The 71,436-nt window shown below is 33.9% G+C and overlaps 8 protein-coding genes, 1 long non-coding RNA gene and 4 pseudogenes across 13 annotated transcripts in view; 4 read left to right on the forward strand and 9 right to left on the reverse strand.

The window, feature by feature from the left end:
* Positions 1-215, reverse strand: part of LOC116116132 (rRNA-processing protein FYV7) — a 2,133-nt gene extending 1,918 nt beyond the window's left edge. For both annotated transcript variants that reach the window (XM_031402228.1, XM_031402232.1), the window contains exon 1: positions 1-215. This exon is cut by the window's left edge and continues 53 nt beyond it. In XM_031402228.1, the coding sequence (XP_031258088.1) occupies positions 1-128 (128 nt within the window). In that variant the 5' untranslated portion in view covers positions 129-215.
* Positions 216-1,676: 1,461 nt separating this feature from the next.
* LOC116116122 lies at positions 1,677-2,764 on the reverse strand (annotated as a pseudogene).
* Positions 2,765-5,993: 3,229 nt separating this feature from the next.
* On the forward strand, positions 5,994-6,744 carry LOC116116395 (CASP-like protein 1E2). Its single transcript, XM_031402472.1, has 2 exons — positions 5,994-6,304; positions 6,405-6,744. Exons 1-2 carry the CDS (start codon positions 6,051-6,053, stop codon positions 6,742-6,744), a joined length of 594 nt encoding a protein of 197 aa, XP_031258332.1. The 5' UTR covers positions 5,994-6,050.
* A 535-nt stretch (positions 6,745-7,279) lies between these two features.
* Positions 7,280-22,554, reverse strand: LOC116116239 (zinc finger protein CONSTANS-LIKE 13). The gene is given in 9 exon segments (XM_031402337.1): positions 7,280-7,632; positions 7,870-8,117; positions 21,219-21,431; positions 21,912-22,019; positions 22,021-22,116; positions 22,118-22,189; positions 22,192-22,283; positions 22,286-22,396; positions 22,399-22,554. Coding segments are annotated over 9 exon segments (1,140 nt in total). The 5' UTR covers positions 22,508-22,554; the 3' UTR covers positions 7,280-7,541.
* On the reverse strand, positions 11,118-13,365 carry LOC116117172 (bidirectional sugar transporter NEC1-like). The gene is made up of 8 exons (XM_031403206.1): positions 13,227-13,365; positions 13,084-13,120; positions 12,775-12,985; positions 12,537-12,698; positions 12,327-12,446; positions 12,013-12,222; positions 11,849-11,967; positions 11,118-11,142 (listed from the first exon to the last, which is right to left on the reverse strand). Exons 1-8 carry the CDS (start codon positions 13,270-13,272, stop codon positions 11,118-11,120), a joined length of 930 nt encoding a protein of 309 aa, XP_031259066.1. The 5' UTR covers positions 13,273-13,365.
* LOC116116261 lies at positions 17,008-17,658 on the reverse strand. The gene is made up of 2 exons (XR_004125783.1): positions 17,598-17,658; positions 17,008-17,360 (listed from the first exon to the last, which is right to left on the reverse strand). It is a non-coding gene; the product is annotated as an uncharacterized LOC116116261 (long non-coding RNA).
* A 1,112-nt stretch (positions 22,555-23,666) lies between the features above and the next one.
* On the reverse strand, positions 23,667-27,717 carry LOC116116248 (E3 ubiquitin-protein ligase MIEL1-like). Of its 2 annotated transcripts, none has more exons than XM_031402357.1 (11): positions 27,359-27,717; positions 27,177-27,233; positions 27,051-27,083; positions 26,861-26,938; positions 26,646-26,689; positions 26,486-26,526; positions 25,583-25,665; positions 25,408-25,499; positions 25,255-25,324; positions 24,497-24,535; positions 23,667-24,400 (listed from the first exon to the last, which is right to left on the reverse strand). In XM_031402357.1, the coding sequence occupies exons 1-11, from the start codon at positions 27,524-27,526 to the stop codon at positions 24,278-24,280; spliced, it is 828 nt and encodes a 275-aa protein (XP_031258217.1). In that variant the 5' UTR covers positions 27,527-27,717; the 3' UTR covers positions 23,667-24,277. The 2 variants fall into 2 exon arrangements, with proteins under 2 accessions (XP_031258217.1, XP_031258209.1); XM_031402349.1 differs by having other exon boundaries at positions 23,681-24,335; positions 27,359-27,714.
* A 1,505-nt stretch (positions 27,718-29,222) lies between these two features.
* LOC116117185 (membrane-anchored ubiquitin-fold protein 3-like) lies at positions 29,223-36,446 on the reverse strand. 3 transcript variants are annotated; one of them, XR_004125925.1, is made up of 5 exons: positions 32,539-32,932; positions 32,270-32,384; positions 31,661-31,842; positions 29,934-30,643; positions 29,223-29,419 (listed from the first exon to the last, which is right to left on the reverse strand). XR_004125925.1 is itself a non-coding variant. In XM_031403223.1 (5 exons), exons 2-5 carry the CDS (start codon positions 32,323-32,325, stop codon positions 29,364-29,366), a joined length of 465 nt encoding a protein of 154 aa, XP_031259083.1. In that variant the 5' UTR covers positions 32,326-32,384; positions 32,539-32,801; the 3' UTR covers positions 29,223-29,363. The 3 variants fall into 3 exon arrangements, 1 of the variants encoding a protein (XP_031259083.1); XM_031403223.1 differs by having other exon boundaries at positions 30,401-30,571; positions 32,539-32,801; XR_004125926.1 differs by lacking the exons at positions 31,661-31,842; positions 32,270-32,384; positions 32,539-32,932 and adding exons at positions 35,723-35,904; positions 36,332-36,446.
* Positions 36,447-41,510: 5,064 nt separating this feature from the next.
* Positions 41,511-43,890, reverse strand: LOC116116406 (annotated as a pseudogene).
* A 703-nt stretch (positions 43,891-44,593) lies between these two features.
* Positions 44,594-48,423, forward strand: LOC116116417 (annotated as a pseudogene).
* A 2,743-nt stretch (positions 48,424-51,166) lies between these two features.
* Positions 51,167-59,027, forward strand: LOC116116429 (annotated as a pseudogene).
* Positions 53,979-54,766, reverse strand: LOC116116691 (glutaredoxin-C11-like). The gene has a single exon (XM_031402739.1). It carries the CDS (start codon positions 54,453-54,455, stop codon positions 54,150-54,152), a length of 306 nt encoding a protein of 101 aa, XP_031258599.1. The 5' UTR covers positions 54,456-54,766; the 3' UTR covers positions 53,979-54,149.
* Positions 56,374-59,027, forward strand: LOC116116682 (OVARIAN TUMOR DOMAIN-containing deubiquitinating enzyme 5-like). The gene is made up of 3 exons (XM_031402731.1): positions 56,374-56,544; positions 57,596-57,713; positions 57,938-59,027. The coding sequence occupies exons 2-3, from the start codon at positions 57,610-57,612 to the stop codon at positions 58,812-58,814; spliced, it is 981 nt and encodes a 326-aa protein (XP_031258591.1). The 5' UTR covers positions 56,374-56,544; positions 57,596-57,609; the 3' UTR covers positions 58,815-59,027.
* Positions 59,028-71,436: the final 12,409 nt, after the last annotated feature.

Here is a 71,436-nt window from a genome sequence, read left to right on the forward strand (position 1 = left end):
TCGAGAGAGAGGCCGGTCCCTCCCAATCTCTGCATGTTCTTCTTCTTCTTCCTGTTGTTGCCCATGCTTGAAGTTGAGCCGTTGATTTTGTAGACTTTCTCTTCATCTTTGGAGTCACGATGCTTCATGGTTGCAAGAATATCGTGTAATTGCTGTGATTCTGATTACTGATTAATGAATTTAGGGCAATGGTAAGGATGGCACGAATTGATACTTGGGAACCCTAATTTTGCAGCGGTTTTCCAATTTCCACGCTATAAAATTGAAGTTTGCTCAATTCTCTAAACACCCCTCAAACTTTTGAAAATATTGCTACCTCACCTCATCTGTTTATTATTACTAAAGCAACCCTATGATAATTCTAGGGAAGGTTGGAAATTTCAAAAAATATAGGGGTATTTCAAATTAAGATAAACTTAAGGGGAGACTAGAGAATTCAATTAGCCTTAATGGCTATAAATTAATAATATATGTTTATTTTCAAATTTCAAGTTAAGAGTAGTAATAATTATTTTGGGTTTTTAATAAGTTAGAATTTGTTGTTTAGCAAATTATAAAATTAGAATTTTATAATAAATTTAAATTTAACTGCGACTATGTTGACAGACTTGACCATTGATACATTTTGACTTTAAACTTTTCTACTTCCCAAAAGTAGTATTAATTAGAGTATATGTTTTCCTTAATTACTAAATTTAATTTTCAAAATGAACATTATTAATTTTATAAAAGTATTTTTATTATTACAAAAATATATTAGATAAATTATTAGGCAATAAGAAATACATATATAATTATTTAAAAAAAAAAAAAAAAAAGTAATAGAAGTCGCCATGAAGCTCTGCATGTTAAAAATTAGTCATCTTTCACTCCATTTTCATCTTCATATTACAAGGGAGAGAGTAAATAATATAAAGAAACAGTTGGAATTCCTTTAATGTTCTTGTTATATTACATTGACGTGCAACAAACAATGAATTACTTTTCTTGAGAAAAAAATGGGATATAATGAGAAAACGATTAGGCTAAATCCCACTTTGAAAGAGGAGGAAAACCAAGGCAATCCGCAATCCCATGCATATAAAGAAAATACAAGACAATTCTGTTATGCGAATATCATTTAGTTTGCCGTGCACTCAAATCCAATCTCTTTCCTCTTTTCAACACCATGTTAACACAGAGGTGGAAAGTTTGAAGATATAATACTTTTTACTTTGCAGCAGAGAATAAAATTGTACTTATAACTAATCAGATGATGTTCATTGCATCTTTAATATTTGCTGCAACCAGCGTGTTATATAGTTGTATTTGATTAACATGCATAAGATGATCCCATGTTTTTGTATGAGATATATTTCCACATGGAACAACAATTTAAGCTCTATTTTTATTTATAAATAGGCCAAAAATAAAAAATAAAAATATAATTCCATCTATCGATTCCTGTCGTTGGAGTATGAAGTGTCTCGCATATATATATATATATATATATGGCCGATAAATTTTAACTGATAGGCTAATGGTGACAGCTCCCGGATCACACATTTTCTTCACTTGGTTGAATATAAATGTGTAGTCCATTCTAAATTCCTTCAATTTGTTGTGGGCGATCAGAATTCTCCCTGGCAGATCAGCTATACTGTTATGTGGATTCCATTACTTCCTCTTTGGATCAACTACGGCATGATTCGTTTCTTCTTTACGTAGATGAGGTATAGTATCATCTGTGGTGACCCCAAATGCTAGGCCCATAATGTTTGGTGTCTGATTAAGAACCAATACCATAAACATTGAGTACAAGTATTAGAAAATAATTTAGCTTTAATAGGATTAAGAAACTTGTATATATATATACTTACTGCGATGTAGAAATCCCACCAGAAAGGCCATACCTGAACCCATAACAGCGCAGATTGTGAGGCAGAAGGAGAGTGAAAATGGCATGATTCTACGCTCTTTGTTTTTATGACTAACCTCTAAAAATATTGATCAATCAAAGAAACACAGTTAATATTGATAATGAAAAGTGAGTTGCGCATCAGAGTTGGTGTAAGTACGTACAATGACACTAAGAGGAGCAGCAAAAACACAGACAGAGAAGACAGCACAGATCCATCCCACCACTGCAATTCGTCGAGGGCCCGTGAGAATAGGTAGGTGAAGACTACAATCAACCAAATGCTCCGAAGTTGAAGAAGATGAGCAACTCCGTAGAAATCTGCAATTAAGTAGTACAAAGTACAATAATATTTCACCACCTAAATTCACAATAAAGAAGTGATGAAATACCTTGGAACTTTTGGTTGCAAATATGTAGAAGAGAGGTATAAGGATTCATGACGCATCCAACTGAGTTGATGGTTATGAGCATAAATGCTTAGCCTTCAGGTAGGCATAGTACAACGTCAGCATGGCGCTAAACAGTGCACTGAATATGGTTGATTGGAACCCTTCTGTCGATTTTTTCTTGAAAATGCGATAGAAGGTTGGCCTGTAATAAATTATAAGTAACAACTTAATTCAATTAAGTGAAATTCCAATAAATTATACAAAGAACGAATAAGAGAAGAGAGAAAGAGAGAGCTTACAATGGTGCCATATAAACAAGGCATGACACAATGTTACCTGCACAAAATGAAGATCATAAATTTTGATATACCAGGATATCAAATAGGGTCAAGAATGAAAGAACGTTTGATAAGTAAGTATACCAAGAAGGCCAAAAATAATAGGCGTGTGAGTTCCAAGTATCGCCATTCTTGGTTTGAAGTAAGTGCCTGCGAGTAAAGCAGTTGAGAGTAGCACAGGGAGCTTATGAATTATTTGCAATGAATAGGTATAATACAGGTAGAAGTGGCAGGTGCTGACATAGAGAATTGCTTTGTACAATATTCACTTTGTTTTGGAACAATAACTGTTCCGGAAATTTTGTGGGAAGCAATACAAAATACTGAGAGCTGGATACTTTAATTATACGAGCGTTATAGAACATTAATAGAACGCGTCTTTAAAAAGTCACTGAATTAAGGTTAGATAGCACATAACTTAGCTGTTGAAATATAAATGCATATTTACTTTGGGTAATTATACTGCAAAGTGCCCATTTATTGCTCCTCAGTAAGCTAGCCAAGTGAAGTTTACATTTTTGGTTCCTGACAAAGTTTGATGGTAAGTATGAATTAAAAAGGAAGAAAAAATAAGTGAAGTTGGCATGCATAATCAGAATAGGCTACTTTGTATTAGTTTAATTAGTGGTTGTGTGGATGTGGCTTGAAAAGTAAAGCGGCTTTTGAGATTGGAGGCAATTGTTGACGTGAAGAAAATGATGATAGTAATGGAAATAGCTAATTGGGGACTTGTTTACGTTTGCTAAGTTGGATTTAGCAGGAGATATCATAACCCCACTTCGCTCGCCGTTACGTTTAAACGGATTCCACTCTACCTTTTTCCTCCAATTACATGAACCAACCCCATTTCTTTTCAAATCAGTTACTCCATATCTATCGTGATCTCGATCTTCTTCTCGTCAATTTAACTATCACAAACTGACCATACTTTTTTAATCAATCAATTACTGTATTAATTTCATAAGGGTATTTTCTTATCATACTAATAATAATACTAAATATGCCAGTAGTTTAACACGTTTAGTGTCGATATAAATATAAATTATATGAATGATCTTCTTCATAAATTGAGGCTTAGCTATCTACTTTAATAAAAACTCCTAAATTGATACCAATATATATCTACTTGTTTACGTATTATAATTGTCTCTTTTTTTGGTTTATGATTGCCTTCGTAGTTGATTATGCATATACAAATAGAAACTGATATTTAATTAATGGGGGCTAATTAAGGAACATTTCAAGAGCAAATAGGCAGGAATCTTTCTATAATAAATAATTGACATCTATGGAATTCAGTAATTTACAAGAAAATCAAACGTACGCTATCCCTATCTATCATTTAAGTTAATTGAGTTAAGATCAAATCCAACCATACCAAACATTTTAACAGTAGTGGTGTTTAATTATTTATTATAATGCATTCCATCTTTAAATATTTATATAATGTATTTTAAAAAATACTCAATTAATTCGTATTGCGCAGTAAAAATGAAAGAAGTATCGTGTACGTTTATTTCAATCAGTTTAGGAAAATTCTAGAATATGACCTTATTATAGTAGTGAAAATCACTTTAAAATGTTGTCACAACTAGTGGGTAACAAATCAATTGATCTTTAAATTAACAAGTTAATTAAGACAAGCAAAGCATTTTCAAATGTTGCGATCGAATTAAGGAGAGAAGAGTTATACATATCTATCTCTGATTCTCAATGTTGCGGCCAGGGACTCCACATTAAATTAAGGGGAATCGACTTACACCTATCCAAGGTTTGGTGAAACGATAGATTGGTAGCTAAAAGGTTTGAAAACGATAAACATGTACCTTTCGTCATGTGCTGTTAGTGATTTCCGTTTGCTAATGGTGAAAAGACTAGAATGCCCTTGAAGTTTGATACTTTAGTTTTTTTAAAATTTGTAAAAAAAACCCTAGGTTTGCTAATTTAACTAAACACCTTAATATATAAAAATTTTATAAAATGACCAAAACACCCCCACCACCCGCAATGTCAGATTCCGGCCACCACCACCGGAATCTGGCCGAAAAGTTGCGTTACACCGTAGACCAGTCGAATCTGGCGCGTAGCGCGCTTATATGGCATTTTCCAGCCAGATCCACCATGGATCTGGCCAAAAAAGGCCAGATCTACGGCCAGATTTGGCCGTCGACGGTCGCAACACTCCATCTTTGGCCGTCAGTGATGGCCAAAGATGTGGCCGTCGTTGACAATCAACGACGACCATTTCTTTGGTCGTCACGTTCCGGCCAAATCGGTGATTTACCGGCCATTTTCGGTGGTGGTGTAGACCGTTGTGACAGATTCCGTCCACCACCATTGGCGGTGGCTGCTAGAATCTGGCAAGTATGGGTGGGTGGGGGTCTTTTTGTTAATTTTTAAACTTTTTTCTGGGGGTATTTGATGAAATTAATAAACTTAAGGGGTCTAAAAATAATTAAAAAAATAGACTAATATTTCTCAGAGGGCATTCTAGTCTTTTCACCATTAGCAAACGGAAATGACTAACAGCACATGACGGAAGGTACTTGTTTGTCGTTTTAAATCTTTTGGGTATCAATCTGGCGTTTAGCCAAACCTTGGGTTGGTGTAAGTCGTTTGGCCTTAAATTAAACCACATATAAAATACAATTTGAAATTGCCTGGCTTCACTTGCTGATCAAATTGTTCGAGGTCACGAGTGTGATTATTTTTTCTATTAAAAAAGAAAAAAACGTTTATTTACACTAAACATGCTTAACTTAGTATTTAAATATACGTGGGGTTCTATTGGGAGAGGTAGGTGGAATATATATTGAATAAGTAGATGTACAGCACAGCCCAGTGGCTTCCCATTTCCTTTGTGTAATTTTATGGTTGGTCCAAAGAGAAAAGGCTGTAAATGATGATGCATTACAACCCACCTGAAAGCAACAGAACAAAACAACTCCTTCAAATCAATCACATATTTCGTTTTAGCCTTAGCCTTAGTAATTCCCATTTATTTATTTCTCCAGAGTTTGGTTGTGTGGTAGTTCACTCACCATATAAATGTCTAATTACATGTTCATTTGAAGGTGCTACATAATAATTAGACGTTTAAACATTAATCATGCTAATTACATATATAAATTCCTCTATAACTTTTAAGAAACTAACGACACTTGTAAATCTGGACATTAAAAACATGTTTTGTTTTTCATGAGAAGTACTGAATTCAAATAGCGAACACAGGCTGTACTCTGCAAGAGTAGTGCATATTTCAGCAGCAAACTGAAACAGAGACGCTGTGCACAGTGTGGTCTTATTTAATGCCTTGAATGCACCTACAAGTCTACAACCTCCCCCTCCAATGCCCATCTACTCCTTTTGTACTTATATATCCATTAAACCACCCATACTTGCCCTCTACTTTTGGCAAAAACTATGGACAAGCCCAAGAGCAACAACAACATAATGGATGGAGTTGGGAGCAATGTGAAGAAGGTGATTGAGAATTCAAAGACTGAAAGATATGGTGATATCATGCTTCGCGCTCTTGCCTTCATTCTCACCTTCATTTCTGCCGTTGTTGTGGGTGTCGATAAGGAGACTCAGATGGTTTCTTTCACTCTTGTCAAAACTTTGCCTCCCCTCCATGTTCCTGTCACTGCTAAATGGCAGTATATGTCAGCTTTTATGTAAGTTAAAACTGTCTTTCTTTGCTTCAAGTTATTAGGATTTCTTATTAATTATTATTTTTTCAATATCGTTTATAATTATGTTATTATATATTGGTAGGTACTTGCTGGTATCAGATGTTATAGCATGCGCATATGCAGGAGTATCGTGGGCATATTGCATGGCCAAACCGAAACTAAATAATAGGTTGGAATTAGTAATGACATTGGTAGATTTAACAATGACGGGACTGCTATTCTCGGCTACAGGAGCTGCCATGGCAATAGGAGTGCTGGGTATGAATGGGAACTCGCACGTACAGTGGCACAAGGTTTGCAATGTGTTCGGTGACTTCTGCCGGCAATTTGAGGCTGGACTTGTGTTGTCTCTGCTTGGATCGTTTGCGTTCCTTTTGCTGGTAGTCCTAGCTGTTTTCAATCTCTACAAGAGATCACGGTAGATAATAATAATAATATACAAGTTGATCTGATGGAGCAGGAGCACTTGGTTGATGGGTATAACTATTGGTAATTAGTTTATTTTATTATTTGGACATGTATAATTAATTGCTTGTTGGTGGGTGAGGCTGTATGACTAGTAAATGCCCTTTTGCTTTCTATTAATTAAATTTCATCCACTTCCAGACTGCCGGTTAGTGTTTTTTCAACAATAAAAATAAGTTATTTTTGATGGGCTACGGCTATGCTGAAACCCAGTTGAACACACATCCTTAAGTTTTCTACACGTCTCTCATTTAATTTGTTTCCACCTACAAACGAAGACTCAATTATTTATACCCTCCATTAAGTATTACTGTTATGTTCCACCCACCCACACCAAACTTAATTACTGTTCTTCTACGTTGAATTAACTTCTAATCTATGTGGCAAGAAAAGTAATTGGGGTTGTAAATAAAATAACACCTAAGCGGATTGTTATTCTCTAGAATATTCTTATCTTCTGTTATCAACTAACAAAACTGAACCACAAAATGATTAATCTAAATTATAATTGCTTCAACTTAATCAATAATTAACCTTTCATATGATCTTAACGAAACTCAAAGCCACCTCTCTGCGTACGTAGCACAACACAGAGGCAGTTGCAAGAGCAAATTCATCTACTCAACACAAGACTTTACAGTACACACAATACATGACTAACTTCTCCTGACAAAAACCATTTTTTAATACACTACTCATCCTGATATAAGCTGTGCTAGAGATTCGTCAGTGGTTACTGCTTACAAATGTACCATTAATGATCAATCTTTGCAAAACGTCCTTTAACTCTAGTCCTGCTTTCAGCCCGAACCTTTCTTGATTCATATCTGATGTGTTTATCATACCTGTTATAATCCGCTCTACAACCGTCAGTTTAAAACCAAACATAAACATATATGCATAGGAACCCATCAAAGTACACTGTCAGCTACATTTTATAATTTATATTTAAGTCCATGATGAATCATTTTATAAAAACACTTTTCTGAAAGCCAGAATATCTTGTTAAGAAATCATTTTTTGCACAAAATTAATAGACTACTGCAATTCTTGGAAATTAATAGGTGAAAAGGGCGTTATACCTCCGTGTTTTCTTTTTCTCCTTGTACCGTGAGAGTGCAGAATCTCTTTCTTGACTGTTTAACTCGTGTAGACCAACTTTAGCAAAAACTGGTAATGTTTCAGTAGTAACTGGATGTTGAGATCCCCCTTCATCACCATCACTGACAACCCTTATACGGCCACCGATATCTGAATGTTTGTCTGGGACAACAGAAATGTCCTCAAAATGGTTTCTTGATACCATTGAACCAGGGATGTAACTAGGATTCTGAGTCAAATGGGTTCAAATCATCAAAGTTGATAAATTTACAATAAAATATATATTGAAGTAATAAACATAAAAAATGTACTTTTAAAATTTATATATACCAAATTATCAGTTCTACAATTGTCCTCGACGATTTTTTATATTTTGAAAACGTTGCATAATTTCTTCATTGACAATTCTATCAAACATCTCTCTCTCAATATATGTAATGAGTTAATCATTTAATAATTGATCTCCCATTCGATTCCGTAGTCGATTTTTCACAATTATCATAGTAGAAAATGTCATTTCAACACTTGCAATTGCAACATGTAATATCAATGCTAATTTTATATCTAAAAAGATAACAACACAAACAAAAACACCCACATTTTCTATACTATACTTCTACCAATTTACATATTCTCTAAACCAAATGGGATTTAAACAATGCATTAAATTCCTAGTTGCTCGCTGTTTAAAATTATGATTGTGTGGTTAGCAAAGTTCTTTTTGCAAATATGTCTTTCTCACTTTGACTCTATCATTATGATGATATTCTAAAATTTTAATCCTCAATTCAAGATCTGCAGGAAGACTACTCAAGTTAAGCTCAACATATGTTTGTCTTGAACTAAATTTCATATGCTCATTGTGAACACTATCGTGACGTCTTATGTTTGTTCAATTGATGGTTCCTCGTTAGAAATCTTTCTTTTGATCAAAAAACTTGTCCATAACTAAAAAAATAAAAGAATTTTATTATCAGGAATATAATTTATTTGCAATTACAATTAAAAAAAACAAAATTTATAAAATTCAACTCATAACTTAGGTTTTTTTAACAATTTCTACTCACCCAATAAAATTCAACTCATAAACCCATGAAAACTCATCAAATCTAACTCTAAATATCAAGTAAATAACCAATATATAAAAATTAAAACAAATAAACAAATCTCTACAAATTAGGGTTTCATCAATTCTTTAAACCATATTCAAAATTAACTCAATAACTAACCACAATTTATCAAACCCAACTTAAAACAACAATTAATTAACTCATACCTCAATATAAACAAGATTAAATCAAAACTCACATCAAAATCTAGGAATTATTTCAAACATATTTATTAAACTCAACAAAAATCCAAATGAGTAACCTTTCATGATCTTTCATCAATTATGACATGTTAAGTTATTGAGTTTCAAATCAAATCCAACCCATACCAAACATTTTAACAGTAGTGTGTTAATTTTATTTATATATAGATGCATTCCATCTTTAAATTTTTATAAATGTATTTTAAAATACTCAATTAATTCGTTATTGCGCAGTAAAATGAAAGAAGATTCGTGTACGTTTATTTCAATCAGTTTAGGAAAATTCTAGAATTGACTTGACTTATTATAGTAGTGAAAATCCTTTAAAATGTGTCACAACCTTAGTGGTTAACAAATCAATTGATCTTTAAATTAACAAGTTATAAGACAAGCAAAGCTTATTTCAAATGTGTGCGATCGAATTAAGGAGAGAAAGAGTTATACATATCTATCTCTGATTCTCAATGTTGCGGCCAGGGACTCCACATTAAATTAAGGGGAATCGACTTACACCTATCCAAGGTTTTGGTGAAAACGATGATTGGTAGCTAAAAGGTTTGAAAACGATAAACATGTACCTTTCGTCATGTGCTGTTAGTGATTTCCGTTTGCAATGGTGAAAAGACTAGAATCCCTTGAAGTTGATACTTTAGTTTTTTTAAATTTGTAAAAAAACCCTAGGTTTGCTAATTAACTAAACACCTTATATATAAAAATTTTATAAAATGACCAAACACCCCCCACCACCCGCAATGTCAGATTCCGGCCACCACCACCGGAATCTGGCCGAAAAGTTGCGTTTACACCGTAGACCATCGAATCTGGCGCGTAGCGCGCTTATATGGCATTTTCCAGCCAGATCCACCATGGATCTGGCCAAAAAAGGCCAGATCTACGGCCAGATTTGGCACGTCGACGTCCAACACTCCATCTTTGGCCGTCAGTGATGGCCAAAGTTGGCCGTCGTTGACAATCAACGACGACCATTCTTGGTCGTCACGTTCCGGCCAAATCGGTGATTTACCGCCATTTCGGTGGTGGTGTAGACCGTTGTGACAGATTCCGTCCACCCACCATTGGCGGTGGCTGCTAGAATCTGGCAAGTATGGGTGGTGGGGGTCTTTTTGTTAATTTTTAAACTTTTTTCTGGGGGTATTTGATGAAATAATAAACTTAAGGGGTCTAAAAATAATTAAAAAATAGACTAATATTTCCAGAGGGCATTCTAGTCTTTTCCCCATTAGCAAACGGAAATGACTAACAGCACATGACGGAAGTACTTGTTTGTCGTTTTAAATCTTTTGGGTATCAATCTGGCGTTTAGCCAAACCTTGGGTTGGTGTAAGTCGTTTGGCCTTAAATTAAACCACATTAAAATACAATTTGAAATTGCTGGCTCACTTGCTGATCAAATTGTTCGAGGTCACGAGTGTGATTATTTTTTCTATTAAAAAAGAAAAAAACGTTTATTTACACTAAACATCTACTTATATTTAAATATACGTGGGGTTCTATTGGGAGAGGGGTAGTGGATAATTGAATAAGCTATGTACAGCACACCCAGTGGCTCCCATTTCCTTTGTGTAATTTTATGGTTGGTCCAAAGAGAAAGCTGTAAAGATGATGCATTAACACCACTGAAAGCAACACCAAAACAACTCAAATCATCACTATTTCGTTTTAGCCTTAGCCTTAGTTAATTCCCATTTATTTATTTCTCCAGAGTTTGGTTGTGTGGTAGTTCACTCACCATATAATGTCTAATTACATGTTCATTTGAAGGTGCTACATAATATAGACGTTTAAACATTAATCATGCTAATTACATATAAATTCCTCTATAACTTTCAAGAAACTAAGACACTTGTAAATCTGGACATTAAAAACATGTTTTGTTTTTCATGAGAAGTACTGAATTCAAATAGCGAACACAGGCTGCACTCTGCAAGAGTAGTGATATTTTCAGCACAAACTGAAACAGAGACGCGTGCACATGTGGTCTTATTTAATGCCTTGAAGGCACTCTCCAACCCCCCCTCCAATGCCCATCTACTCCTTTTGTACTTATATATCCATTAACCACCCCATTTGCCTCTACTTTTGGCAAAAACTATGGACAAGCCCAGAGCAACAACAACATATGATGAGTTGGGAGCAATGTGAAAAGGTGATTGAGAATTCAAAGACTGAAGATATGGTGATATCATGCTTCGCGCTCTTGCCTTCATTCTCACCTTCATTTCTGCCGTTGTTGTGGGTGTCGATAAGGAGACTCAGATGGTTTCTTTCACTCTGTCAAAACTTTGCCTCCCCTCCATGTTCCTGTCACTGCTAAATGGCAGTATATTTCAGCTTTTATGTAAGTTAAAACTGTCTTTCTTTGCTTCAAGTTATTAGGATTCTTATTAAGTTTTTTTTCAATATCGTTTATAATTATGTTATTATATTTGGTAGGTACTTGCTGGTATCAGATGTTATAGCATCGCGTATGCAGGAGTATCGTGGGCATATTGATGGCCAAACCGAAACTAAATAATAGGTTGGAATTAGTAATGACATTGGTAGATTTAGCAATGAGGCTGCTATTCTCGGCTACAGGAGCTGCCAGGCAATAGGAGTGCTGGGTATGAATGGGAACTCGCACGTACAGTGGCACAAGGTTTGCATATGTGTTCGTGACTTCTGCCGGCAATTTGGGCTGGACTTGTTTTGTCTCTGCTTGGATCGTTTGCGTTCCTTTGCTGGTAGTCCTAGCTGTTTTCAATCTCTACAAGAGATCACGGTAGATAATATATAATAATATAAAACTAACAATTTGATCTGATGGAGCAGGATCAGGATAGTTAATTTGTTGTGGGCGATCAGAATTCTCCCTTGGCAGATCAGCTATACTGTTCATGTGGATTCCATTTACTTCCTCTTTTGGATCAACTACTGGCATGATTTCGTTTCTTCTTTTACTGTAGATGAGGTATAGTATCATCTGTGTGACCCCAAATGCTAGGCCCATAATGTTTGGTGTCTGATTAAGAACCAATACCATAAACATTGAGTACAAGTATTAGACAAATAATTTAGCTTTAATAGGATTAAGAAACTTGTATATATATATATATATATACTTACTGCGATGTAGAAATCCTCAACAGAAAGGCCATACATGAACCACATAACAGCGCAGATTGTGAGGCAGAAGGAGAGTGAAAATGGCATGTATTCTACGCTCTTTGTTTTTATGACTAACCTCTAAAAATATTTGATCAATCAAAGAAACACAGTTAATATTGATCAATGAAAAGTGAGTTGCGCATCAGAGTTGGTGTAAAGGGTACGTACAATGACACTAAGAGGAGCAGCAAAAACACAGACAGAGAAGACAGCACAGATCCATCCCACCACTGCAATTCGTCGAGGGCCCGTGGAGAATAGGTAGGTGAAGACTACAATCAATCCAAATGCTCCGAAGTTGAAGAAGATGAGCAACTTTGCCGTAGAAATCTGCAGATTAAGTAGTACAAAGTTTACAATAATATTTCACCACCTTAAATTCACAATAAAGAAGTGATCGAAATACCTTGGAACTTTTGGTTGCATAAATCATGTAGAAGATGAGGTATAAGGATTCTATGACGCATCCAACTGAGTTGATGGTTATGAGCATAAATGCATTAGCCTTCAGGTAGGCATAGTACAACGTCAGCATGGCGCTAAACAGTGCCACTGAATATGGTATTGATTGGAACCCTTCTGTCGATTTTTTCTTGAAAATGCGATAGAAGGTTGGCCTGTAATAAATTATAAGTAACAACTTAATTCAATTAAGTGAAATTCCAATAAATTATACAAAGAACGAATAAGAGACAGAGAGAAAGAGAGAGCTTACAATGGTGCCATATAAACAAGGCATGACACAATGTTACCTGCACAAAATGAAGAACATAAATTTTGATATATCCATGGAAATAGAATAACAATAATAAAAAAAGGGTCAAGTTAATGAAAGAAACGTTTGATAAGTAAGTATACCAAGAAGGCCAAAAATAATAGGCGTGTGAGTTCCAAGTATCGCCATTCTTGGTTTGAAGCTAAGTGCCTGCAGAGTAAAGCAGTTGAGAGTAGCACAGGGAGCTTATGAATTATTTGCAATGAATAGGTATATATACAGGTTATGAAGTGGCAGGTGCTGACATAGATGAATTGCTTTGTACAATATTCTACTTTGTTTTCTTGGAACAAATTAACTGTTCCGGAAATTTTGTGGGACGCAATTACAAACTAGGTGATGAGCTGGATACTTTAATTATACGAGCGTTATATGAACATTAATAGAACGCGTCTTTAAAAAGTCACTGAATTAAGGTTAGATTAGCCACATAACTTAGCTGTTGAAATATAAATGCATATTTACTTTGGGTAATTATACTGCAAAGTGCCCATTTATTGCTCCTCAGTAAGCCATAGCCAAGTGAAGTTTACATTTTTGGTTCCTGACAAAGTTTTTGATGGTAAGTATGAATTAAAATAGGAAGAAAAAATAAGTGAAGTTGGCATGCAATAATCAGAATTAGGCTACTTTGTATTAGTTTAATTAGTGGTTGTTGTGGATGTGGCTTGAAAAGTAAAGCGGCTTTTGAGATTGGAGGCAATTGTTGACGTGAAGAAAATGATGATAGTAATGGAAATAGCTAATTGGGAGACTTGTTTACGTTTGCTAAGTTGGATTTAGCACGGGAGATATCATAACCCCACTTCGCTCGCCGTTACGTTTAAACGGATTCCACTCATACCTTTTTCCTCCAATTACATGAACCCAACCCCATTTCTTTTCAAATCAGTTACTCCATATCTATCGTGGATCTCGATCTTCTTCTCGTCAATTTAACTATCACAAACTGACCATACTTTTTTAATCAATCAATTACTGTATTAATTTCATAAGGGTATTTTCTTATCATACTAATAATAATACGTAATAAATATGCCAGTAGTTTAACACGTTTTAGTGTCGTATATATATATAAATATAATGTGATCTTCTTCATAAATCGAGGCTTAGCTATCTACTTTAATAAAAACTCCTAAAATGGATACCAATCATATATCTACTTGTTTTACGTATTAATTAATGGTCTCTTTTTTTGGTTTATGTATTGCCTTCGTAGTTGATTATGCATATACAAATTATAAGAAACTGATATTTAATTAATGGGGGCTAATTAAGGAACATTTCAAGAGCAAATAGGCATGGAATCTTATCTTATAATAAAATAATTGACATCTATGGAATTTCATGTAATTTACAAGAAAATCAAACGTACGCTACTCCCTATCTATCATTTAAGTTAATTGAGATTTAAGAGAGTTCAAATCCATACCAAACATTTTAACAGTAGTGTTGTTAATTTTATTTATATATAGATGCATTCCATCTTTAAATATTTATATAATGTATATGAAAAATACTCAATTAATTCGTTATTGCGCAGTAAAAATGAAAGAAGATATCGTGTACGTTTATTTCAATCAGTTTAGGAAAGTTCTATAATTGACTTAACTTAATTATATGAATGTAGTAGTGAAAATCACTTGTGTCACAACCTTAGTGATTAATAAATCAATTGATCATTAAATTAACAAGTTAATTAAGACAAGCAAAGCATTTTCAAATGTTGCGATCGAATTAAGGAGAGAAGAGTTATATATATCTTTCTCTGATTCTCTATGTTGCGGCCAGGGACTCCAAAATAAGACATTAAATTAAACTACATATATAATACAATTTGAAATTGCCTGGCTTCACTTGCTGATTAAATTGTTAGAGGTCACGAGTGTGATTATTTTTTTCTATTGAAAAAGCAAAAAAACGTTTATTTACACTAAACATTCTTAATATTTAAATATACGTGGGGTTCTATTGGGAGAGGTAGGTGGTATGTATATTGAATAAGCATATGTACAGCACAGCCCAGTGGCCTCGCATTTCCTTTGTGTAATTTTATGGTTGGTCCAAAGAGAAAGGGCTGTAAATGATGATGCATTACAACCGACTTGAAAGCAACAAAACAAAACAACTCAATCACATATTTCGTTTTAGCCTTAGCCTTAGCCTTGGCCTTAGTAATTCCCATTTATTTATTTCTCCAGAGTTTGGTTGTGTGGTAGTTCACTCACCATATAAATGTCTAATTACATGTTCATTTGAAGGTGCTACATAATAATTAGACGTTTAAACATTAATCATGCTAATTACATATATAAATTCCTCTATAACTTTTAAGAAACTAATGACACTTGTAAATCTGGACATTAAAAACATGTTTTGTTTTTCATGAGAAGTACTGAATTCAAATAGCGAACACAGGCTGCACTCTGCAAGAGTAGTACATATTTCAGCATCAAACTGAAACAGAGACGCTGTGCACAGTGTGGTCTTATTTAATGCCTTGAATGCACCTACAAGTCTACAACCTCCCCCTCCAATGCCCATCTACTCCTTTTGTACTTATATATCCATTAAACCACCCATACTTGCTCTCTACTTTTGGCAAAAACTATGGACAAGCCCGAGAGCAACAACAACATAGTGAATGGAGTTGGGAGCAATGTGAAGAAGGTGATTGAGAATTCAAAGACTGAAAGATATAGTGATATCATGCTTCGCGCTCTTGCCTTCATTCTCACCTTCATTTCTGCCGTTGTTGTGGGTGTCGATAAGGAGACTCAGATGGTTTCTTTCACTCTCGTCAAAACTTTGCCTCCCCTCCATGTTCCTGTCACTGCTAAATGGCAGTATATATCAGCTTTTATGTAAGTTAAAACTGTCTTTCTTTGCTTCAAGTTATTAGGATTTCTTATTAATTTGTTTTTTTTTTTCAATATCGTTTATAATTATGTTATTATATATTGGTAGGTACTTGCTGGTATCAGATGTTATAGCATGCGCATATGCAGGAGTATCGTGGGCATACTGAATGGCCAAACCGAAACTAAATAATAGGTTGGAATTAGTAATGACATTGGTAGATTTAGCAATGATGGGACTGCTATTCTCGGCTACAGGAGCTGCCATGGCAATAGGAGTGCTGGGTATGAATGGGAACTCGCACGTACAGTGGCACAAGGTTTGCAATGTGTTCGGTGACTTCTGCCGGCAATTTGAGGCTGGACTTGTGTTGTCTCTGCTTGGATCGTTTGCGTTCCTTTTGCTGGTAGTCCTAGCTGTTTTCAATCTCTACAAGAGATCACGGTAGATAATAATAATAATAATAATAATAATAATAATATACAAGTTGATCTGATGGAGCAGGAGCACTTGGTTGATGGGTATAACTATTGGTAATTAGTTTATTTTATTATTTGGACATGTATAATTAATTGCTTGTTGGTGGGTGAGGCTGTATGACTAGTAAATGCCCTTTTGCTTTCTATTAATTAAATTTCATCCACTTCCAGACTGCGGGTTAGTGTTTTTTCAACAATAAACTAAGTTATTTTTATGGGCTACGGCTATGCCTATGCTGAAACCCAGTTGGACACACATCCTTGAGTTTTCTACACGTCTCTCAGTTAATTTTTTTCTACCTACAAACGAAGACTCAATTATTTATACCCTCCATTAAGTATTACTGTTATGTTCCACCCACCCACACCAAACTTAATTACTGCTATTCTACGTTGAATTAACTTCTAATCTATGTGGCAAGAAAAGTAATTGGGGTTGTAAATAAAATAACACCTAAGCGGATTGTTATTCTCTAGAATATTCTTATCTTATGTTATCAACAAACAAAACTGAACCACAAAATGATTAATCTAAATTATAATTGCTTCAACTTAATCAATAATTAACCTTTCATATGATCTTAACGAAACTCAAAGCCACCTCTCTGCGTACGTAGCACAACACAGAGGCAGTTGCAAGAGCAAATTCATCTACTCAACACAAGACTTTACAGTACACACAATACATGACTAACTTCTCCTGACAAAAACCATTTTTTAATACACTACTCATCCTGATATAAGCTGTGCTAGAGATTCGTCAGTGGTTACTGCTTACAAATGTACCATTAATGATCAATCTTTGCAAAACGTCCTTTAACTCTTGTCCTGCTTTCAGCCCGAACCTTTCTTGATTCATATCTGATGTGTTTATCATACCTGTTATAATCCGCTCTACAACCGTCAGTTTAAAACCAAACATAAACATATATGCATAGGAACCCATCAAAGTACACTGTAAGCTACATTTTATAATTTATATTCAAGTCCATGATGAATCATTTTATAAAAACACTTTTCTGAAAGCCAGAATATCTTGTTAAGAAATCATTTTTTGCACAAAATTAATAGACTACTGCAATTCTTGGAAATTAATAGGTGAAAAGGGCGTTATACCTCCGTGTTTTCTTTTTCTCCTTGTACCGTGAGAGTGCAGAATCTCTTTCTTGACTGTTTAATTCATGTAGACCAACTTTAGGAAAAACTGGTAATGTTTCAGTAGTAACTGGATGTTGAGATCCCCCTTCATCACCATCACTGACAACCCTTATACAGCCACCGATATCTGAATGTTTGTCTGGGACAACAGAAATGTCCTCAAAATGGTTTCTTGATACCATTGAAACAGGAACATAGCCAGGATTCTGAATCAGTAGGTTCAAAACATTAAAATTGATAAATTTACAATAAAATATATAATGAAGTAATAAGCATAAAAAAATATACTTTTAAAAGTTATATATACCAAATTATCAGTTCTACAATTGTCCTCGACCGATTTTTTATATTTTGAAAACGTTACGTAATTGCTTCATTGACAATTCTATCAAACATCTCTCTCTCTCTCTCTCTTATATATATATATATATAATAAGACAATCATTTAATAATTTATCTTCCATTCGATTCCGTAGTCGATTTTTTACAATTTTCATCGTAGAAAATACCCTTTCAACACTTATAGTTGCAACAGATAATGTCAATGCTAATTTTATATCTAACAAGATAACAACATAAACAAAAACACCCTCATGTTCTATACTATACTCCAACTGATTTGCATATTCTCTAAATCAAATGGGATTAAAACAATGCATTTAATTCCTAATTGCTCGCTTTTTAAAATTATGATTGTGTGGTTAGCAAAATCCTTTTTGCAAATATGTCTTTCTCACTTTGACTATCATTATGATGATATTCTAAAATTTTAATCCTCAATTCAAGATCTGCAAGAAGACTACTCAAGTTAAGCTCAATATATGTTTGTCTTGAACTAAATTTCATAGGCTCATTGTAAACACTATCGTGACACCTTATGTTTTGTTCGATTGATGGTTCCTCGTTAGAAATCTTACTTTTGATCAAAAACTTGTCCATAACTAAAAAAATAAAAGAATTTTTATTATCAGAAATATAATTTATTTGCAATTACAATTAAAAAACAAAATTGATCAAAATTCAACTCATAACTTAGGTTTTTTTAACAATTTCTACTCACCCAATAAAATTTAACTCATAAACCCATGAAAACCCATCAAATCTAACTCTAAATATGAAGCAATTAACCAATATATCAAAATTAAATCAAATCCTCAAATCTCTACAACTTAGTGTTTCATCAATTCTTTAAACCATATTAAAAATTAACTCAATAACTAACCACAGTTTATCAAACCCAACTTAAAACAACAATTAATTAACTCATACCTCAATATAAACAAGATTAAATCAAAATTCACATCAAAATCTAAGAATTATTTCAAACCCATTTATTAAACTCAACAAAAATCCAAAGGAGTAACCTTTCATGATCTTTCATCAATTAAGAAAGTTAAAAGAAAAGAATTAATTTTAAGTAAAAAAATAAAAATAAAAATAAAATTAATATCATCTTCCCTTGTAATCCAAAGGAATAACATTTCTTGAATATCCAACCAAAAAAAAAATATATAATATGAAAGCAAAATAGAGAAAATAAAGAAAAGAGAAAAATTTAAAAAGTATTAATTAATAATTTATTTTGTGGGGTCAACATGAAGTTAAGTTGGATTAAAATTGTAAAATCCATAAACTATTAATATTTTTTTGAAATTTTTGAAAAGTTCAGTGGGGTTCAATGAATCTTTAGTTGCTAAGGCTGCGTTTGGTTCACATATTATAGTTTTCCCAAAAAAGTTAAGTTTGCTTCACCTATCTTCAAAATACAATTCTAAATTATTCAATTTATTTAAACCCTCTAAATTTGTTAATTTAACTAAACAACCCCCAATTTTTTTTAAAAAAATTGACAAAAACACCCCAACAACCCAAATTTACCAGATTCCGGCCACGATTGTCGGAAGTTGGCCATAATCTAGTATAATGGCACACTATCAGCTGAATCTGGCCAGTAGTGCGCTGATCTAGCCTTTTCCGACCAGATCCACGGTGGATCTAGTCGGAAAAGGCCAGATCTTTGGCTGTTGACAGTCGTCAACGATGGCCAAGATAGGGTCGCCATCAATGACGGCCGTATCTTTGGTGGTCGTTGATGACCAAATGCAGCCAAATTTGGCCGTCAATGGCCAGATCTGGCCTTTTCCAGCCAGATCCACGGTGGATTTGGCCGGAAAAGGCCATATCGATGCAAGACCGGCAATATCAAGCCAGTCATACGTCAATACAGCAACTTCGACCACCCTTCGACAATGGTGACTGGTTGTCTGTATTTATGAGTGGATTGGGGATGTTTTTGTTAACTTTGAATATTTTATTATAGGGGTGTTTAGTAAATAAATAAACATAGAGGGTATTTATGTTAATTTTCAAAATTCTACATCGTAATACCCACCCAATTTAACTTTTTTTCAAAAGATTATTTTAAAAACTACCCAATAATAAACCAAACGGAGTCTAAATTAAGCCATTTCAATTGAAGTAAAAAATAAGCTGCAGCATCAAATTGATATTGCTGACATTAAAGCAAGGTCCAATTCCATGATCCAGCACTATATATAAGAATTTCCATAAACTTTGATGATAAGCCCATTCACCTTTTTTGTATAGGCATCCCAAACAGCATTGACCTGATGTCTTTCTCTTTTATTCATTGACTAGGTAATCGGTGAGATCCCTATTTAGTGATCTAATTCTCAGGATATTTGAAATGGTTTAATGGATAAGACCGCTCCAAGTTTGCATAAGATGCTGGGACAAAGGTGATGCTAGCATTATTCCAGATCTGTTGTATGTTACAAAGTATAACTGTGGCACTGCTGTTTTTTTAGTTCCGAACATTTCTAGGAAGGTGCAGAATTGTAAGACTCAAAACTTTACGTTGATGATATGAAATGAGTCATCCACATCCACTAATGGCTATACTCATAGCAATGGCTGATTGCCAAACAGCTCAGCTCAACAAGCAGTAAGAAAATTTCAAACCAAGAAGGTTTGAGGGGTTAGGTGAGCTAAGAGGTATGGTAGGATTGGAAGGTTGTAAGATATACTTGTGTCTACCAATCAAATGCATATTCGCTAAGGGCTAATTCAAATTTGTAACATTAAGATGATAATACATAGAGAGGAGCTCAACTTCTTCTCCACAGTAGCACTCGTATTTTGACATCCCTTTTGAGTGCTGATACTAATATTCTTTCACTTCCATTCAAGACATTCTTCTGACCTCAAATGGTTTATATTTGCAAAGGCTTAAAACTCTCTTTATAGTTGAAGCCAGAAAATCTTATTTTCGTATAAAATTCAGACACAACCTGCAAGTCGGTACAGTCCCCATTCCCCAAGGACTACACTCAATCCATCCATTATCACTCAGGCGAACACTTTCCATTTTCACCTCAACCAGCCATCTATCCTTGGACTTCACTGATCAAGTTCAAAACAATAAGAGTAACCATAAATGCAAGTAACATCTTGCCCACAACAATTTCAAACTTTGCACAAAGATACTACACATGAAACTTACATTCTTGAAGCATAAGGAATCAATTTCAAGATAACAAAAATGAAGCAAGATTTTACCTCGGAAGCAGGATAAGAGATTGGTTCTGCATCTGGTCCAGAACCAGTGTATATATTCGCTGGCTGCAAGTTTTGGTCAGGCACCGACGATTTGAACCTTATAATGGGTTTAGCATCCGCATTTTCATAATTCAACTCAGATTTCAACTTGCTGAGTTGACGAAGCTGGCAAAGCATTTCTTCCTTGTGTTTCCCACAAGCAGCATTTCGATTCTGATTCAACAACAATATCCTGAACCAAGTTAAACTACCATAGTCGATAGACAACTTCAATAGAATTGCCGATTAATAATTAATTACAAAAAAATAAAAAACTGCGAACAATGAATCAAGAAACAAAGAATAATTCGAGATATAACAGTTATTAGCTTGCACTAAGCATCACAAATTTGAATCAGCAAGATCACACACTCAATCTACAAAACAGGGAACCAAAAAAAAAAAAAACAAAAGGAAAACCCTAAATTTTATTTTACTCTCATATTAAACAAGCAAATAAGAATTGAAGGGTATAACTTTCCAAACTATCATTGGAAAACACTTCTAATATATTTTTATTCCCAAACAGATAGTGAAAAGGCAGATCAATCGAACTTGCAAAATCTTTTTTAAAAAAAAAAAGAACAATTTTTTAAAGATAAAATTAAATTTAACAAAAGAGAGAGAACATTTAGAACAGAAGAAGATACTTGCCTTGGGCAGAGGGGGCACGTCCAGAGCCTGAAAATTATCAGCCGAGTCACTCCTAACAATCAAGTCATCTATACTTAGAAACTCAGGAGGTTCCCAAACTAATAAATCCGATGATCTCATCGCCATAAAAACAATCGTTATTACTATCATTACTATTATCATCTCCCAAAAACAGAGCTTTATTGTCCAAATCATCGAACCCAAATATTGTGGAACAGCTCATTCACTGATGGAAATCCAGTGAAGAACTCAATCGGTCTACGATTATGCACAGATGAGACATAAAGGTGCTCTGGTTGTGATGTTCCCAGTCGCAATTGGAGCAGAGAACAGAGTGCTCTGTTTCGCAAAAGATTGAAGCAGGGGAAGAGTACAGGCATCACATAGCGGGAGGCGAGAGTGCTTGGAGAAAAGCAGATTTGTTGAGTGGACCTCTCGGTCACATGAGAAACAAAGCTTGGCGGAGTCTGCTCTGCAATATAAAGAGCTGTTTTGTCGTTACAGTAATCACAGAGTCGTTTTTGTTGTTCTTGCAGCTGGTTTTGTTGTGGCTGTGGCGGGGGTGTTTGTTGTGGTTTATGTGGAGCATCAGTCATTTCTAGCAGATTTTAATTGGGTTATATCTGTTGTTGCTTGAAAGTATAGAAGAAGAAAGAGAAGAGTATGTGAGGTTTAGGATGGAGATAAGTAGAGAAAGAGAGAGAGAGAGAGAGAGAGAAACAGAGTTAGAGAAATCGAGAGCTTATCATTTCTTGGGGTGCAAGAACTGTCTAAATCAAAAAAGTAGTTTTTTTAATGTGTAGTTCAAATGAAAACTTATTGGTTTAACCTTTTTGTCAAGTGCAAAAAAGGTTGTGAGCTTTTATTGTAATGTAGAGAAACAATGAAAAGTGTCGACATCATCCTCATCTTGACAACTAGCCTACGACAAGTACAACTACAACATTGGAATGGTAGATACTGGACATACAAGTAAATGCAAATTTATCTGCTGATTTTTTAAGGCAAAAAAAAAAAAGGTGGGGAAGAGAAAAAGTAAAGTTCCAAAAGGGCAAACAAATATTACTGTTAGACTGTTTGTTGTAAATGCATAAGCATGATTTAAGAATTTATGAAAGGGTCTTCTACAGTAAAGCTTAGATTATGAAATCTCATGAAATCTGCTGTTGATTTGTACACCAAAAGCTGATAATTAATGGTGTGGGGGCGATGCTCGCTACTTTTCTTTAAAGACAATGCTGGCAAGTGTCGCAGCCCTTAACAGCAGAAGCGGTCAACCAAATTATTCATTATTATTCAAAAGGGTTGCCTACTTTTGTTTTATCATTAATCAATAATATTATAATTATAATTATAGCTCACATGTATCATTCACGTGCTCAAATCTCAACTGTCCTTTACAAGAATTTTGTGAATCCTTTCATGAAAGTTCCAAAGTCTAAACCTTGTAGTAAAGCAATGTATGAAAATTTTCTCAACCAAACACCAGAAGTTTGCGTTAGCATCAACCTCCCTCTCTATTAAAATTCCCTCTCAAATTATGTAAAACAAGACAAGCAGCCGGTTACACAGATCCATCAAATTAAATCTTTCAGGAAATTCATCAGAGCAAGTCAAGCACTTTCAACTGCCACGCTCAGCCTTCTACTTTAGCACACTAAAAATAATTACACAGAATCGCCAATATATTCCTAAGGTATACAAGTTTTGCCATCACAAATGCTACAATCACTGATAAACCAACATTACTCAACAAATTAACAAGGTAACAAAAGCTTTGAATGCGAAACAAAATTAACTACATGAAATCAAGCCATGGTTGACGCAAATTTTGTAAACCAAATTCTTCCTAGTATATTGCATAATGGAACTTTTAAATTTGGTATATCTTACATACCAGAAATTTCTCTTGTTGAACCCAAATCCTCCAGTTACATATGAACATGGATTCTCTCAATCTAAGCTTTTAGTTAGAATACACATTAAACTTGTCATAGACAATAATGAAAATGAATAAGAAAATTAAAATACTTTCATATGTTGCAAGATCTTCCTAAGAGTTGGTGAATTCCAATCAAGAGATGACTCCAAGTCCGTTAAATTAAACTGCATATTTTCTGCTGCTCTTGTGGGCCTTTTCCTAGACAGGGGATGCAAACTATAAAAAAAAAAAAAAAAAAAAAAAAAAAAATCAATATACTTCTTGCACAAGAGGTGCACTTTCTTAACTAGAAACTTTGAAAAGAAACATGTAAACTCCTCACAATTGAACTGATTGACTGACTTTAAAAATTACTAAACATTTTCAGGGTCTGGTTCTGAAATCCTCCGGGTGTTATATGAGTTACACTGCACACACTTGTGTCCTAAAATGTGAAAGGGGGCTTTACTGGTACGGTTGCAGTCATTGCAGAGGATTGAAACCTGAAAAACACCCAAGCCACCCTCTGAGCTGTTTGATATAATACCGATTCACTTGCAGGTACAATCTAAAAACATAAATAAACAAACAATGCCGGGTGATCACAGCATGTTTGTAGCAAGCCAAAACAATAAAAAATGAAAAGCATGGATGAAGCTATTACATCGTACTGATACTCCTCAGGCATCTTATTAGCTTCCATCTGTCAAAAAGAAACTACATAAAGTCAATATTGTAGTAAACAAAAGTAGTAAAGAGACAATCATCCATCCAAGCAAACTAAGATATCTCAGTAAGACCCAGTAAAATCAACTCTTCAATATTGTCTCAACTACACACATAGCATACTAAATAGTTTTTTACGGTCAAACAAATTAGGGAACGTGGATGGAGATACTGAACACACAAAAATATATTGTTCAAGATGCACTAAACAAATAAAGTCTTTTACCTTTTTTTTTTTTTTTTTTTAAGGAAAACAAAGTCATTTACTTAAGCTCAAAAAAATAAATACATAACCTTTTAACAGCTAATTTAATTCAGTAGTTAAAGCTTAGTCCACTGCAACTCATGCTTAACCCTTCACAAGAACTTGAAGAAAGACATACTTTGATAGAGAGAGAAAGAGGATTATAAGACAACCCTTGAACTTGATAAAGAAAATGCATCACTGTTTACAAGCAAAGCTGTTCGAGATGAGGGAAAAGTCTCACTGTTTTTAAGTAGGAAATACAGTTTCCATCATAATGCATGCTGTATACAAGTGGCACGAGACAATTTGTACAATAGCACTTGTAAATGCTTATTATTCCAACAAGAAGGCATGACACAAAAATTTGAAGTTCCCTATTATGTTGTCAGCAAATTAATTTATGTCGACCAATTCGTAAAAAATTAATCTAAAAGGAAAATATTCCATACCTCCATATCTAACAACCGCCAATAGTCAGACATGTTAAGCACTGTCTTGGAGCAAATAGGGCAACGGTACCTGGCCAAAAAAAAACCCATATTATAAACAGCACAGAACAATTAGATTCTTCCAATGAATTTGAAAATTGATCTGAAGTTTACTGGTTTTGTTTAGTCATTTCCAAAAAGCAATCTGTATGCATTGTGTGCCCACATTTCATAACTGTTGAGTCTTTAACCGAGTCAAATAGATACTGTCAGCATAAAACAGTATTGTTAGGCTGATAAAATTCCGTCAACAGCAATCAATCTGACAGACAACAGTCAAACCACAAACCTCGTAACAAACAGGGCAGTAGTTCTTCATGGAGTTCTCCACGCACACATGATCATTGCACACACTGACTGAATAGCAAGATCCTGTGCTCTCACAATATACATTAGAAAGGGAAAGAAATCTACAAAAGGACAGACACCAACCCACCGCTCTCTCACACACTTAACTCTTAAAATGATACAATGACATAAAAAACAGTTTTGCATGCTTGCCTAGAAGACCAAAACGATAAACAGGAAAATATAATTAATTTATCATCTAAAATCGCAACGTATATAAACAATCAAAGGATAAGCAGCATCACGGCTAAAACTTCTAAATACAAACAGTTCAGGCTGTGGACTTGATAATAGCTTTATTTTATACTATTAGTGTATACACAGTTCAGGATACTAAAACCTTGCAAACAACCACTAGTAAAAAAGCGAAAAAAATTTGTTATTAGCGTATTTCCAGAAATTCAATAATAAAAGTTCTATCAAGGCATTTCCAGATTTCTAAGAATTCCTGAGGCTTCTAGGAATATTCAAGAAGAATAAACAAAAGCTTTTCTTGGAACAAAAGAGAATAATATTAATGAGTAAAAAGAGAGTGGATAAAAAATCCACTAGTTATTAGATCTCCCCTATTCTTCTTATTTTACTAAAACATGTATAAGAAAGAGTCAAACGAAATTATTAGCTTCAATGATAAATAGCTGTCTTAAATTGAAATCTTGATATCCTACATGCCTGAACAAATACTCTGAAATCAATGTCAGTTAAAGAAGGGAAAAATCATGGCAAAGTTTCAGTACACTTTTTTTTTTTTTTTTTCCTACCAAACTAAAAGGCCAAGCCAGGCCAAAGATGTGTGCCGAATGGTGATATATCAATGTGCTAAGAAGGTGAAAAGATGGCATACCACACTTCTGACAGTGAAAGAATTCATCACGGCCACCAACTCTGAAACCATAACAAACAGCATACGACAATTCATCACTTAGTTGAAGGCATGAAGACAAAAATGCAGAAACAGATTGACGTGGATATGAAATTAGTGACAATATAACTGGTGAACTAACCTACAAATCCCACAATCATCACAATGGAACTGTCCCTTTGAAATCTGCAAAATTAAAACTAAGCACGTGAACCAAAAAAAAAAAAAAAAAAAAAAAAAAAAAAAAAAAAAAAAAAAGAACCACGAAAATAAAGAAAATAAATCAACAATGACCAAATATAAAAGTTTGATTCTAGAACATTTAACTGACCAAGCACTTGAAACTACTTAACTTACATCATCATCATAGAATTTGCAAATATTGCAAAAATATTCACCCATTTTCACCCCACAGTTGACACAAATTTGAGCAACCTACAAACAGAAGAAGAGAAAGAAAGGAAAGGACATAGTCCTGCCTAAGATATTGGATAAACGAACAAAAGGGTAAGCAACTATGGGGTAGACGTAGATCCCAAAAAAACACCTCCTGCTCGGTATTGCAAAGTGAACAAACAACCTGGAAGACCAATTTGAAAAACATAGGAAATAAGCAATTTATCACACACATACATGTGAATAAAATAGAACAATTAAAACCAGGCATACATACTTGCTTAACATTTTGCCTGACAAGCTCGTGATGATCCTTGGGGTCGCTTAGCGAGTTCTAAATCAAAGACAAGAAATCCCACAATCGAATAAAATACCAAAAAGAAAAAAATCCATCAATTAAAAAAGAAAAATAATTGAGAGGTAAAAAAAAAAAAAACAAATAGAGAGAGAGCGAGTTACCACGGCCTCTTTATGGCAATGACGACAGGGAAAGATCTTATCGCAACAAGGAGCACGGATTTTGCATCGTCTCCGATAGTGCTCGCATCTAAGGAAAAGAAAAAAATTATAACACAATGAACTAGAATAAGAAGAAAATTTTCTGAAACATAAAATAGGAGGAGGCATAGGTTAGGGTTTATTAGTCTTGACCCGTATTGTAATTTTCCGACATCATGTTTTGCGGTGTGAGGATGCACAGACTGTTCTTCTTCCATCAATAATGTAACGTTAATGGCGGAGAGGAGCAGAGAGAAGAGAGGGGAGGACACGACAAAGCGGCGAAAGATTGATAATCTCCTTGGGTTTTGTCCTTCGTAAGCTAATATATTATAGTATTAGCGGGAGAGAGGCAAATCACTTATCACGTGGGATTAATACCACCAACCCACTTGGCTTCCTACACGTGTCTTTATAGTGTTACAACTTACAACTTAGGAAGCTAGCCTTTCAACTTTATTAAAATATAATCTATTGAATATTATTTTGATATTTTCATTTCGCATCGTTTAACATTATGATAAATTAGACTTAGTTACTTTATTTATTGAGTATTCAACTTCTCTCAACTCTCAACATCTAACGCTTTTGGCTATGGGACTTACATTAACAAATACATAATAATAAATCATTATATAAAAGAAAAAATATTTTCTTCAGATTGGCATGGTTAGCACTAATCGCTGATAATGAAGTCTTAAATTAATAAAGCAATTACAATTTACAAGTCAACTTTGGATGATGTTATCTGATGTAGTTTACACCCTTTCCTTTGTATTTGGAGAAGTTTTAAAAAATCCAATCATCTTTCCAACTGATTTCTCTAAAGAATCACCTAATCAACAGAAAAAAATTCGACCACAGTTATTTTAGTATGTGCTGTAAAGACATATTAAGATTACCTATGAATAAAAAAATTATTAAAATATATATATTTTTTAATCTTTATAAAATGTATCAAAACTCAAAAGAATCAATGATGCGCCGGAAGGGCATAGGGATAAAACAACTCCTCTCAATTGTTCAAGGAAAAAGAGAGTACCGGAATCCCGAGAAGCATATACACTCCTGAGACTTCATGCTTTTATCTCAAGGGAAATCTAAAACAATATCACTCCCATTATCCGCTAAAAAAAAGGACAAAATTGAAAATTCCATGCTTTACATATATATCAACAAGCAAAGCATGTGTATATATAAAGCCGGAAAAGATACAACTATCGAAGGTTATACACCGAATTTATGCACCGAATGACATGACAAAATCCTAACCNATAAAACAACTCCTCTCAATTGGTCAAGAAAAAAAAGAGTACCGGAATCCCGAGATGCATATACACTCTTGAGACTTCATGCTTTTATCTCAAGTGATATATAAAACAATATCACTCCCATTATCCGCTAAAAAAAAGGACAAAATTGAAAATTCCATGCTTTACATATATATCAACAAGCAAAGCATGTGTATATATAAAGCCGGAAAAGATACAACTATCGAAGGTTATACACCGAATTTATGCACCGAATGACATGACAAAATCCTAACCGTCGATTAATATTAAGTTAAAAATTAATCAACGGTTAGGATTTTGTCACGTCATTCGGTGCATGAATTCGGTGCACTACTTCGGTGACTGTAGCATTACTCATATAAAGCACAAGGAAGAAGCATGGGATGTGGATACATCCGAATCTGCATTCACCTGAACGGTAAAGGCATGCTGATTTTGTTTATCCAAGAATGATGGTAACATGAACAACACTTAAAACAATCACTATAACAGAGGCAGCCTACATACATGTTTGGGCAATTAAAATGTAGAACAGACTTATCATGAAGTGAAGTAAAACAAATACAAATCACACTCAAGCTTGCATACACGTATATGGCAATTTGAACATAGCAAAAGTATACAATGTTAAATGCTCATTCCATCTCGTTAGGCCACAAAGCATTCTTCCCAACTCAAAGGATAGTACATGAGCACGAATTCTGCTTCTGCATCTCTTCATGGTTCTTGTCTGCATTTCACCATAAGGAGGAATGTCAATTCATCTGATGGTAGATGTAAGAATCTTAGTCCAATCAATTGGAGCATGCATATCAATATCACGCAAAATCATGACTAGATAATACTAATACGTGCCGAATTATCAGAAATAAGGTCATCACCATTATTGCCAACAACAATTACACTGGTTCTCTAAAGGCATAAAAAGGAACCAGCTTAAGTAATTTAAACAACTACTAAAATTCAAATTGAGTCAGGACTCTTGACAACTTGATATTTGATCACTCAACTGAAGAACAGGATTTGTTTCCTACACAAAATGCTAGCTATATTCATTGTCATATGGAGCTCTTGGATTTATAATTTGGAAATACTTGTCAAAGAGATTGAACCTAAAATCTTAAACTGTTCTACGAAGTGCCAGGAACCACTAACTCAATGCTAAAGAATTTGTAATCTTCTCAGTTAAACTAACAATTCAGTCCTTTTAATCAGTTTTTCACTCTACAAAGAGATAGCTTTACCTTTGGTGAACAGGAAGCAAACATCAATTTTGGGATACTGTAATATAACAAGGATGACATCCAGGTATCTAGTGGCTGATTGTAGGCGATCTTAATGAAAAATAAGAACTCCTGAAACCAGGTTCATGGAATCAGGAAAGAATCCATGTTATTTTTTTTCCATAAAATAAAGCAAGCCAACAACAAACAAGCATACAGAATACAACAAAGAGAAACATTAGTCCACATCCATTTTACACATTTGCATATATCTCACAAGGATTCTTAAATAACCTAAAGACCAGTCCAAAAGAAATTTAAATGCAAAAGGAATTGCACATAGATTAAACTGGGCAAAACTTAATGGGAGACAAGACAATCTTATACAGACTATATCCTTTCATGTGCATGATGGACAACCCAGAAGCTGAATAAATTCCAAAATAGATTCTGCTTATCAGATATAAGGGATGAGAAACTAAACAAACCTCTCTTCTTTTTAGCTAAAGGAGGCTGTATGACGACGTGCATGGTAATGACACCATTAGGAAGGTCGCCCATGGTAACTCTTGAATCAGCCAATGTCTTGTTATTCTCCAAAACTTTACCAGCATGTATAAGTTTTACATCATTTACTGACTTGGGTGTGATCGTTTTATCTGAATATGCAAAGATCCCATAAAAAACTTGGATGGAGAAATACCACCAGAAAAAATATGAAAACCTAAATCCTGTAATTTTGCATTCACACACATGTACATAGCCAGCAACAACCATAAAATTATTATTTAATTGTGGAAATGCCATGTCAGCTTCATATTAGAGAAGAAGTAGTCAATAATTTCATCTGTTAATCCTTATTTAAGTTTGAATTTGTCTTTTGAATTGTGTGATCTTTATTGTGAATTTGTGTTTGTATTTTGAACTTCTGGTATCATATCTGTTACCTGGACTTGTATATATACCTGTGATGTTGAATAAAAAGGCAAGCAGCCAAAACACTTTCTCCTCACTCGTTTCTGCTTCTATTATAGTGCATGCGTACATATATCTTATAAATTGAAAATAAAATTTTCATTCCAAAACGTCATACAAGATAAACTTTTGATCTAATAATAAGGATCATAGGTGAAGGGCATACAAGAATGAAAGCAAGAAGACAAACAGACACAAGATGGCAGCGTTTCAACGATTTCAAGTCTAATAAAATAATAAATCCACGATAGGATGGCAAGGTTTATAAAAAGTGTGTTAAGGCTGATTCTAATGCATAAACCTTATCAGACTAATGGAGTTTTTTATCGAGATCTTCAATAGGTTTTGTGATTGACGTTAAGTCAAGTTTATATGTTGATTTAGTGATTGTGCGGCATGATTTTCTTTTATTAATCAGGGTTATTCTGATAATTTTGATATTTGTTGGCCATAAGCTGAAATTGCGTTAATGAGTATTAAAACAAACTGAAACAGGAACCCAAAGAACCTTGGTTCAACATTATTTATTTCTGTTATTGGGTTATTATGTGTGCTAAGAGCTTTGCTCACAACACTTTCTTTATAGATAAAATAAGACAAGGAATCCAAAGAAAGAACATAGCACATAGACATAGTACAATCATTCTCAAATCATGTTCAGGTCAAACAGTAATCGAGACAAATGCAATAAAGCCAGTTCACTGAGTCTGAACACTCTCATTTAATCAACAAAATAACCAGTTCATGAGTAAACAGCAAATGAGAGTAATAACCTTGAGGCCACTCAGCAACTAGCCTTTGCTTGAGAGTTGCAACAGAGGTAGATGGTGCATAAGTACTATGGCCGATATCTGTTCCATCATAAATGCGGAATTTAAGCTCAACACGTTGTTCTCCTTCAGCCATAGTGCCTTTCTCGTTTTCCCAGCTTGCAAAATCCAATGAAATACAAAATCTACAGATCCAGACCCAGTCCCAGCCACAGAATTCAGTCACAAGAATTCACATACACAACTTAAAGCCAAGATTCATGCAACACTTATCTGTTTAGCTTTCCAGAAAATAGAGCTAAACAACAGAATAACGAAAAGTTCTATAATTCTTTCCACATTTTTTTTTTTAATAAAAGATACAACTTACTTTTCTTTCTTCAATTAATATTTTCAAATATAATCTTCTTATCATGTTTCTCTATCCATCACTTCTTAACAGCCTACAATTGAAAAATTAAATTTCATTTCTAGCATGACCTAAATTGCCAAGCAAACAGTTCGTCCCTTCTCCAAGATTTTGACTGTAAATCGGGAAATAAGTAAACAACAACTAAAGTCAAAGCGTATAGAAAAGAAACATGAATTTGATCAAAATTCGTTTAAACCAACCTCTGTGAATTTGATAAAAAGTTTGTTTGGAGTGAAAACATGCAAGAAAAGTACATAGCCAAACCAATCCAACAAACACTTCATATGATCCAATCACTCTCCGCTCACTCAATTCCTGCAACAAAAACAGACTGTCTTCAACACCAAAAAAACCTAATTATGAAATTTCAACAAAAACCAAATTCCAGAAATCCAATCTCAACCAGACATCCAAAATCAAGAAAATCAATAAAAGAGAAGGTAAAACAGTTGAAAATTGGAAATAATACCTAATCAAGAAGCCATAGATTGAATTAGGGTTCACAGTCTTGAGCTACAGTGTCGGTGCTCTGTTACTTGTTCTGTTAGTTAAATTTCTTTTCACGATCTTTCCTTTTTCTATTTTTTCCGTGAAAATCTGGTATCCGTCTGCATGATAAGATGTGGAATTTATTTATAGTTAGGGAGTCGGATTGTGTAGCCTCGCCAAAGCGTGAGGCTAGAGAGTACACAGATTATAACGAGCCACGTCAAGTTGTGGTTGGTTGCTTATTTTACAGAATGACTAAATTACCACCTTATAGGCGCCTGGCAACTTGTGGGTGGGGAAACGAAACGGAGCCCCATCATATCGCGTAGTAGCCTAGTAGGTACATGGAGATCCTACGGCGTGACTATGGTGTAGAAACCGACTTTATGAGGCCGTTGGGTGACTTTGGTCCACTACAGAAATTGTATAGAAGAATAAAAAAGCCGTTACTATTAGTTGTTAATACCCCCAAAAAAGGGAGGGTAGAGAAAAATGGCTTCTGTCCACGTCACACTTTCTTATGGGTACAAATTTAGTCTTTTTCGTTAAAAAAAAAAATTCATATTTTGTAAAATTAGATTCTTTATTTACACATATTTCAATTAATTTCTCGTAACCTTAAAACTATCGATCGAATAAGAGTTACAGTGACTATTTTATTAATATCTGAAGGGAGATTCGAACTTATATTCATTTTTAAAATAAGTTCAACTTCACCCAAATTTTAAAAATTTATTAACACTTGGTTATTTATTAGTGATTAAACATTATTAAAAATGTAAATAATACTTGACGTGTTTGACGAGATACGAAGCAGTCATATTTGGCACCAAAGAAGAAAATAGAGAGGGAGAGATAGTTGCAGACAGAGGCGAAGATGGCAACAAAGTTGGGTTGGGTGTTCGTGTCATTGTCGAATAATATTTATTGTATATTTGGTCCAGATACCAATTTGCTATTTCTGTAAAGCAAAGAAAGAATATAGTGAAGAAAATGGTGACTTGACATGCATGATATAACCCACCAGAGGCAGACAGCGGCACCTCAGGTGGCACACTGCCACACGTATAGGTGGGAGAGCATACAGAAGTTCCAAATTTTCAATATCAATATCAATTTCACTTTTTACTTTTGCTTATGCATTCTAATGAGACTAGATTTTGTAATAAGTTTATCATTGCTAAACATGTTATGCTTATTATAATTAAAATTTTTTTTCATTTTTATATTTTTGGATTTAGTTTGGATGAATTTTTTTAATGGTAATCAATAATAATATATGATACTTTTATTTTTCTTATTATATAATATGTTTGTATTTTTTTTCTTCCAAATGTCATTAATAATTAAATATATAAGTATATGACATTTTAATTAAAAAGTAATAATTATTAGATACATAGCATGACAATTTAATAACATAATAGATTATATAATCAAGTGATATAATATAGTAATCCAATAACATATAGCTTCATATTTTTTTAAAGTAATCAATATTAAATATTATAAGATAGAATTTTAATTAATAATAATAAATAAGTATGATAAATTGATAAACATAACATATTGTATAATCAAGTGATGTAGCATAACAAATTTAATAATATAATAGCTTAATTAACCTAAATTAATCATACATTTGTATTGATCAATATTACAATAAACCCTCATACCACTATGAATTTATAGGTGTTGATATAAAATATCATGTGAACGTAATGATAATATATAATAAATATTATATATATATATATATATAATATATATATATTCTTATATCTATATATAACAATTAATCACACATATGTATTGATCATATATATAATAGACTTTCATTCCACTATAATTTATGGGCGTTGATATAAATATATATGTAAACATTTACAATATATGATAATTTATGTAATAATAATAAATATATGATAACCTATAATTTTGATAATTTCATAACATATTTAACACATATATATAACAAATTAATCACACATATGTATTGATCTTATTACAATAGACTTTCATTCCACTATAAATTTATGATTGTTGATACAAAATATATGTAAACATTTAAAATATTTATGAAACTTATGTATGATAAAAATATATGATAACCTATATTTTGGTAATTTCATAACATATTTAACCTATGATTAATTATGTATGATAATAATTTGTATACACAATCTCACATTATATATAACAAATTAACACATTATATATAACAAATTAATCACACACATATATTGATTATATATTATAATAGACTCTCATTTCACTATGAATTTATGGGTGTTGATACAAAATATTATATAACATTTAAAACATTTACGTAATTTATGTAATGATAATAAATATATGATAATCTATCATTTTGTTAATTTCATAACATATAAACATATTTAATTTAGGATTAATATATATATGATAATAATTTTGTACATACTATATAGTGGCATGTTCACTCCTTGGAATCCTTTGGTTGTGCTGTAAGTCTATGCAAAATGCAAATTCCTTTTGTTTGTGTCATGTTTGATATGAACTAAATTTTTTTTGAACGATTTATTGTTCTGTTTAATTTATTTTGAAGTTTTATTATTTATGATGGTTATTTATTTTAATTTATTGAGTTTTTTATTGATTTATTTAAAATATAAATAGATAGGAGTTGATTATTTTCAAATGTTGTTAAATGGTTATGAATTATAAATTGTTGCATATTTGTTTTTAGAGCATGAATTGAAAAGTTGTTTGTATTTTTTTATTCGACATGTATTCGAACGAGTTATTCGAACATGTATTACAAATTATCGAACGATTATTCGAACAGATATTTATGAGTTAGTTGAACGAGTTAGTCGAACAAGTTGTCGAATGAACACGAACGGATCCGAACGAACACACAACGGCTTTTTGTTAATCGATGAACACGAACACATATTCTGTGTTCGCACGAACATGAACATCGAACATACTTATCGAACGATTTTCAAACGGGCTTGTTCGTTCTTTTTCGGTTCGATTGCAGGCCTAGACATTCTCAAATCATGTTCAGGTCAAACAGTAATCGAGACAAATGCAATAAAGCCAGTTCACTGAGTCTGAACACTCTCATTTAATCAACAAAATAACCAGTTCATGAGTAAACAGCAAATGAGAGTAATAACCTTGAGGCCACTCAGCAACTAGCCTTTGCTTGAGAGTTGCAACAGAGGTAGATGGTGCATAAGTACTATGGCCGATATCTGTTCCATCATAAATGCGGAATTTAAGCTCAACACGTTGTTCTCCTTCAGCCATAGTGCCTTTCTCGTTTTCCCAGCTTGCAAAATCCAATGAAATACAAAATCTACAGATCCAGACCCAGTCCCAGCCACAGAATTCAGTCACAAGAATTCACATACACAACTTAAAGCCAAGATTCATGCAACACTTATCTGTTTAGCTTTCCAGAAAATAGAGCTAAACAACAGAATAACGAAAAGTTCTATAATTCTTTCCACATTTTTTTTTTTAATAAAAGATACAACTTACTTTTCTTTCTTCAATTAATATTTTCAAATATAATCTTCTTATCATGTTTCTCTATCCATCACTTCTTAACAGCCTACAATTGAAAAATTAAATTTCATTTCTAGCATGACCTAAATTGCCAAGCAAACAGTTCGTCCCTTCTCCAAGATTTTGACTGTAAATCGGGAAATAAGTAAACAACAACTAAAGTCAAAGCGTATAGAAAAGAAACATGAATTTGATCAAAATTCGTTTAAACCAACCTCTGTGAATTTGATAAAAAGTTTGTTTGGAGTGAAAACATGCAAGAAAAGTACATAGCCAAACCAATCCAACAAGCACTTCATATGATCCAATCACTCTCCGCTCACTCAATTCCTGCAACAAAAACAGACTGTCTTCAACACCGACAAAACCTAATTATGAAATTTCAACAAAAACCAAATTCTAGAAATCCAATCTCAACCAGACATCCAAAATCAAGAAAATCAATAAAAGAGAAGGTAAAACAGTTGAAAATTGGAAATAATACCTAATCAAGAAGCCATAGATTGAATTAGGGTTCACAGTCTGGAGCTACAGTGACGGTGCTCTGTTACTTGTTCTGTTAGTTAAATTTCTTTACACGATCTTTCCTTTTTCTATTTTTTCCGTGAAAATCTGGTATCTGTCTGCATGATAAGATGTTGAATTTATTTATAGTTAGGGAGTCGAATTGTGTAAGCTCGCCAAAGCGTGAGACTAGAGAGTACACAGATTATAACGAGCCACGTCAAGTTGTGGTTGGTTGCTTATTTTACAGAATGACTAAATTACCCCCATATAGGCGCCTGGCAACTTGTGGGTGGGGAAACGAAACGGAGACCCGTCATATCGCGTAGTAGCCTAGCAGGTAGTTGGAGATCCAACGGCGTGACTTTGGTGTAGAAACCGACTTTATGATGCCGTTGGGTGACTTGGGTCCATTACTGAAATTGTATAGAAGAATAAAAAAGCCGTTACTATTAGTCCTAAAAACAGGGAGGGTAAAAAAAAAAACAATAATACTATATTTATAAAGATTTTCATATAAAATTAAGTGATAAAAAATAAATAAAAGAGTAAAATAAAAAATTAAACTTATTAAATTTACTCTTTTATTCATTTTTTATCACATCACTTTATATAAAAATTTTTGTAAAAATTTGTTGTAAGTATAGTATTACTCAAAGAAAAATGTATTCTGTCCATATCACACTTTTTTATGGATACAAATTTTTGTCTTTTTCGTTAAAAAAAATCATATTTTATAAAATTAGATTCTTTATTTTATTTTGTATAAGTAGGAGTGTCTGGACTAGTTTAAACCTTAAAACTATTGATCGTGACTACCTTATTAACATCCGATGAGATATTCGAACTCAGATTCATTCTTGAGATAAGTTCAACTTCACCCAAATTTTAAAAATTTACTAACACTTGGTTATTTATTAGTAATTAAACATTATTAAAAATGTAAATATTATAGTTTGATAAATACACCAAAGTTTTATACATACAAATCACAATTGATACTTGACGTGTTTGACGAGATACGAAGCAATCATATTTGGCACCAAAGAAGAAAATAGAGATGGAGAGATAGTTGCAGAGAGAGGTGAAGATGGCAACAAAGTTGGGTTGGGTGTTCGTGTCATTGTCGAATAATATTATTGTATATTTGGTCCAGATACCAATTTGCTATTTCTGCAAAGCAAAGAAAGAATATAGTGAAGAAAATGGTGACTTGACATGCATGATATAACCCACCAGAGCCAGACAGTGGTAGGGCTACAAACGAACCGAACAATTCACGAATGTTTGTTGTTCGTTCGATTACTGTTCGATAATGTTCGTAAATATTTCGATATTCATTCAATAATATGTTCGATCGAGTTCGAACAGGGGTTGTTCGTTCGATTATGTTCGCGAACACTATATGTTCGATTGATCCATCCGTTCGCGAACACTCGTTCGATTGTTCATTCGTTTATGTTTGAAAAACATGTTATGCATTATTATAATTAAAATTTTTTTTTTCATTTTTATATTATGTTTGATTTAGTTTGGATGAATTTTTTTTAATGGTAATCAATAATAAAATATTATGATACTTTTATTTTTCTTATATATATAATATGTTTGTATTTTTTTTCTTCCAAATGTCATTAATAATTAAATATATAAGTATATGACATTTTAATTAAAAAGTAATAAATTATTATGATACATAGCATGACAAATTTAATAACATAATAGATTATATAATCAAGTGATATATAATATAGTAAATCCAATAACATAATAGCTTCATATTTTTTTAAATGTAATCAATAATTAAATATTATAAGATAGAATTTTAATTAATAATAATAAATATAGTATGATAAATTGATAACATACATATTGTATAATCAAGTGATGTATAGCATAACAAATTTAATAATATAATAGCTTATTAAACCTAATATCATACATTTGTATTGATCATATATTACAATAAACCCTCATACCACTATGAATTTATAGGTGTGAATAAAATATACATGTAGACAGTAATATAATATATATAATATTATATATATATATAATTATATAATATATATATATATATATATACATAATTAACAAATTAATCACACATTGTATTGATCATATATTATAATAGACTTTCATTCCACTATAAATTTATGGGCGTGTATATAAAATATATATGAAACATTTCCAATATTATGTAATTTATTTAAAATAATAAATTATAAAACCTATAATTTTGATAATTCATAACATATTTAACACATATATATACAAATTAATCACACATATGTATTGATCATATATTACAATAGACTTTCATTCCACTATAAATTTATGAGTGTTGATACAAATATATATGTAAACATTTAAAATTTTATGATAACTTATGTAAATAAATATATGATAACCTATAATTTTGGTAATTTCATAACATATTTAACCTATGATTAATATATGTATGATAATAATTTTGTATATACCAATTACACATTATATATAACAAATTAACACTTATATATAACAAATTAATCACACACATATATTGATTATATATTATAATAGACTCTCATTTCACTATGAATTTATGGGTGTTGATACAAAATATATATAAACATTTAAAACATTTACGATAATTTATGTAATGATAATAAATATAATATCTATCATTTTGTTATTTCATAACATATTAAACATATTATTTTTATGATTAATATATATATGATAATAATTTTGTACATACTATATAGTGGCATGTTCACTTCCTTGGAATCCTTTTGGTTGTGCTGTAATGTCTATGCAAAATGCAAATTCCTTTTGTTTGTGTCATGTTTGATATGGAACTAAATTTGTTTTGAACGATTTATTGTTCTGTTTAATTTATTTTGAAGTTTTATTATTTATGATGGTTATTTATTTTAATTTATTGAGTTTTTATTGATTTATTTAAAATATAAATATAGATAGAGAGTTGATTTATTTTCAAATGTTGAATTAAATGGTTATGAATTATAAATTGTTGCATATTTGTTTTTTAGAGCATGAATTGAAAAGTTGTTGTATATTTTTTATTCGAACATGTATTCGAACGAGTTATTCGAACAGGTATTTACAAATTATCGAACGAGTTATTCGAACAGATATTTATGAGTTAGTTGAACGAGTTAGTCGAACAAGTTAGTCGAATGAACACGAACGGATTACGAACGAACACGAACGGGCTTTTTGTTAATCGAATGAACACGAACACATATTCTGTGTTCGCACGAACATGAACAATCGAACATACTTATCGAACGATTTTCAAACGGGCTTGTTCGTTCATGTTCGGTTCGATTGCAGGCCTAGACAGTGGCACCTCAGGTGGCACACTGCCACACGTATAGGTGGGAGAGCATACAGAAGTTCCAAATTTTCAATATCAATGTCAATATCAATTTCACTTTTACTTTTGCTTATACATTCTAATGAGACTAGATTTTGTAATAAGTTCATCATTGCTAAATACAAATTGATTTATTGCAATCTCTTGTACAATTCAGGCTGCAGAAGAGGTTGGAATGATTAGAAGGTAATATTTAACTGGGCAGGCTTGATTTATGAGAAGAAGATAGGTTTGCGTGTTGTGATATTCCCTGAGTCATCTCTCCACCTTCAAAATTTGTGCCTTTCACCTTTATCAACAACATTTATATCTTTGTCATATATCATCAAGGAATCTGCCCATGGATATTGATGAAAGCAAGTAGTATCTCAGACGTTTGAGGCCAATTCTGTCGGTTCAATATGAAAGATACATCATCGATCTTCCTTTAATCACTTGAGGCCGGTAGGACTAAAGCTATCATATCCTCATATCAATTGAGGCCTCAAAACTTGTGCTTAACACAGATATTTTTATGCTGATTCGTTTCAGTAATGTAAATCGCAACTGAGGATCATATTATTTGGTTCAGATGACACCTTTAAAATAACTAGCAAAAAAAAAAAAAAAAGGAAAGTTTTAAGTCAAAAAACTCTAGTTTTTCTTCTTAATCATAAACTCTCTAGTGTTAATAATTCACAAGGTTGTCGAACTGCAATTTTTTTAAGAAAGATTCTGGTCAGCTCTACAAAGATAACCTGTGGCTCTCTTACTTGACATGAGACCTTGGTTTCAAGTTCATTGTGCTGTGAAGCTTGAACAAACTTTAATTCGCCCACTGATTCTAACTACTACCCACTTGAATTTCACCACGAGAAAAGGCGAAGAATTTAATACCTTTCTTTATCCCAGATAAAGTAGAAGAATCGGTGGTAGCACATACTAGAAAAGCTAAGAATTTTCAATTCAACCTTTGCATATGGAAGAATGCAGTTAGATTTCAAGAGTGAGGTCCTTAAAGTTCTCTCTGGTAGTGTGGAATACCTTTTTTTTTCAGATAGGTCCCTCCATAACAACTTTTTTATGTTCTGGAAGTTCTTAATTAATACTATTCTCTCTTTTTTCCATACACAATCCACACCTCTTCATTGGTTCCTAGTCTGCGACTTTATAAGATGATCATAGAGAGATTTTTCCTAGTGATCCAATTAAAATTTCCAAGCAGGTTGGCAAACCAGAACTATAGAATCATACAGGGCTAGCTGCCGACGAATCATGGTAGGAACGATTTAAAATATTATTTAATTACTTTCTCCTTTTCTGTTAGTACTAGGGATTTTGATAATTGAAGTAGAAAAATAATGGATGTTCAAAATGATTTATCCATCATTTAAATTGTATGAAAAGTTGACAACATAAAATATATAAGCTAAACTCATTAGAAGGGTAACACAAATACACAATACAATTACATGCTATAGTATCAAAGCAATATATGAAGTACTTGAGACATAACAAAGCATAGACTACACAACCAAATTTATTCGTCAATGTGATATTGAAGTATTTGATTTAAGACCAGCTGATAAGGTTGAGAGTGGAATCAGACTGCCACTTGATGGAGAGACATGACTTCGTTGGTGGATCCTACCAGCTTCCAGCAATGAACACAGCTGGTACAGGCGCGTTAAACCCCAACCTCATCAGGGCTTTCTCATTCCTGCTTCAGGATCCTGGTCAATCTCATAACCACTGGTCACTCCAAGTTCCTGAAATAAAATGTTGACTGCATAACAAGGCAACATGAGCTCTTGCTGAAATTATACTCCCTCTCCGACGCCAACCTTGTTCTTTGCCATGATGAAGAATGTCTTCTAATTGCTTAAAAAAAAAAAAATTCTTCTTAAAGTATAAGTAACACAAGGGGTTACTTTAGATTGCACCGCTGATTTGGTCTATTGGTAGGTAGGATGGAAGTAGGAGAAGGAAAAAGTAGGAAAAGAGAAAAGGGTTTAAAGCTAAGGTTTGTTGAGCTTAGTTATAATGCTGGCCTATTTATAGGGACAGCAAAGTAGACTCTTTGTTTCAACAAGAACATTCAAAGAGGATCTGCTTTACTTAGATGCCCAAAAAATAAAGCTGCTTTACCGGGATGGAGACTACTGTGTTTTGAAATGAACAACTTGCATATAGCATTTTCTGCTAAAATATATTTCATTTTATTAGAGTCTAAACCCGTAGCCATCTGATATGCGGACACTTTGATGGACAATACATTAAGCTTTTTAATATGACGTATAAAGCTTATTGACCATTTGTTCAAACTTTGCCGATTTTTTGGAACACAAGTATGCCTCCCATCATGATGCAACAAAAGTAAAAATTCTAGGTGTAGTCAATTATTACCAGATTCTCACAATAACCTTTTGAATCCTTATGCGGAAAGGTTGGAATGAGATGGCTTTCGGGGTCGTGAGTGTTGCGCCACCACTTCAACGATTCCTCCTCGCACATGACCACATCAACCTTATTAATTACTTCATTGCTCTTCTGTAATATATGTTTCATATGTATGGACGAATATAGAGTGTGCAATACAGTAATATGCAACTCTCCTCATCAAAGAAATCTCTTTTCAGGGCCGAGCCAATCATAGTCTCGGAACTGCATAGAACAATAATATTCTTTGAGATATGTAGCTCTGCACACGCACTCAGCATTATTATTCAACTATTTCATAAATCGTTAATATCCACCGAGATATAGCTAAATATGCGCAAGCATATTCTATATGGATAAGCACATAGTTAGTAACTACCTAAATCCAGGAAATTTATATGGGAAAGTTTTGGCTTTGGGAAATGGAGGAATACTAGAGAGACAGAAAATTTTCGCACTCCTTTTTGTCCCTCACTTAGGAAGTGATTGCGATGTCTCTCGGTAATTACCTGGTGAGAAGGTATCTTTCAGAAGACAAACCCGAAAGTAACAAATCATCAAATGGCGTTCTTAATTAAAGCCATAAAAGAAAATACATATCGGAACTTCTTTATCACCTTGATGGTGACAGGGACACTTCCTCCCTCTGATAATGCAATTGTCACTTCATGATACAGGGATTAATTACTTTCATATTGGAAAAGTTATCCATGAGAACATTTCTGATTACTATTTTTTTTTTATTTAAAATATTATGGATGCATTTTGGTAAATTTATTCTCATAGTGGTGCATAGGAATCATTTCATTAAATATTCTCAAATAGGAATTGTCTGATCATGCAAGTTTGATATGGATTTCAGGTTGATGATGGCTTGCTTATCTTGAATTCTGATAGAAAGATCCTTGATAGTTTAAGAGAGATAAAATGATGCTTATATGTTTTGTGATGTGTCTTCTTTGCCTTGGAATGAAAGCAATTATGAAAATCAAAATCTGTGCGTAATTACAAAACTTTTAGCTATTTCACTGAGTAATATGATATTCTGCCATACAATGTTGTCAAAAGTTCATAATTACATTCTTTCGACATGGTATTGAAACTATATTCATATTACTACAAACGTAGTACAAACGTAGTACAAGGACTGTGTTATTGTAGTAAGTAGGTAGCTAGAACCAGATGGCTTTTGCATCGATGAGCATCTGCTTCAGAGATCCATCAACGTGAAGGGAATGACATCTTTAGCTGAATACAATATCTTCCTCCTAAACACAGGGGGACTGACCCATATCCTTGGGCCTTAGAGCCCGCTCAATTTCTCTCCCATTTGCATCAGGTCAAGCTCATGAAGGCAGGGCTTGCACCAAGTTCATAAAACAGTGTCTTGATGCTGTGGCACATGCAACATGAGCTCTTGTGAAATCACGCAGCCTTCTTTGATGCTAAATCTCTTACAGTGTCCATGTTGGTTGATAATCTTTGTTGATTTAGCAAAGATTTTGCTCAGCAATGCAGCTCAGGTTTAATAAAAAGCAGAAGACAGCAGCAAAGGAAGTCAAATTTGTGAAAAACTGAAGAAGAAAAAAGGTTGTATCAGAGGAAGCAGGTGAGCAAGATTAGTGTAGGAAAACTCTGTATGGCTATGGTGGTTCGAGATTTCAACAAGCCTTATTATAACTGTTGGTGAGAGTGGTGGATTACATTGTTTAATCCAAAAATAATATAAAACAATAGATAGGAAAAAAGAAGAAGTTCTTCCAGATATTTGTTTGGATAAGAAAAATGCTTCCCTATGATTGCTTGATTGTGACCCTTTGTGCTGTAAACCCACTTGCATCGCTTCTATCAACTATAACCATAATCTAAATCTTCTCGAGAATGTCCGTACAACTAGTCTGAGGCTCTGGCAACGCTGGAATACAAAAACAGTACTTTATAAATTATTAATTAGCATAAATCCCTTCGGCTAGGTGGTAGCATCGTGTATTATATAAATAACTCTTTTTGTTGATTGGCTATGGTTGGTAGCTAGTGTATTATAATAAACTTAATTATGGCAACAGAAACAGGACGAATAATACTCTTTTTGTTGATATAGACCATAACCATCCAAAATGACGAATACTTTTAATCTTAAAAATTTAGAATGTCAAACACCTGAAAAGAAATGGGGGCCAGTGGCAGTAGTAATCTGGTATTCATTCTAAGCCAGCCTCAATCTTCAAGAATAAAAAACGTTTTCTTCTGAAACAAGCGTATTTAGTATAGGCGTTGACTTGACAACATAATGATAAGAAAATTTGGTGTTTGTTAATTGCAGGACGATGATGGAGTTTCTATAGTTGGTAGTTGAAACCTGTTTTTTATTTATTTTTGGTTTTGGTTTCATGTCATCATTTGGTAGTTCATCTTCATCATCTGGGACTGGTATGGTGATGTGGAGAGGAAGATAGAGTTATCCAATTCATCCACTTTCTAATTTGGTCCCCGCATCAAATACATGGCGCATTAAAATCCACTCATAGGACGAACAAAATCGCCATCTAATTCTTCCCTGTTACTGACGCAAGTAAATCTTAAAACAACACATACTTAATCAAATCCCCGGGGACCAGTGGAATATGAATGTGATAAGTTTTAAACTATAGGGTGTTTAAGATGGCTGGAAAGATGGGAAAGGGCAGTACTTGAACTACACAAAAGAAAAAGACAAATTAAAACAAAAAATGCAGCTTCCAACACAACAGATTCGACCTACTTACATTACATTTCTTCTGCTTGAAACATGTGCAAGAAAAGAATCTTGTATCAAAGTAATGAGCGCCACATGCATGTTGATGTCGACCAGTATTATTGCTCTTACTCGATTCTTCATTTTTGTAGGGTGTTTAAGGACTTCTGAGATTAGTTTGAGATACGCGTAAACTAGTCCAAACACCCCGTTTACAAAGAAAAAAAAAATGGTAGAATATGAATCACTGCAGAAATATCATATAGAGTGCTCAATGAACTCTGAGATTAACTGGGATGCGTACAAACTAGCCTAAATACCTGTTCAAAAAAAAAAAAAAAAAAGTAGAATATGAATCACTACACATGATATACTGTTTATAGGCTAAGCTAATTGGTGAAATATTCTCAAAGTCTATAATTCAATTAATGATTGTTAATCATTTCAACACCTATTTTACTTTATTTATAGAAAATAATCCTTTTCTTTGTCAATTTGAGAGGTAAATCTCCCTTCATATTAAAAAATCAAAATTATTTAACTATATATTTACACAACCCTATATGGTAACGTTGTAGATGCGAATTCCTTCTCTCCTTGAAATTATTTTTTTTTCTTAGTTTTCTCTTTTAATCACATATTTAGATGAGTTAGTATTATTCAGTTAAATTTGAGAGATTTATTTAAAAAAAAATAGATACAGGTCTTGGTTGCTATTTTATTGTGGGCCGTTTGGGCCAATAATAAATTCTGGATAATTAACGTTTGGACACTCCAAAAAGAGTAGCTAAGCCCAAGATGATATAGGTATCACATGTCACATCACCCCTTCACACTTCACAGGCTTAGAAATTTTAGCTTTTTTTTTTATTTATTTTTATTTTCTACTTTCCCGGTAATATCTTCGGGCATATAGCAAAGAATAAAAGAAAAAAAAACACAAAAGGAAAAGAATATTGTGACAGTCTGCTGGCGCGACAAAGTCATCGGGATCTATTAGGTTTACGCGTAAAAACCCTAACTCAAATATCTCGTACTCTTAGGGATTCCATCTCTTTCCCCTGTATCTTGCTTGTGAGTTCTCCGAATCTCTCAGTTATATACAATTTCTGATATAAAGACATCATTTTTTGTACGCCTTTTTTATGTATCATGTTATTATGAGTTTTATGCCAATGATAATGAAAGAAATGCAACGAATAATTGTGATAAAGAAAAATTGTTCATGTATTCTGTTTATTGTACTTTAATTTTATTATTGCTGTCTGAGTAATTTAGCCCGGATGAATTTGGACTTCTTAATTCAAATTATCTTTAGTTTATGTTGCATGAATGAAGTTGAGGCGAACTATTAGCCACTTTTGTTTGTTTGAATTGATTGCGAGACTGATGAACGTTCCTACTTGTGGTTTAATTTTTGTTTACTTTAGTCTTAGGAATAAATGCTATATCTCTTGTTTAGTCTTCCATTATTTTTCTTGTGAGATTATGCATAGTTTGTGATTGGTTCATGTAATTTTTGTATTTAAATCTTTTCTGAAAAAAACAGAGTGGGGTATTGATTAAGGTCTTCATCTTTGTATGGAAAGGAACCATCATTTTTGTTTTCATTATGTTTGCCTTATCAATTGATGAAGAATGATAATTATTAGCCATTGTGGCAGTTACCAACACATGCATCACAATTCTAAGAGATGTCCTGTAAATTTGTCAATTTATTCAAATCACGAAAATTTATTAAATTTTTTATGTTGGATGTATCCAAAATGCATTCCAGAGTACATTTCTTTTTATGTATTTTTGGTGCTTGATGATAAGAAGTTGATCTCAATGCTGCTTTTTGTGCAACAAAGAATATGTTTGGTCTACCCACATTTGTGTTTGCAATATAAAATTCTGGTGATTGGTTGGTGTGAGATAGATCTGTTCATTGAGCACTTGGTGGGATGTCTTTTTTATTTTATTTTAACTTTTAATTTTATCAATTTTCCCAATCCTTCACAGCAGGCATATATATTTAATTTTTGTAGATACTTTCAGAAGGTTTTGATAATGCTCTTTGCATTCTTTTCACCTTAGTTTTAGGGGCCCAAATGGCAGACAATCAAGAATAAAGGTGCACCATCTGAAGCAAAGTCTGTCAAAGCATCTCAAAAGGAGCAAGAAACTCGTGATGAAATGCTTTCTAGGCACAGGTATATATCATTTATTGTCTACATTGTAAATTCTTCTATATATGGAGATGCTGTTCAATGAATTTAAACCAGTAATTAATCTTGTTTAGCATTCTAGAGTTCTGTATTGACCATAGTTGATGTTCGTGCCTTCAAACTTTTGGTTTCTTTTTCTGAGCTATTTCTTAGTTTGCAGGTTAGTCCTAATACCCTATTTCTTCCTTTGAGTACAGGAAAGAGATATCACAGCTTCAGAACAAGGAAACTGAACTGAAGAAAGCAGCAGCCAGGGGTAGCAAGGCTGACAAGAAAGCTAAGAAGAAGCAGGTGGAAGAGAGAGATCTCAACTCTCTGCAAAGCTTAAAGAGAAGCATGCAAAGAACTTGCTTCATTAGGTTATAGCAGTAGTAATGAAATGAGAAAACCAATCTTGACAATTTGGTGAAGGCCATTGCTGGAGTTTCTGTACCAACCACCTGAACCTTCTAAGCCCAGCAAGGGTGCTAAAAGGAGAGAGAAAAGAGCTCAGCAAGAAGCAGCTAGAGAACAAAGAATATCTAAGAAGAGCAGAGTAACATTGTAAGTGACCGAATGATTGAAGACGAAATTGGAAAAAAAGCTTGAACCTTGGATTGACTGTTAATGAAATTAGCCAGAGGACACTGTCTCTATCGAGCTGTTGAGGATCAGCTGGCCCATCTTTCAGGAGGTTCTTCTCCTTACACTTACCAAGTACTTCGGGAAATGGTAGCTGCTTATGATGGACCCATGCATCTGATTTCTTGCCGTTCTACCTGTCGGAAAATATGTTGGATGAAGATTCTGATAATTCACCAGGGAGAGATTTGAGAAATTACTGTAAAGAAGTTGAGTCAACGCTGCATGGGGGGGGAGCTAGAGCTCAGAGCCTTAACTCACTGTCTGAGAAAGCAATCAGGATTTTCAGGATCGTTCCCTGATGTGGAAATGGGGAAGGAGTACAAATCTGATGGTGGGTGGATTTGTCTAGTGCAAGTATTATGCTGTCATATCATAGCATGCATTTGGTCTTGGTGAGCATATAATTCTGTGGTCCAAAATTCGATCAGATAGGTGTTTCTCACTTATTGTGAAAAGTTACTTTGTTGGGAACATTCTACTTTTGTAATGTCATAGAGAACGTGCTTGAGCTCCATGTTAAATCTTAATTTTAGTTATCCGAAATGGTAACATTATTGTTTGTGTTGTTGAAATTTTGCATGATATGCTAGTACTGTTAATTCATTGGAGATGAATATTCAGTTGTGTATGTATATTTTTTTAATATTGCTTATGTTTCACGGAATTCTGCTTGGTCCAACTTTGGAGGGATGGTCCAAAGTACTTCATATTCCCTGTAAGGTCCCAAGAAAGAAAATAGCTACCAGGTTGTGCTTGTTCAAAAGATGCGAGTTTTAACGTCCCCTCTCTGTTTAATGGGTTGGGAAACTAACTGATTCTGCATTCGGTACTTAGCCCTCTCTGTTTTGCTAATGTCGTTGATCAATCCAACTAGTTCCACGTCTCTCTGAGTCTCACAATATTAATGGAATCTGTTAACGAATCCGTCACCAATACACTTGTCTGGAGAAAGTTTGGCGATCTGAATTTTTAGTGATTAAAGTGACGCAGCTGTTGCCCCATTAACTAATGAAGAATACATGTTTACTATTTTCCAATATAACAGTGGTAATCTTCTGTAAAGGAAATTCATCAAGATAGACAATTAAAAGAACACAACTATGGACCAACTGTGAAATAAAGGTTGTCCAGGAGAATTGGGAGGCTAGCATTTAATTTGAGCCTTGCTAAAAGGGAGAACAACATTTTGCCACCCAAGGTTTGACAAAACGACACTTTCCCACCCATCAAGTTTCAAAATGACACTTTCCCACCCTTCATTAGGTTCTGTTACGTTTTCCATTAATATTTTACTGAAAAGACAAAAATACCCTTAAATATTTTACTTCATAAATTTTTTATTATTTTTTAATTAGCCAAAAAGTCAAATATTAAAAATTCAAAAAAGAAAAAATAGTTAATCTCACATAAAAAATTAGGATTAATGCTATAAAAATGTTTAAAGTTAAATAATCTTAATATTTATTTATAATGTCATCAATATCACATCACTATTATTTATAATGTCTTTCATTTTTACTAATTAACATAAAAAATTCAATATTCCTAATTAATTAAATAAACAAAGAAAAAATGTATCTTTATACCATTGTTTTAAAACCCAGCCCGGCCAGTTGAACCGGGACTCGAAAGCTTCAATAGGCCGAGTTTATACTTTTCCTATTCACCTAAAACCCCAGGATTTGGGAGGATGATCGGTGAACAATTGACGGCCGAAATCTTAGGGCTTTTGGAGATGAAGTGCCGGTGAATGCAATGGTGGTGACGGCGTTGATTTTCGGTGAGTAAATCGACCGGAAATCGAACAAATCTGGCAGCGACAACAATGGGATTTTTCCGGCGATTGGCGAGGCTAACGGGGGTGGGGTGAGGGGGGTTTTGGTCGGGAGGAAGAGGGGAGTAATTCTTGGGTGATGGGGAGGGTTGTCGACGTCGGCGTGGATGAGATCTGGCCTGTAATGCCGACGCGGGCGTCGGTGAGATCTGGCCAAAATCGAACCTATTTCGGCCAGATCTTGGGTAGATTTTAATGGATATGGGCTCAAGGGATGATTGGGGTTGCATCTGGGGTGTCTCCGGATCAAAGTAATGAGCGCCCATGCATGTTGATGTCGACCATTTATTACTCTTACTCTGATTCTTCATTTAATGGACTTTTGAGATTAGTTAAGGTAGCACATATTAGTCCAAACACCCTGTTTACCAAAGAAAAAAAATTAGTAGAATATAATCATTGCACTGAAATATCATATAGAGTTCATGGACTCTGAATTAACTGGAGTGCACACAACTAGCTAATACCCTGTTCAAAAAAAAAAAGAGGTAAATATGAATCACAACACGATATACGTGTATAGGCTAAGCTAATTGGTGAAAATATCTCTCAAAGTCTATAATTCAATTAATGTCATGTTAATCATTCAATCACCTATTTTACTTTAATTTTAAGAAAATAATCCTTTCTTTGTCAATTTGAGAGGTAAATACTCTCTCATTATTTAAAAATAAAAATTTTTAACTATATATTTACACAACCCTATATGGGTAACGTTGTAGATGCGAATTCCTTCTCTATCCTTGAAATTTTTTTTTTTTTTCTTAGTTTTAACTCTTTTAATCACATTATTTTTAGATGAGTTTAGTATTATTCAGTCAAATTTGGAGATTTATTTAAAAAAAAAAAAAATAAGATACGGTCTTGGTTGCTATCTTTTTGTGGGCCTTTGGGCCAATAATAAATTCTGGATATTAACGTTTGGACCCATCCAAAAGAATGGCAAGCCCAAGAATATATAGGCATCACATGTTCACATCACCTTTCACACTTCACACGCTAAGAAATTTTAGCTTTTTTTATTTATTTTTTATTTTCTCTTTCCGTAATATCTTCGGGCATAAGCAAAGAATAAGAAAAAAAACACAAAGAGAAAGATATGTGAGGTCTGCTGGTGCTGACAAAGCCATCGGAGATCTATTAGTTTACGCGTAAAAACCCTAACTCAAATATCTTCTACTCTTAGGGATTCCATCTCTTTCCCCTGTATCTTTGCTTTGTGAGTTCTCTTCGAATCTCTCAGTTATATACAATTTCTGATATAAAGATATCATTTTTGGTACGCTTTTTTTTTAATGTTATCATGTTATTTATGAGTTTTATGCAAATGATAATGAAGAAATGCAACGAATATTTGCTGATAAAGAAAAATTGTTCATGTATTCGTTTTATTGTACTTTACATTTTATTATTTGCTTTGTCGAGTATATTTAGCCCGGTGAATTTGGACTTCTTATTATAATTATCTTTAGTTTATGTTGCATGAATAAAGTTGAGGCGAACTATTAGCCACTTTTTGTTTGATAATTGATTGCGAGACTGATGAACGTTTCCTACTTGTGGTTTAATTTTTGTTTGTTTAGTATTTAAAATGCTATAATCTCTTGTTTAGTCTTCCTTATTTTTCTTTGTGAGATTATGCATAGTTTGTGATTGGTTCTTATGTAATTTTTGTATTTAAATCTTTTCCTGAAAATAACAGTGGGTTATGATTAAGGTCTTCATCTCTTTGTATGGAAAGAACTCATCATTTTTGTTTTCATTATGTTTGCCTATCAAATTGATGAAAGAAGATACTTATTACCATTATGGCAGTTACTAACACAATGCATCACATTCTAAGAGATATGTCCTGTAAAATTTGTCAATTTATTCAAATCACGAAAATTTATTACATTTTTTATGTTTTGTGCCAAATGCATTCCAGAGTACTTTCTTTTATGTTTTTTTTGGTGCTTGATGATAAGAAGTTATGTTCCAAGCTGCTTTTTGTGCAACAAAGAAATATGTTTGGTCTACCCACATTTGTGTTTGCAATATAAATTTTCTGGTGATTGGTTGGTGTAGATAGATCTGGTCCATTGAGCACTTGGTGGGATGTCCTTTTTATTTTATTTTTTTATCTTTTAATTTATTCAATTCTTCCAATCCTCACAGCAGGCATTATATATTTAATTTTTGTAGATACTTTCAGAAGGTTTTTATAATGCTCTTTGCATTCTTTTCTACTTATTTTTTAGTGGCCCCAAACTTTTGTTTTTTTCTGAGCTATTTCTTTCTAGATTTGCAGGTGTCCTAATACCCTTATTTCTCCTTTGAGTACCAGGAAAGAGATATCACAGCTTCAGAACAAGGAAACTGAACTAGAAAGCAGCAGCCAGGTTAGCAAGGCGAACAGAAAGCTAAGAAGAAGCAGGTGGAAGAGAGATATCTCAACTCTCTGCGAAGCTTAAAGAGAAGCATGCTAAAAGAACTTGCTTCATTAGGTTATAGCAGTAGTAATGAAAATGAGAAAACCAATCTTGACATTTGGTGAGGCCATTGCTGGAGTTTCTGTCACCCAACCAACCTGACCATTCTAAGCCCAGCAAGGGTGCTAAAAGGAAGAGAAAAGAGCTCAGCAAGAACACTAGAGAACAAAGAATTCAGAAGACAGAGTAACATTGTAAGTGACCGAATGATTGAAGACAAGATTGGAAAAAAAGCTTGAACCCCTTGGATTGACTGTTAATGAAATTAAGCCGATGGACACTGTCTCTATCGCTGTGAGGATCAGCTGGCCCATCTTTCAGGAGGTTCTTCTCCTTACACTTACCAAGTACTCTGGAAATGGTACTGCTTATATGATGGACCATGCATCTGATTTCTTACCGTTTACCTGTCGGAAAATATGTTGGATAAATTCTGATAATTCACCAGGGGAGAGATTTGAGAATTACTGTAAAGAGTTGATCCAGCTGCATGGGAGGGGAGCGAGCTAGAGCCTTAACTCACTGTCTGAGAAAGCATATCAGGATATTTTCAGGATCCTTCCCTGATGTGGAAATGGGAAGATACAAATCTGATGGTGGTGGATTTGTCTAGTGCAAGTATTATGCTGTCATATCATAACATGCATTTGGTCTTGGTGAGCATTATAATTCTGTGGTCCAAAATTCGATCAGATAGGTGTTTCTCACTTTATTTGTGAAAAGTTACTATGCTCTTCTGTAAATATTGCTTTCATATGTATGGACGAATATAGAGTGTGCAATACAAGTACATATGCAACTCTTCCTTCATCAAAGAAATCTCTTTTCAGGGCCGAGCCCAATCACTAGTCATCGGCAACTGCATAGAACCATAATTAATTCTTTGAGATATGTAGCTCTGCACACGCACTCAGCCATTATTATTCAACTATTTCATAAATTCGTTAATATCCACCGAGATATAGCTAAATATGCGCAAGCATATTCTATACGGATAAGCACATAGTCAGTAACTACCTAAATCCAGGAAATTTATATGGGAAAAGTTTTTGGCTTTGGGAAATGGAGGAATACTAGAGAGACAGAAAATTTTCGCATCTCCTTTTTGTCCCTCACTTAGGAAAGTGATTATGCAGATGTCTCTCGGTTAATTACCTGGTGAGAAGGTATCTTTCAGAAGACAAACTCCGAAAGTAAACAAATCATCAAATTGGCGTTCTTATAATTAAAGCCATAAAAGAAAATACAATCATCTGGAACTTCTATTATCACCTTGATGGTGACACTGAGACACTTCCTCTCCTCTGATAATGCAATTGTCACTTCATGATACAGGGGATTAATTACTTTCATATGTGAGAAAAGTTATCCATGAGAACATTTCTGATTACTATTTTTTTTTTTATTTAAAATATATATGGATGCATTTTGGTAAATTTTATTCTATCATAGTGTAGCTTGCATAGGAATCATTTCATTAAATATTCTCAAATAGGAATTTGTCTGATCATGCAAGTTTGATTTGAGATTTCAGGTTGATGATGGCTTGCTTATCTTGAATTCTGATATGAAAGAATCCTAGATAGTTTAAGAGAGATAAAAATGATGCTTATATGTTTTGTGATGTGTCTTCTTTATGCATTGGAATGAAAGCAATTATGAAAATCAAAATCTGTGCGTAATTACAAAACTCTTTAGCTATTTCACTGAGTAATATGATATTCTGCCATACAATGTTGTCAAAAGTTCATAATATAACATTGCTTTCGACATGGTATTGAAACTATATTCATATTACTACAAACGTAGTACAAACGTAGTACAAGGACTGTGTTATTGTAGTAAGAAGGTAGCTAGAACCAGATGGCTTTTGCATCGATGAGCATCTGCTTCAGAGATCCATCAACGTGAAGGGAAATGACATCTTTAGCTGAACCTACATATCTTCCTCCAATAAACACAGCGGGGACTGACCCATATCCTTGGGCCCTTAGAGCCCGCTCAATTTCTCTCCCATTTGCATCATGGTCAAGCTCATGAATAGCAGGGCTTGCACCAAGTTCATAAAACAGTGTCTTGATGCTATGGCACATGCAACATGAGCTCCTTGTGAAAATCACAGCAGCCTTCTTTGATGCTAAATCTCTTACAGTGTCCATGTTGGTTGATAATCTTTGTATGATTTAGCAAAGATTTTGCTCAGCAATGCAGCTCAGGTTTAATAAAAAGCCAGAAGACAGCAGCAAAAGGAAGTCAAATTTGTGAAAAACTGAAGAAGAAAAAAGCTTGTATGTAGAGGAAGCAGGTGAGCAAGATTAGTGTAGGAAAACTCTGTATGGCTATGGTGGACTTCGAGATTTCAACAAGCCTTATTTATAACTGTTGGTGAGAGTGGTGGATTACATTGTTTAATCCAAAAATAATATAAAAACAATAGATAGGATAAAAAGAAGAAGTTCTTCCAGATATTTGTTTGGATAAGAAAAATGCTTCCCTATGATTTGCTTGATTGTGACCCTTTGTGCTGTAAACCCACTTGCATCGCTTCTATCAACTATAACCATAATCTAAATCTTCTCGAGAATGTCCGTACAACTAGTCTGAGGCTCTGAGCAACGCTGGAATACAAAAACAGTACTTTATAAATTATTAATTAGCATAAATCCCTTTCGGCTATGGTTGGTAGCATCGTGTATTATAATAAAATACTCTTTTTGTTGATTGGCTATGGTTGGTAGCATCGCGTATTATAATAAAATTATGGCAACAGAAACAGGACGAATAATACTCTTTTTGTTGATATTAGACCATAACCATCCAAAATGACGAATACTTTTGATCTTAAAAATTTGGAATGTCAAACACCTGAAAAGAAATGTGGGGCCAGTAGGCAGTAGTAATCTGGTATTCATTCTAAGCCAGCCTCAATCTTCAAGAATAAAAAACCGTTTTCTTCTGAAACAAAGCGTAATTTAGTAAATCTCTAAAACAACACATACATTAATCAAATCCCCGGGGACCAGTGGAATATGAATGTGATAAGTTTTAATCTTTAGGGTGTTTAAGATGGCCTTGGAAAGATGGGAAAGGGCAGTACTTGAACTACACAAAAGAAAAAGAACAAATTAAAACAAAAAATGCAGCTTCCAACACAACAGATTCGACCTACTTACAATTACATTCATCTTCTGCTTGATCAACATGTGCAAGAAAAGAATCTTGTATCAAAGTAATGAGCGCCACATGCATGTTGATGTCGACCAGTATTATTACTTTTACTCTGATTCTTCATTTTAATGGACTTTTGAGATTAGTTAAGGTATGCACATATTAGTCCAAACACCCTGTTTACCAAAGAAAAAAAATTAGTAGAATATGAATCATTGCACTGAAATATCATATAGAGTATTCAATGGACTTCTGAGATTAACTGGAGTGCACACAAACTAGTCTAAATACCCTGTTTAAAAAAAAAAAGAGGTAGAATATGAATCACAACACTGATATACTGTTTATAGGCTAAGCCTAATTGGTGAAAATATCTCTCAAAGTCTATAATTCAATTAATGTCATTGTTAATCATTTCAATCACCTATTTTACTTTAATTTTACAGAAAAATAATCATTTTCTTTGTCAATTTGAGAGATAAATACTCTCTTCATTATTTAAAAAATAAAAATTATTTAACTATATATTTACACAACCCTATATGGGTACCGTTGTAGATGCGAATTCCTTCTCTATCCTTGAAATTTTTTTTTTTTTTCTTAGTTTTAACTCTTTTAATCACATTATTTTTAGATGAGTTTAGTATTATTCAGTCAAATTTGAGAGATTTATTTAAAAAAAAAAAAAATAGAGATACTGGTCTTGGTTGCTATCTTTTTGTGGGCCATTTGGGCCAATAATAAATTCTGGATAATTAACGTTTGGACCCATCCAAAAAGAATAGCTAAGCCCAAGAATGATATAGGCTATCACATGGTTCACATCACCCTTTCACACTTCACAGCGCTAAGAAATTTTAGCTTTTTTTATTTATTTTTATTTTCTACTTTCCTGGTAATATCTTCGGGCATATAGCAAAGAATTGAAGAAAAAAAACACAAAGGAAAAGAATAGTGTGAGAGTCTGCTGGGTGCTGACAAAGCTCATCGGAGATCTATTAGGTTTTACGCGTAAAAACCCTAACTCAAAATATCTCGTACTCTTAGGGATTCCATCTCTTTCCCCTGTATCTTTGCTTTGTGAGTTCTCTTCGAATCTCTCAGTTATATACAATTTCTGATATAAAGATATCATTTTTTGTACGCGTTTTTTTTTAATGTTATCATGTTATTTATGAGTTTTATGCAAATGATAATGAAAGAAATGCAACGAATATATTGCTGATAAAGAAAAATTGTTCATGTATTCTGTTTATTGTACTTTACATTTTATTATTTGCTTGTCTGAGTATATTTAGCCCGGATGAATTTGGACTTCTTAATTATAAATTATCTTTAGTTTATGTTGCATGAATAAAGTTGAGGCGAACTATTAGCCACTTTTTGTTTGATAATTGATTGCGAGACTGATGAACGTTTCCTACTTGTGGTTTAATTTTTGTTTACTTTAGTCTTAGGATATAAATGCTATAATCTCTTGTTTAGTCTTCCATTATTTTTCTTTGTGAGATTATGCATAGTTTGTGATTGGTTCTTATGTAATTTTTGTATTTAAATCTTTTCCTGAAAATAACAGAGTGGGTTATTGATTAAGGTCTTCATCTCTTTGTATGGAAAGGAACTCATCATTTTTGTTTTCATTATGTTTGCCTTATCAAATTGATGAAAGAATGATAATTATTAGCCATTGTGGCAGTTACCAACACAATGCATCACAATTCTAAGAGATATGTCCTGTAAAATTTGTCAATTTATTCAAATCACGAAAATTTATTAAATTTTTTATGTTGTGATGTATCCAAAATGCATTCCAGAGTACATTTCTTTTTATGTTATTTTTGGTGCTTGATGATAAGAAGTTGATGTTCTCAATGCTGCTTTTTGTGCAACAAAGAAATATGTTTGGTCTACCCACATTTGTGTTTGCAATATAAATTTTCTGGTGATTGGTTGGTGTGAGATAGATCTGGTTCATTGAGCACTTGGTGGGATGTCTTTTTTATTTTATTTTTTTAACCTTTTAATTTATATCAATTCTTCCCAATCCTTCACAGCAGGCATTATATATTTAATTTTTGTAGATACTTTCAGAAGGTTTTGATAATGCTCTTTGCATTCTTTTCTACCTTAGTTTTAGGGGCCCAAATGGCAGACAATCAAGAAATAAAGGATGCACCATCTGAAGCAAAGTCTGTCAAAGCATCTCAAAAGGAGCAAGAAACTCGTGATGAAATGCTTTCTAGGCACAGGTAATATTATCATTTATTGTCTACATTGTAAATTCTCTCTTTATATATGGAGATGCTGTTCCAATGAATTTAAACCAGTTAATTAATCTTGTTTAGCATTCTAGAGTTCTGTTATTGACCATAGTTGATGTTCGTGCCTTCAAACTTTTTGGTTTCTTTTTCTGAGCTATTTCTTAGATTTGCAGGTTAGTCCTAATACCCTTATTTCTTCCTTTTGAGTACAGGAAAGAGATATCACAGCTTCAGAACAAGGAAACTGAACTGAAGAAAGCAGCAGCCAGGGGTAGCAAGGCTGAACAGAAAGCTAAGAAGAAGCAGGTGGAAGAGGAGATATCTCAACTCTCTGCAAAGCTTAAAGAGAAGCATGCTAAAGAACTTGCTTCATTAGGTTATAGCAGTAGTAATGAAAATGAGAAAACCAATCTTGACAATTTGGTGAAGGCCATTGCTGGAGTTTCTGTCACCAACCAACCTGACCATTCTAAGCCCAGCAAGGGTGCTAAAAGGAGAGAGAAAAGAGCTCAGCAAGAAGCAGCTAGAGAACAAAGAATTCAAGAAGAGCAGAGTAACATTGTAAGTGACCGAATGATTGAAGACAAGAAATTGGAAAAAAAGCTTGAACCCCTTGGATTGACTGTTAATGAAATTAAGCCAGATGGACACTGTCTCTATCGAGCTGTTGAGGATCAGCTGGCCCATCTTTCAGGAGGTTCTTCTCCTTACACTTACCAAGTACTTCGGGAAATGGTAGCTGCTTATATGATGGACCATGCATCTGATTTCTTACCGTTCTACCTGTCGGAAAATATGTTGGATGAAGATTCTGATAATTCACCAGGGGAGAGATTTGAGAATTACTGTAAAGAAGTTGAGTCAACAGCTGCATGGGGAGGGGAGCTAGAGCTCAGAGCCTTAACTCACTGTCTGAGAAAGCATATCAGGATATTTTCAGGATCGTTCCCTGATGTGGAAATGGGGAAGGAGTACAAATCTGATGGTGGGTCGGATTTGTCTAGTGCAAGTATTATGCTGTCATATCATAAGCATGCATTTGGTCTTGGTGAGCATTATAATTCTGTGGTCCAAAATTCGATCAGATAGGTGTTTCTCACTTTATTTGTGAAAAGTTACTTTTTTGGTGAACATTCTACTTTTGTAATGTCATAGAGAACGTGCTTGAGCTCCATGTTAAATCTTAATTTTAGTTATCCGAAATGGTAACATTATTGTTTGTGTTGTTGAAATTTTGCATGATATGCTAGTACTGTTAATTCATTGGAGATGAATATTCAGTTGTGTATGTATATTTTTTCACTATTGCTTATGTTTCACGGAATTCTGCTTGGTCCAACTTTGGAGGGATGGTCCAAAGCACTTCATATTCCCTGTAAGGTCCCAAGAAAGAAAATAGCTACCAGGTTGTGCTTGTTGAAAAGATGCGAGTTTTAACGTCCCTTCTCTGTTTAATGGGTTGGGAAACTAACTGATTCTGCATTCGGTACTTAGCCTTCTCTGTTTTGCTAATGTCGTTGATCAATCCAACTAGTTCCACGTCTCTCATGAGTCTCACAATATTAATGGAATCTGTTAACGAATCCGTCACCAATACACTTGTCTGGAGAAAGTTTGGCGATCTGAATTTTTAGTGATTTAAAGTGACGCAGCTGTTGCCCCATTAACTAATGAAGAATACATGTTTACTATTTTCCAATGTAACAGTGGTAATCTTCTGTAAAGGAAATTCACCAAGATAGACAATTAAAAGAACAGACAAGACACAACTATGGACCAACTGTGAAATAATGGTTGTCCAGGAGAATTGGGAGGCTAGCCTTAAATTTGAGCCTTTCTAAAAGAGAGAACGACATTTTCCCACCCATCAAGTTTCAAAATGACACTTTCCCACCCTTTATTAGGTTATGTTACGTTTTTTGTTAATATTTTACTGAAAAGACGAAAATATCCTTAAATATTTTACTTTATAAATTTTTTATTATTTTTTAATTAGCCAAAAAGTCAAATATTAAAAAAGAAAAAAAAGAAAAAATAGTTAACCTCGCCTAAAAAGTTAGGATTAATGCTATAAAATTGTTTAAAGTTAAATAATCTTAATATTTACTTATAATGTTATCAATATCACATCACTATTATTTATAATGTTTTTCATTTTTACTAATTAACATAAAAAAATCAATATTCCTAATTAATTAAATAAACAAAGAAAAAATGTATCTTTATACCATTGTTTTAAAACCCGGCCCGGCCCGGCCTGTTCAACCAGGACTCGGAAGCTTAAACAGGCCGAGTTTATACTTTTCCTATTCACCCAAAACCCTAGGATTTGGGAGGATGATCGATGAACAATTGACAGTCGGAATCTTGGGGCTTTTGAAGATGAAGTGTCGATGAATGCAATGGTGGTGACAGTGTTGATTTCCGGTGAGTAAATCGACCGGAAATCGAACAAATCTGGCAGCGGCAACAATGGGATTTTTCCGGCGATTGGCTAGGCTAACGAGGGTGGGTTGAGAGGAGGTTTGGTTGGGAGGAAGAGGGGAGTAATTCCTGGGTGATGGGGAGGGTTGTCGATGCCGACGTGGATGAGATCTGGCCTAGAATGCCAACGTCGGCATCGGTGATATCTGGCCGAAATCGAACATATTTCGGCCAGATCTTAGGTAGATTTTAATGGATATGGGCTTAAGGGATGATTGAGGTTGCATCTGGGGTGTCTCCGCTACCAATCAGTCGCCGGTCGATTTGCATTTGGGGTGTGTTTGATAAATTTCAAACATATAGGGACTTAAAGAATTGTTAGGGGTGTATTTGCTGAATTTTAAAATTTTTTATCAACCGGTCAACCCGGGACCCGAAAGCTTTGCCGGGTTTCACCCAGGGTTGGGTTTTAAAACATTTCATTATACTTGGACTAATAGATAATCGAATAAAGACTTTGAATTAACTAAATTCTAATTTATAATAAACTAATTAAAAAATAAACTATTTAAAGGTATTGGAAAATCAAGAAAATCAATAAAAGACAAGGCAAAACAGTTGAAAATTGGAAATAATACCTGTTGACGCTTGATTTTGGATGCCAACGCCTCGCACGTGAGAAGCACTAAGCGGACTTAGGAATCACACGTGATGGATCCATGAGATTTGAATATGGAGCTGAGATTATATATTTTGCAGAAAATATAAATAAAAGATTGGCAAGAGGGGTTTTTATAGTGGTTCGGATGCTCAACAAGCGACTCCTACATCCACTATTATTTTATTGATCTCTGACTATTTCTATGATTCTGCCCGTAAGGCATACAAAGATGAAGAAATATAGTGTTTTTACAGAGAGATAAAGAATTGAAGTTTAAATCTCAGCCCAGCCTCCTTCTTGGGGAAGAGGAGTGCCCATTTATTCACATTTGCACTCAATGTAATGAGTGTTTTGCAAACTGCCTTGACACATGAAAGGCTCTCGTCCATTTATCTCTTTGAAATGAGATAAAGTTGGTGAGAATATCTTTGGGGATATGGGCTTGGCAGCTGGTACAAAGAGACATTAATTGTGCTGACATAGGCTTGACTTTTTAGGCATAACAGAAGCCCCTTAGTTTTTGAAGTGCATAATCGCACTTCAGAAACTAAAGTCTTTGATCTAACTGGCTGCAGTCTCGAACTGAAGAGCTCGAACTATTCCTGGCACGATTGAGTGCTGAGAGCTAGGAGCTGATTGCGATCTGAACGAGCACGACCTGAGCACACAACGAGCACGACCTTGGCTCGACTTGAGTTCACCTGGGCTCGACCCGAGTTCACCTGGGCTCGACCCAAGCACATAACTGAAAGAACAACATGCATGCATAAAGAGTGGTGGAAATGGAGAAGAAAGCATAAAAAATGGATTCAAAAAAACGGTTTTAAAAACAAAGCTTGAGAAGAAATTATATCTTCTCCTTTGCTTTGGATTGATGAAGATTAGCCCTAAAAAGATGAGACCTCCACATTTTAACACCACCTTGAGAGGTTTAGAGAGTGGTCGTGGCTTTTAGAGAGAGTTTTAGTTTTGCTTTGAGTGAACAATGTGTGTTATATGAGCAAAAATGCAACCTTTTGCATTTATATATACTTGGGCAATTTTGCAATTATTTATTTTTCACTTCCAAGCCCATAGAAAATCTTATTTTATAAAGGGACCCCTCGAATATTATGCTACCCTTTGAATAATCAATATTATTCAAGGGCCCATGTAAACTAAACTAGTTTCTAACAACCCATAAATTTACCTTTTTACCCTTTAACTATTAAAAGGTTATTTTTGTTCATCTCATTAATCTTAACACTTCAAGATTTAATCTAACACTTCAAGATTTAATCTTAACACTTTAAGATATAATATAAATATAATTAATTTACTTGACCATTTTAACCCTTAAAATGTTCACAAACAATTTTCTATGTAATATTACCATAGAAATCCCGTTATTACCCTCGGAAGGTGCTAGCCCTCTTCGGATAATCATTTCTCTCTCTCATCCTTCTCTAACTTCTCAAGGCTATTGGTGTGACCATGTAGGTCCACGTGGATTAGCCGTGAGCCGATTCTGGATGAATCCGAAAACCTGTCCGGAGGCCCAACGACTATGGTAAACATCTAGCAATGTGTCATAGTCGCTAAACCACGATGAAGAATACTTCATCGAACCCATTTCAGATCATATGTACCATGCAGGTAAAGTCTACCCATTGAGATATCTGATCGAGCAGGATTCATGGAACGTCAAAATCTTAAACTCGATCTTTTACCGAATCGTCGATCAATATGTCCGGAATTTGTCATCACAAACTTGCTTTTGTATGACTAATAATAGACTCTGGCCAGAGATTCTGTTTTCCGACATTTATCAATGTTCGTCTAGGAACTCGAATCCGGATGGAGTCAGCGGTACTCCCGATCCTATATTTTCGAGTCAATGGATCCCCTATTGACCATCGTTCGTTTCCGCATATGAACAACACATGACCAAATAGGCTTTATTATACGAAACATATAGTCTGTACTTATACACCGTATGAACCATACACATCCATATCAGATCCGCTACAATGTCTAGGTCAAAGGACTACATCGTGCACTAATATAACCAAACGATAAATCATTGACTACATGCTTTTCCAAGTGATCTGTCGTTATTCGGTCACGTTCGAAAACAGTTCACCAACCGTTAATCCATACCAATGTCCCAGTGACATGACTATCATCGTCATCCGTACTATATCATACATGATATCTTTCGGAAGCATTCGATATGCCTACTGTGCAATATAGTTGCCCAAATTATATTGCTTCTGTAGGGAACCCTTTTCGATAATTCATTTACCGATTAAATGAATCATCTGGACAATTCTATACATACTTTATTTTAAATGATGACTGAATAAAGGAAGCAATTTATTATATGAATTGAAGAACTCTTTCTTCCATTATTTATGATATATATAGTACAAGACAAAATGCTCTGAAACCGACAACACGAATGGTTTCTAGGGCATACACTAATATACACTAACAAACTCCCACTTGCACTAAAGTCATTCGATGTTGTATCTCATACATCTTCTCAAGATGATGGTCAATTGCTTCAGTGTCATCGCCTTAGTCAATGGATCAGCTACATTTTCTGCTGAAGGAGTCTTCAGAATTGTAATCTCTCAAGCTCCAACGAATTCTCTCAAAATGTGATACTTACGCTGAATGTGTTTGGATTTTGTGTGTGCCCTTGGTTCCTTTGCTTGTGCAATAGCTCTAGTATTGTCACAGAACATGCTTATCGGGTAAGCCATGTTTGGAACCACACCAAGTTCAATTACAAACTTTCGTATCCAAACAGCCTCCTTCATGCTTCTGAAGCAGCAATGTATTCAGCTTCTGTAGTGGAGTCAGCTGTAGTTGTCTGTTTGGAACTTTTCCAACTAACAGCACCTCCATTACATATAAAAATGTACCCTGACGTAGACTTTCTATCATCAATATGTGATTGGAAATCAGAATCTAAGTATCTTGAATGTTTAACTCGGAACATCCATGTAATACCCAAGATGTCAAAGGTATGTTCCTAACTCAAAATAGTCCTTAAATGTTTATTTTATGTTAAAAAGCATAAAATCTAACTAAGGGCAAATAGTTAATTCATTTGGAACGGTGAATCAATTATCCATAAAGAGGCTTAGGGGAAAATGGTTATTTTGCCTATGGATAAGCATTGAAAAGTCAAGGATGAGTAGGCTTCATTGCATTTAATGGCATTAATTAAGTAATAATTATGTCTAGTGTGAAATGACCAAAATGCCCTTAATGAAGAATTAAGGACTTATGAGTTATACAATTAAAATAATTGGGCCAATTGCATAATTTTGGAAAATAAATGAAATATTTTCCTATAAATGAGATGAAATTCGTTCAAGCCAAAGGAGAGAGCCTTTCTTCAACATTTCTTCCATTTTCTCTCAAATCTTCCATGAAACAAGCTTTCTTTCTCTAGGTTTTCAAGGAGTTTTGCATAATTTTTCAAGGAGAACAAGATAGGAGCCTTGGATCTTCAATTTGAAGGGTTTAAGGTAAGGATTAAAAACTTTAGTTTTGATATGATTTGAAGATTTGAGGTAGATGTTGGGATAATGTTATATATGTAGGATTAAGGTGTAAAAGAAGTCAAAGGAAAGGATTTGTTGGAGGAAGTCTTTAAAAGGTAAGGAAGAACCTCCCATGACTTTAGGGTTTATGCTAGGGTTTGTAGATTTTTATGAAACTTAAATTAAGGCTTTAAGGCATAGAATTAGTTGATGGCAAGTGTAGTTGAACTCATTTATTCTACTTATTGCCTTGAATTCATTATACATGAAGTTATTGCTCTTTATGTTTTATGAGTTGTTATGTTTGATTGAAGAAAATGAAGTGTGGATACTGATTGTGGCAAAAATTGTAGTATTGGAGGCCACATGGTGTTGAATGGTTGCTATTAGAAGTGTTGATGTGTTGTTTGCATTAGCTTACAATGTTATAGTAATAATGGAGGATTATGAAATGAGATTTTACACTTCCTTTAAGATGTTAAAGACTATCAAGGGAAGGTTTATTTGATCCACAAGTTAACCTATTGGTTAATGTCAATAGGAATTGATGTGGCTAGTTAATATGAAAATTCGGATTTAATGGGCTTAGGGGTTTTGGTAACCCTGCTTCTGTATTCGACCATAACTTGAGTTAAAAATCAAAATGAGATAATTCTTGAAGCATTAGAAAGCTAAGACACAGACCTATAACTTTTATGTTTATGCCAAGAGCCAATTCGTTTGAGAAAAGGATGAAAATGGCCTGAAGTATAAACTAGTTATTAAAGTTTAAGATTTAACATGATCAATTCTTATGATTATGAATTGATTATTCATGTATTATTGTAAGTATGCCATGTACTAATGTTTACCCATTAGTTAGATGATCTTTGAAAGAAAACATGGTCATGATGTCAATACATGATTAATGTTATGAAATGGCATGAAGATGCAATATAATACATGTTTTAAGATGATGTATGTGAGCAAGAGGTAATGTAAAGGATTGATAATCCATAGATGAATTAAAAGTATTAAGCTCACCAAAATATGTATTTACATGCCATAGATGTTAGAGATGCAAATAGACATGTGATATGCATATAGACATGATGGAAAACGCGTAAGCATATCCTCGTATACCGGTTGAGGAAAGATGATATATGTTTAGATGCTAAATAACGCGTAGCATGCCTCCCGATGATATGAGCTCTAGATGAATTTGAGGCTAGATGATATGAGTGCTTAAGATGCTAAGAAAAGTCCGATCGGCTAGACGTTAAATGTTTTCATATGCATTTAGTTGCATTACATGAGTTATGATGTTATTTACATCATGAGATGATTTATATTCATGTTAGATGATTTTAGATGTTATGTCATGATATGTGATGTGTGGTACACATTGATGTATATAGCCATGGGATAAATGATGAAAAGCATATGAATTAGTAATAAAGGGGAAGTATCCCTAGATGTAAAAGATAAGTGATGTGTTAACAGATATGTTTAAATAAGATCAAATAGTACATTTAGATGAAACGGATCATTCCTTACTGAGCGATTAGCGCTCACCTTTCATTGTTGATTGCTTTGCAGGTAGACTAGAAGCGAGGGATGCTAGAGATAGCGGGACTACACGTGAGGGGAGATGATTTATTATCATCTCGATGTTTTTATCTTGATGTAATATGTAAATGATAATATTTGTGAAATACATTTGGAAGCTTCCACCCTATAAATATGTTTTGATTGTGTAATTTCTTAAAGTTTGTAAATTATAAGTTTAGATCCTACGTGATATTTTATATGCATGTTTTGGATATTATATTATTATCATTATACAGATTTTTTTTCTAAATACAACTCGTTCTCCAGACATGTATCCCAGGATTCTCATTGAGGGATATTCAGAGGATACTGACTGGAGGGAGGTTTTACAATCCATAACTCAGAACTAGATCTTTAGTTCTTCTCAAGTACTTAAGGATCAATTTTACAACCGACCAATGTTTCCCCCTGGGTTTGACTGATATCTGCTCGTAACACTTACAGCATAAGCTATATCAGGTCTTGTACATAGCATTGCATACATTAAGCACCTACGGCAGACGCATAAGGCACATTATGCATCCGCTGCCTCTTCATCGGTCTTTGGACCCATCTCCTTAGAAGATGAAGACCGTGAGTGAAGGGCAAGAGACATCTCTTAGAGTTCTCCATGCTAAATCTTTTTAGCATTTTCTCTATGTACAATTTTGGGATAATCCAATTACCCTTTTCGTTCTATCTCTATAGACACGAATGCAAGGACATATGTCGCTTCTCCTAAGTCTTTCATCGAGAAGGTTTTGGACAACCAAACCTTAACCTCTGTCATCATGCCTATATCATTTCCCATCAAAAGTATGTCATCTACATATAATATGAGAAACGTGATGGCATGATCTTTAACCCATTGTATACACAGGGCTCATCCGGATTCTTGACAAAACCAAACGATTTGATTATGTCGTCAAATCGAATGTTCCAACTTCTGAAGCTTGCTTCATTCATAAATGGATCGATGCAATTTGCATACCTTATGTCTTTCAGCAGAGGATACAAATCCTATCGGTTGTTCCATTTAGATGTTTTCCTCATAAACCCATTGAGGAAAGCTGTTTTGACATCCATCTGCCAAATTTCATAATCATGGTATGCTGCGATGGCTAGCATTATACGGATGGATTAATCATGCTACAGGCGAGAAGATTTCCTCATAATCCAATCCTTATTTCTAAGTATAACCTTTCGCCACCAGTCGAGCTTTGAAGGTCTCTACCTCCCCATCCTTGCCACTTTTCTCTTGTAGACCCATTTACAACCTATAGGAATTTCCTCCGGTGGATCCACAAGCGACCATACTTGATTGGCATGCATTGATTCTATCTCAGAATCCATCGCTTCCAGCCATTTTCCTGAATCTCTATCCAGTATTGCTTCTTCGTAACTTCTAGGATCATTACCATGATCATCTACTCCCACTAAGTAAGATTCAAAATCTTGCTCATGTAGGAACCCATATCTCTCTGGAGGTTTTGATATTCTAGAAGACTTCCGTACTGGAACCATAGATCTGATGCTGAGGTTCGCTGAGTGGACGTTCTATCTTCAGCAATCTCGGTTCTTGGCTCTTCGAACTCTTCCTTGAGTTCAATATTTCTTCCAACACCACCTTCCTCCAAAAACTCATTCTCGAGGAAGTGCGCATTTCTACTGATCCAAACTCTTTGATCACTTGGGAAGTAAAAGTAATATCTTAAACTATCTTAGGATATCCAATGAACTGACCCTTCTCGAATTTAACATCCAGCTTATCAGATTTAACCAATTTAACATAAGCTAGGTAACCCAAATCTTCATATAATTAGACTTAGACGTTTTCCATACCATATCTCATACGGTGTTTTCTGGACAGTTTTAGACGGGACCCTATTAAGAATGTGCACAGCTCTAGAGAGCGTACCCCCACAGATACATTGGTAAGTCTGTAAAACTCACCATTGATCGTACCATATCTAATAAGGTACGATTTCTCCTTTCAGACACTCCATTAAGCTGGGGTGTATAAGAAGGAGTCAATTATGAGATGATCCCATTTTCTTTTAAGAACTCTTGAAACTCTATACTCAAGTATTCACCACGATCTGATCGTAGTATTTTAATACTTTTCCAGTTTGATTTTTACTTCATTCTTGAATTCTCTGAATTTTTCAAAGGATTCAGATTTGTTTTCATTAAATACAAATACCATATCGTGACATATCATCTGTAAAAGTATGAAGTCTTCAAATCCTCCCTGGCTAAAGTACTGAATGGTCCACATATATCTGTATGTATGAGTTCTAATAGTTCTTTAGCTCGCTCTCCTTTACTCTTAAAGGGAGACTTGGTCATCTTTCTTTGGAAACATGATTCACAGGTTGGATAGGGTTTAGAACCCAATGAGTTCAGGATCCCACTTTCTCCAGCTGTACTAATCTTCTCTCTCCTATAGACCCAATCTATGATGCCATAGAATTTTAGGACTTGATTCATATCGAGTTCTTTTATTAGAAATGGTATTGATTGAAGCATAGTCATTCAATTCTAAGACATACAAACCATTTGTATTCACAGCTTTACCAACTAAAACATTTCCAAAATGTATTGAACATTCATTTCCATTAAACAGTACATAAAACCTGCTTTACACAAAGCAGAAATAGAATGATGTTTCTAGTGGCCTTTTCAAAGTACAATACTTTAAACAAATTCAAAACATGTCCTGAAGGTAGTCTTAGTGGGCAAGTCCCCATGGCCTCGGCTGCAACTCGTGCCCCATTTGCCATCCTCAAAATGATCTCGCCCTTTGTCACCTCAGAACTATTCTGAAGTACCTGCAAAGAAATACAAACATGAAATGTTGCTACTGAATCTAATATCCAGGAATGACTATCTGAATTAACACTTAATTCATATTCAATCATAAGACATTGGTTCATACCTGCTTTTCCTTTGCCTTTCTTCAGACTGTTTAGGTTTGAGGATAGTTCCTCATCCAGTGTCCATCTTCTCCACAGTGGAACATTTTCCCTTTGCATTGGCCTTCTCTTCCTTTGCCGCTGGCTTTGAACTCTTATTCTGGGTCCAACTTTTGGACCTTTCTTTGGTAGCACTTTGGGCCTTTTATTGGCCCTGCTAGTGGAGGGGCAAAGACATCCTCATGTCCTTTCCCTTTCATACTTTCCCTGTGAAATTCTTTAAGTTCATTTAGCAATTCAGAGATGTTTCTCTCAATCTCTTGAATTGTAGTAGTTATAAACGGTTTATAACTTGGAGGAAGGGATTGTAGAATCAAATTCACTTTGAGATGGTCTGGCATGACCACCTTATATCCATTCAGTCGATCTAATCCATTGATCATTTTAAGAGTATGATCAACTGGAGGTACCCATTCCCTCAACTTCATGCTAAAGAGGGATGCACACAATTCATACTCAACACTCTGGATTCTCGCTATACAACTCTTGTAGAGCTATGAGGATATCTAATCATTTGAAACCTCTTATGCTTAGTTTGATAAGTTCTTATTCATGGAGGCTAACATGTAATTTTTAGCCCTCACTATCCTCTCTCCACTTTTCAAGAGCATCAAGCTCAGCTTGTGGAGCATCCAGTCCAATTTCAAGTGGAGAGATGCTTCCAGGACAAAGGCAATTCTTTCAAAATCTAGAACATTCTAAGATTTCTTAGCCAATCTTTTAGGTTGGGTCGATAACATGTTATTGTCCATTATCCGGCCATTTTTCGATTATTTATCACAAAGATGAAACTGCAAAGAAAGTAATTTATTAGTGTCTTGTAATCTTTTAAACCTTTTAATGCATAATCAAATTAGCTCCCACTATTTTATTCGAGTCCTACACTCCCTTAAATAGGATCCGGAAATTTTCGTTGGATTAAATTTCTTAGTGGGAAATCAATTTCTTATCAAATTCAATTAACCTCACATAATAGAATTCTTGGAATTAAGTCTAATAAGTAGGAAACTCTTTTCTTTTATATCACTATATAAGGTTTGATTCATATTCCTTGTCCTAGCTTCGGATACCTCACATAATAGAATTCTTGGTACCCTTGCCTACTTAAATCCGAACCATTGTGCTTTCTTACGATGGCATTTTCATCATGTCCTCATATATAGAATTCTTGGTCAAGGTGAAAATATCATCCAAGAACAAGATCAACTTAATTCTATGATATAAGATTATATCTCTCACAAATAGAAATCTTGGGATATTAAAATTTATATCAAAGAATTTAGCTATCCCACAATGGGAGACTTGGATTTAATAATTTTAAATGGGGAGATTTAGGTTTAACCTTTAGTTAATTCATTTTTAGTATGTCATGTTTAATTAACCATTCATACATATCACATATATGCATAAATTAAAGCATGTGGGTTGACCATGGGGCTTTTCGAAAATACATCAAAAGGCAAACTATTTACCCTAATACTATATCTTCGATTGGATCTTCGGTTCTCATCTAGCTGATTCCATTACAAATTGGATCTTAGGCACGCAGGCCCGAAAAATAAATAAATCAAATTAATTATTACAAGCCATTTAAAAAGAATATTACAAACACTTTTGAATATTTTGAAAACCAAATGGCTCCTATGATCAACCCTCTAATCTATATTCATTCATCACATAAATAATATTAAACATTCATACCAAATATAATAAAAATTATTAAAGGCATGAATATAAACAATTATTTAAAAAATATATATATTCACTAATATATATAAATATAATATATCTCTTATATAATAGATATTTATAGATATATATATATTCATGTGGATATAATCATAACTTTGGGGCATGCAACAATTACACATTTTATAGGATCATTACACAAACACTTTTGTCATATTCCACCCAAAGATATATATTTAATTGTTAGCATCATTTCAATACTTTTCACAAAAGTCATGCATGGCATAGATAAATGAGTTTTATCACTCCAAGAGTAATTATTCTAGACACAAGTTACTTTTAGCTAAAGTAATACCTTTTATGACACATTTATCTTCTCAAAGACAATCATGTTATCTTGCATCATCATTTTTGAAACCATTCAAACAACCAAATATTACATTTCAAAATATAATAATTTATGCCATGCAATGATGCATTATAAGATAATTTAATCAAATTAAACATCCTACATTAAAATTACCAACATCTGCATACATAATATCACAATTCATCATAGAATTAATAATCCATAACTTTATGCTAACATCAAATTCCACCACTAAACACTTGCAACATTTGTATACACTTCATGCAAAAATATACTTTAATCATTAAAGAAAACATTTAGCATTCAAAGCAAAACCATTTAATCAAGTAATGGAATGAACATGCATGAACATTTTTCTAAATGAATCATCATGAACATTTCCTAAAACCTCATTCATCAATACATGAATGAATGACATTTCTTATGGCAAAACTAGTCATGGCGAAAATGACATATATGCATGCATGTAGTTTTAACACATCTCATG

This window comes from Pistacia vera, unplaced genomic scaffold (genome assembly GCF_008641045.1).
Source record: "Pistacia vera cultivar Batoury unplaced genomic scaffold, PisVer_v2 Contig123, whole genome shotgun sequence".
NCBI classification, from domain to species: Eukaryota; Viridiplantae; Streptophyta; class Magnoliopsida; order Sapindales; family Anacardiaceae; genus Pistacia; species Pistacia vera.

Bases quoted from the DNA above. Each gene is read 5' to 3' on its own strand.
- LOC116117172 (XM_031403206.1), bottom strand. From the start codon at position 13,272: ATGGCGATACTTGGAACTCACACGCCTATTATTTTTGGCCTTCTTG. The intron at 13,121-13,226 runs GTATACTTACTT...CATTTTGTGCAG, and splicing joins TATTATTTTTGGCCTTCTTG to GTAACATTGTGTCATGCCTT. The intron at 11,968-12,012 runs GTTAGTTTTATA...GATCTCTTGTAG, and splicing joins CTGCTCCATCAGATCAAATT to AGATTGAAAACAGCTAGGAC.
- LOC116117185 (XM_031403223.1), bottom strand. From the start codon at position 32,325: ATGTACTTTTCTTGCATGTTTTCACTCCAAACAAACTTTTTATCAAAT. The intron at 31,843-32,269 runs GTTGGTTTAAAC...CTGGATCTGTAG, and splicing joins TTTTTATCAAATTCACAGAG to ATTTTGTATTTCATTGGATT. The intron at 30,572-31,660 runs GTTATTACTCTC...TTGCATATTCAG, and splicing joins AGTTGCTGAGTGGCCTCAAG to ATAAAACGATCACACCCAAG.
- LOC116116691 (XM_031402739.1), bottom strand. From the start codon at position 54,455: ATGGACACTGTAAGAGATTTAGCATCAAAGAAGGCTGCTGTGATTTTC.
- LOC116116395 (XM_031402472.1), top strand. From the start codon at position 6,051: ATGGACAAGCCCAAGAGCAACAACAACATAATGGATGGAGTTGGGAGC. The intron at 6,305-6,404 runs GTAAGTTAAAAC...ATATATTGGTAG, and splicing joins CAGTATATGTCAGCTTTTAT to GTACTTGCTGGTATCAGATG.
- LOC116116248 (XM_031402349.1), bottom strand. From the start codon at position 27,526: ATGCCTCCTCCTATTTTATGTTTCAGAAAATTTTCTTCTTATTCTAGT. The intron at 26,527-26,645 runs GTTAGTTCACCA...TTATGGTTTCAG, and splicing joins GATGATTGTGGGATTTGTAG to AGTTGGTGGCCGTGATGAAT. The intron at 24,536-25,254 runs GTATGGAATATT...TCTTTTTGACAG, and splicing joins GGCGGTTGTTAGATATGGAG to ATGGAAGCTAATAAGATGCC.
- LOC116116682 (XM_031402731.1), top strand. From the start codon at position 57,610: ATGGCAGACAATCAAGAAATAAAGGATGCACCATCTGAAGCAAAGTCT. The intron at 57,714-57,937 runs GTAATATTATCA...TTTTGAGTACAG, and splicing joins GAAATGCTTTCTAGGCACAG to GAAAGAGATATCACAGCTTC.